This window comes from Adiantum capillus-veneris, chromosome 17, assembly GCF_014529385.1.
Source record: "Adiantum capillus-veneris isolate H3 chromosome 17, ASM1452938v2, whole genome shotgun sequence".
Lineage (NCBI taxonomy): Eukaryota > Viridiplantae > Streptophyta > Polypodiopsida > Polypodiales > Pteridaceae > Adiantum > Adiantum capillus-veneris.
This window is the reverse complement of record NC_140947.1, coordinates 95084539-95156627: the sequence shown is the minus strand read 5'-3', so window position 1 is coordinate 95156627 and position 72089 is coordinate 95084539. Positions and strand designations below refer to the sequence as shown.

The 72089-nt window shown below is 41.0% G+C and overlaps 1 pseudogene; it reads right to left on the bottom strand.

The window, feature by feature from the left end:
• Positions 1-57827: 57827 nt before the first annotated feature.
• LOC147437732 (uncharacterized) lies at positions 57828-58295 on the bottom strand (annotated as a pseudogene).
• Between the last annotated feature and the right edge of the window lie 13794 nt (positions 58296-72089).

The following is a 72089-nucleotide window of genomic DNA, read 5'->3' as shown; positions in this document are numbered from 1 at the left end:
ATATTCTTTCAATGTAGAAGATAGTGTGCGTGCACAATTGGCAGGGATTCTCACTTATAGGGTGCATGAAAAGGAGATTAAGGTGCCTGAAGTAAAGACCCTACCATTACCACCACCAAAAAGTATTCCTAATGCTTTTACCTTGTTCTTTGATGCAGCTTTTCGTCGAGCCACAGGAAAAGCAGGGGGAGGGCTAGTGTTGCTCAACCCAAGTGGAGAGGTGGTCATGAAAGAGAAGTTCAATCTACCAAGTTCAGCTAGCAACAATGAAGCAGAATACGACACACTAATTCATGGTTTGAAGATGTGCATTGGCCAAGGGATACAACGCCTCATGGTAAAGGGAGATGCACTTCTCATTGTTAAACAAATTTTAGGCATTTGGGCATGCAAGAATGAAAGCTTACGGACAAAAGTTCATGCCATTCATAGATTGTTTAATAAAATTGAAGAAGTGCAACTATATCATATTCCTAGGAAACAGAATGAAGATGCCGATTTACTTGCACAGCAAGTAGTTACATGTGTTGAGAAAGAAGTGCAGGTCATCATGGTGGCAGCAACTATCAAGCAACCGAGATACGAGGGATTGGAGTCATTGGCTCCCATTATTAGCTACATTTTGGAGGGCGAGTTTCCACAAGACTTCACGAAGGCTCAGAAGAGGAGACTCATGAAGAAGGCAAGCGCATATCTCTTCCTAGAAGGCTCCCTCTATCAAAGAGGGAGGGATCAAGTATGCAGAAGAGTACCAACTATTGAGGAAATTCCAGCCATTCTAAAAGGTTTGCATGAAGAAGCATATGGTGGTCATTTTGCCCGAGAATTAACTGTGAAGAAGATTTTGCTTGCGGGATATGTTTGGCCAAGTCTGCATGTGGATGTCCAACATTGGTGTAAAAGTTGTCACAATTGTCAGGTAAATGGGAATAGAAGATTGGTTTATGGTCCAAGGCAAATCGTGCTTGCAAATGGACCCTTTGAAAAGTGGGGCATTGATGCTATGGGTCCTCTGCCTAGGACAAAAAATGGTAAACTCTACATTCTAGTGGCTGTAGACTATATGACAAGGTGGGTGGAAGCACAAAGTGTGGCAAAGGTAAATGAGAAGACAGTGAGAAAATTCGTCTACACTCACATTTGTTGTAGATTTGGCACACCTTTGGAGATTGTTTCTGATAATGGTCCAGGGTTTAGAAAGGGATTGCTCACAGAAGTCTGTGAAGAACTTCACATTCTACATCGTCACAGTACACCCTACTATCCCCAATCAAATGGTTTGGTAGAAAAAGCTAATGGTGTCATTACAGGCATCATTAGAAAGATGGTGAAAAACAAGACAAAGTTGTGGGATGACTTCTTGGATGGTGCCTTGTGGGCGTATCGAACCACATATAGGGAAGCCACGGAGTTCACACCATTTCACTTGGTCTATGGTCAAGAGGCTTTACAGCCAATTGAGCTAAACATTCCAACAATGCGACTTCATGGCAAATCAGCACAAGATGATCAAGAAGCATGGATGGATCGACTTCTTACCTTAGCTGAGCTTGAGTGGAAAAGAGAAGCAGCATACGAGTGCTATAAGAGGAAATCCACACAGACAAAGGAGAAGCTTGACAAGAAACTCAAGGACAAAGGCATCAATGAAGGAGATCTTGTGCTAAGGTATGACAATCGACTCGATAATCGTTTTGATGCCAAATTTGAAACAAGATGGCAAGGGCCATACATAGTCAAGAAGGCTTTCAATTCAAGTTACTATCAGCTTATGGACTTGAATGGTAAAGAGAACTCCAGGAAAGTAAATGGGTATCGCTTGAAGCCCTATTTGAGTCGCCTTCTACCAAAGGATCTACCAAAGATCTGTCAAAAGGTCACTGTCTCATGTAAGTATTGTTACATGAAGCATGAGTGTAACTCTAGCCAAAATTCTAAGGGGCCAAACAATAAAGATCTCGTCAAGGACTCTGAAGCACTCTCTTTGGAAAAGATGCTCTATGATGGTACATGAATATACCATCATCCAGGGGGAGGGCTAATGATAGCCGTTTTTTGGCTCTTTGTAATTGCCACAGTGAGTTACCTCACCCTACCAAAATCACCCAAACACTGTGGCTATCCCTACCATTTCACTGTACATAGGCGTGCATGAGTCACGGGACTTTTCCCATATCTTCTTAAAAAACCCTCAATTAGCTAGTCATTGGGCTAGCTGAGCAAAAAAAAATAAAATATATAAGTATATTATGGCCCATGCGTATGTAAAAATTTCTTTGTATATAGGGCCTAAATAAAAGATTTTTTTATAATTATTTTTGTATTTATTTAAATATTTCTACCTAGGTGTGTGTTATTTATGCTCTGTACATTGCCTCACCATTACCACAATTTTTCTTACCATTTTTCATACTCTTTATTCCATATAGAAATATTTTCATGTAAGCTTCTCTTATATTTGGTGTAACTCCACCCCAACAAAAATCCAAAAAAACTAGTTTTATTTATGTGTATATTTTTTCACTATTGTGATTTTTCCCTTCCTACATCTATTTTTTTTTTTCTAAAAAATTAGAACACCAAAAATATTTATCTTTTTATGGTAGCCTCATAATGAGAGAGATTTCTTTTGACCCCTTTATATTTTTTCCACTTATATTATTTATATTTGACATGTACATATTTTTTAGACCCCTCAATATTTGATTTTCTTAGTTGTAACATTCACTTGTATCATAATCTCAACAATATCTTCAATTATAGACCTACCAAATAAGGTCAAGGGTAGGTGGCATGCATACATGCACTATGGAGGGCTCACTCTTGGAGGTATTCAAAAGAATCATCCAAAGAACACTACAAGAGGTTGTGTGCTCTTGTGACGCTCTTAGCGATGGAAATACACTGGGTTTTTATAACCCCCGGTGTCGCTATAACCGTCGCTAAAAGCGTCGCTACGAGAGCGTCGCTATCTGCGTCGCTATAGACGTCGCTATAGGCGTCGCTATGAGCGTCGCTATATAGCGACGCCTATAGCGACGCCTATAGCGACGCAGATAGCGACGCTCTCACAGGAGAGTATAGCGACGCATATAGCGACGCTACAGAGCCATAAATAGCGACGCTTATAGCGACGCCTGAGAGAATATTTTTTTGGTGACAGGGCATTGAATGCCCTGCCACCCATCAACCATATTGTACTTGATTCACTTTTAAAAAAAAGTGCAAAGGTAAATAATAGACCCAAAATAGTCACCCACAAGACGCATTGTTTGCAAAATTGACAATTGTACACATCATAGACAAACTGAATTGATTGGCAAATGTAATAATGACAATTGTACAACATCATAGGCATAAAGAATTGATTGGCAAAAGGAATTGCGGTGACAAATGTAATAATATACATGGTTCAAAAAGACGTATAAAATCCGTCTCATGATACATAAGCTATGAGAAACCCTAAACTAATGCTATCTAGCTACGGCTAAACTGACGTCGTCTAATCAGACGTCTCATCGCGTCCAAGCGGCGTATCTGTCGGATTCTGCAAAAAAAGACAATAAGACAGTTTTCAGTAAATATAAACATATAACGACATTTATAAAACAATACAAAAAATAAAAAAGAGTAAACCCTAATACTAACCATGCCGCCGCGAGAACTGAGAATGTCCATCACGGCGTTTAAGCCCTTCCTGCCTGCGTACTCGCGCTCGTACGGTGTGGGATCAAGTCCTGTCATCGACCACTGTCAAAACATACAAAGATTTCATTATGTTAGAACTAAAAAACTCATAAACCCTAAACTATCGAACATGCATAAAGAGCAATGTGAAAAGACTTACAAAATCGGCCTCAAATGATGCCCATCCACCGCTCCCCAAGTGGTGTGAGCTCCCTGCCTCTACTCGCGCTCTGGCTGCATCCTTTTGTTGCTTCCACTTGTCGGGATTCTCGCGCGCTGCTTTCTTCGCATTCTTTCAATCTTCTTTGGCCAGCCAATCTGGCCTATTCCACCCATTCTTGATTGCTTTTTGCACTTCGGAACGCTTGTGTTTGCAGTATTCGCGCATTCGAATCTTCATCAGGTCTTCATTGAAGCGCTGATCCCGTGTTGGAACGGGAAACTCATCATGAAGTATGCTGATGACTCTGTTTTTTAAATCACTTGGTACTTCACTCCATTTGTTTAGTATATAGTGTCTAAACAGCTGAGAGCAAAGACCACACATGCGCGAGATCACCTTCTTGCCGTCATCATCCATGATGATGCCGCCGCTGCTGTCGACGGAGTAAGGCAAGCCCTCTGGCCGGTGACGCGTGAACCTGGGTGTCCCGGCAGGGGTCTCTAGCGGCGTGTCGATGGGGGTACGGACGTCAGGTGTCTCCATCGGCGTCTGGGCGCCGAAGCGAGGAGTGTCGAGTGGGGTGGCTCCTGGCGGAGTAGGTAGAGGTGTGTAGCTTCTAGGAACAGTCAGCCGTGCAAAACCGGGCGTAGACGGCGATGCTGTGGCTGGTGTGGGGCCGGGCAAAGAAGGGGAGGGTAAAGAGCCTCGTCGAACACGAGGCGGTGTGGAGGCATCGGTGGCGGAATCCCCACAACAACCGCCACCGCCACCACTAGAGTGCCGGTGTCTAGACGAGTGTGACGCTCGTCTCGTCGACGCCGAAGCTTCGGAGCGCGCCGAATGCTCCGAAAGAGAGGGAGATGCGGTTGGTGTAGGAACGCGCGATGATGCGCCAGAGCGATGACGCTCCACGTACCACTGTCTCTGCTGCGGTGACAAAGAAGAAAGAAACTCCTCATCATCCATACCTGCATTAAACACACGAATATTTAAACTTAATATTGAATGAATAGAGTAGACAATGACGCAAAGACCATTAAATACAATGACGTAATGACGCATATAAATACAATGACGCAATGAATCGAGTGGTAGAAGAGGCAAGTCGAAAACTCAGAATTTTCAATCAAAAGATGTGAGCGCGAGTAGAAAAGAGCGTTACACACCATGGAAGCTACTTAGAGAGCTAGAGCTTTTACAGCACGGAGCAAAATTGTTCAAATACAATATTTGTGGCTTTAAGAGATCTCTCTCTCATCCTCGCAAAACTCAGCATAACTTCCTATATCTATATAGAGCTCTCCGTTTAAACACATATCCTCTGTTTCACAATGCTCGGGTAGTACGAAAGTGTCTCTTAGGTCAGTCCATTTCTTAGTAGAATCCACCTCAAGAAAACTAGACTCTCCTCTACGCACAGTAGCGTTTCGACCCTCCATGATTATCTTGAACCATTGCACGTTGAACAAGTCGACAAAAAATCCTCTGTAATCGATCCTCAAAATCTCTTGCAGCGTGCCGAAGTAAGTGAGTTCCGCCACCACGGGATCTGCATCAGAGGAACGTCGTCGACTAGACTGTTCAAATTTTGCCATGATTCCACAATCTTGAGTAAAACGCTTTTTGTCGATTCGTTCCACCCTAAAATGTCGACCTTTACACCATGCTGCTGTGTATGACTTATACTACAACGAACAAAGATTATGAGTGGCCGTTCAAACGTTTATAAATAAAGTCACTTGCTAGTCGTACATTGCAAACTTACCTTGGTCGCGCAACCCCGAGAGTACTCCCACTCTTCTTCAGTCACTTCGTCACCGCATTGTTGTGCGCTTTTCAATTGGTTGTGCAACCATCTTAAGCTCATGAAGGTTGGTAGGCTCTCCAGAACCGCTGGATAGTGCATCGGTGGTCGTCTTCCCCGTCTCCACTCGATTCGTGCCCTTTGTCGCTCTTGCTTTGCATCCTCATATTGTGAAATCCACTTTTGCATCACTGGATTGTGAAGCATGCAAAATCGGTTGATTTTAGCCTCTAGATCTTCCGTCATCTTCTTCTCAACACCGAGATTGCACATGACAATCCCAGATATGCGCTCATCATCTATGGTTCGCCATAGCGTGTCCCGGGATTTATCAAATCCGTCTACCCACTCTCCAATGTACACTAGGGACTCTGATACCAACCAACCTTCTGCCATGCTACCCTCCGGACGTGCCTTTTGACGCACATATCCCTTAAGCGTTTTCATGAAACGCTCGAAGAAGAACATCCATCTGGAATGAACTGTGCCAGCTATTTCCACCTCATCAACTATGTGAATAAGAAGATGCACCTGAATGGTTAGCATTGTAGTAGGAAAATGTTTCTCAAACATGCACACAAGCTCCGCAGCATTTAGTTTGGCGAATGGTATGGAGTCTACGTCGATCTCCTTTTGTGAGATCCATTGCACCAGCTTTGCAAGTTTGTAGATTGTGTTACGGATGTCGAGAGACAAACATCCCTCAATGGCAACCGGTAAAATAAACTGTAAAGTATGTGCAGCAATGATATTAAAGTCCACATTTTATGCAATGATATTAAAGTCCACTATGAACGTACCTGACACATTTTATGCCAATCGTGTGACTTCAAACCGGTAAGCTTTCCTTCTTTAGTAAAACACGTTCGGAGCGAGTGCATTACGCCAGTGGGGGTCCGCAAAGATCGAATGGCCTCTTTTACTTTGCGTTCTTGGGCTCCTGTGAAAATCCATGGTGCTTTAGGAAGTTTTATCGATCCATCGGACGCTGTTTGCGGCCAATATTGCTCCATACGATCCACATTTCTAAGGTCAACTCTGGCTCCCAAAGTATCTTTCTTGCCGGTCAAATGGTCCCATAGTAGATTACCCACATTCTTGAATATGTGCATTGGATCGAGCAAGTGATTGATCACGAGTCGGGGCCAGTATGGTAACTCGTACCATAGAGATAGTCTCTTCATCCCTGGAGGCAATCCGTCATCGCACATCTCCTTCTGCTCTAACCATGCTTGTGCAGACATCCTTGGTGGCTCTCTTCCCAAAAAGCCGTCGCGTAACACATGATTCTCCGGAAGATACGCTTGATGACCTTCGTAGATTTGCTTCTTCAGTGAGGGTGCCCTACGTGCATTCAGTCTTGATCCACATGTGACACATGCTCTGTATCCGCTTGTTTGAAGCCCTGCATGTATACACATGATAATAGATCAACTATGGGGAAAAACAAGATTTACAGTGTCTGAGAGAGGAGTGTCAATAGATCACCTGAGCATTCTGTTAGCCCGGGATAGTCATGCATGGTCCACATTAGAATACCTCTGATCAAAGCATTCCGTCGTCCTGTGTGTCGGCTCATATCCACCACCTCTATGCCAATCCACAATTGTTGTAGCTCTTCCAATAGTGGACGAAGATACACATCCATATTCCCCACTTTATATCGCCCTGGCACAATCAAGCTTAGCCATAGGTGCCCCTTCTTCGTAGTCAACCACGGGGGAATGTTGTAGTTGACGATGACAACGGGCCATACACTGTAAGATGTTGATCTTTGACCAAATGGATTTACGCCATCCATAGCCAGGCCTAAGCGCAAATTTCGAGCTTCCCTGGCAAAATCCGACCATGTTCCATCTATATGTTTCCAGGCTGCGCAATCTGCAGGAATTCGTAGCACACCATCCGAAGATTTATTCTCCTCATGCCATGATGCTAGGGCGGCCATGGACTTACATTCGAAGAAATGCTTGATGTGAGGAAGCAAAGGAAAATGTCGCAAAACCTTTTGTGGAATTTTTGTCCTGTGGAGATCTACTCGATATCTTTCGGAATCACATTTCGGACACTTCTCCATGTCTGTGTATTCCCCTCTGAAAAGAATGCAGTCATTAGGACAAGCGTGGATAGAATTGTAATCCATCCCCAAGTTTCGCAAAATCTTTCTTGCTTCATCTCGGGAATCTGGCATCACATTGTCAGCTGGTAGAATGTGCTCTTTCAGCAATCTACACAACATAAAAATATGATACAGTCGTGTAAAAATCTATCAGATCATTATACATTTAGAGTTCTATTAAAGTAAACTAATTGTAATAGATCACCTGAAAAGCGCTGTGACGCTAGTGTCACTCCATCCAAACTTTGCCTGCATGTTGAGAAGAACCAGGAGTGCTTTCAATCTAGACATACGTGCTCCATTATACAATGATGTATCGGCTTCACTTTTCATATCATCATAGATAAGCCTTTCTGAATCCATGATCGTCTCGATCATTTCATCAATCTCGGGCTCAAACATTGCCTCGTTGGGAATGTGCTCTGCATGATCATCCCCCGAGCTGTCAGAGGCTACATCTTGTGGCCTCACATATGCTGCTTGACCAAAGCGCCTGCGAATACGTCTATTGGGTTGCAAGATTGCTGCTTGTTGGCCAGCGTCAGAGTCCGACGAGTTATAATTGGCAACAACTCGATCTATAATAGATGGATCGAACTCGCCAAATTCGCGAACGTGCTGCAAAGAAACACATCTTGTCCGTTGCACAGCATGCTTGCATTGATTACAAGGACATAAGACCCTCGTTGAGAGATAGGTGTTTCGGTTGGACGGTCCCACATCCTCGTCGCTACTCATAATGAGGATAAAAAACTTATAACCTGGACAACAAATTTAATATTCTATTGGCATTCTTCGTCTTATCTCTCTCTCTCTCTCTCTCTCTCTCTCTCTCTCTTTATCTCACATTCTCTAGTCATGTCCAATCCCCGCACACCTCGGTCTAGAGGTGCACGGAGATCAGAACCACCGGGTTATAATCTCGTCTTTATTGGTCAATACCTATATTTGTGGGTACAAGAAATCTAGACACCCACGTCTACATGATACTGCATGTAGTGGACAAAATCCCTTTGCCTCTTCTCTAGCTGTAGCACTTCACTTCATCTTAACATCTTTTCACAGTAGATCTTTTCACTGTTCGTCTAACTCTAAACCCTAAACCGTAAGTAATTCTTGCGTGGACTCGATCTAACGTAAATAAGCGTAAATCTAAATAAACGTAAATCTAACTAAAAATAAAGCTAAATCTAATTTAACGTAAGTCTAATGACTAGAGGTTGTCTAGATGGTCATTGTGTCGGGGATGTAGTGACTCTTGCCGCCCTGAAGATCCACCTTCTTCCCTATCTTCTGAAGACATTTCACCAGTACTTTTGGATCGACGGAGCCCACCATGAGTGAAGGCAGCAATACCCTATATTCCATTGAGGGCCGGCTTTCTTCACCCTCTTCATGCAGGCATCGCAGTCTATGGAGACCCGCATCTAATCTAATATAACGTAAATCTAAATCTAGCTTAAATAAACGTAAATCTAGTTAAAAATAAACCTAAATCTAATTTAATGTAAGTCTACATATAACCTAATCTTTAACGTCTTTTAAGATAATTTCCTACGACGTTATAACTCTCTTCTTCCTGTGTGTGTGCGCGTGTGTGGATGTGTGTGCCAATAAAAAGAGATAAATGGTATAACCTTTCTATCACCCATGCCAAGTATGATAGATTGATTATGCCATTTCTCTCTTGAATAATAGGTCTTCAGTTCAACTCCTCGTCGGCTAGATCTTTAGGTCTTTTAATTTTAATTAGTTTCCTACGACGCTCCCTTAGTTTCTCTTTCTTTCTCTCTCAATGTGTGTGCGTTTTTTTGGATCGTATGCATGTTTTCTTTCTCTTTTCCTCTCTCAATGTGTGCGTTTTTTGTTTATGCATGTTCTCTCTCTCTTTTCCTCTCTCAATGCGTGCGTTTTTTGTTTATGCATGCTCTCTCTCTCTTTTTCTCTCTCAATGTGTGTGTGCATTCTTTGTTTATGTATGTGTGCGTTTTTGCACTCTCTCTCGCTCTCTCTCTCTCTCTCTCTCTCAAAAACACTATGTGTGTGTGTGTATGTGTGTGTGTGAGAGAGAGAGCGAGGGAGAGAGAAAGAGGGGAAGGGAACATGAGAATGAGGAGAGGGAAGGAGCATACCTGGCTCTCCTTCCTCTCCTCGTGTGTGTGTGTGTGTGTGTGTGTGTGTGTGTGTAAAAGAAAAAGAGAGAGAGAGAGAGAGAGAGAGAGAGAGAGAGAGAGAGAGTGAGGGAGAGCGTTACCTGCTCTTTGCTTGAGGGCGCTGAAAAACTCAGATCTGAGATCTGAGTTTTTGGGCGCGCTCGGTTATTTTTTTTACCCCAGCTGGCGTCGCTATGAGCGTCGCTATAAGCGTCGCTATGAGCGTCGCAAATTTCTTTGTAAATTTGCGACGCTCATAGCGACGCTTATAGCGACGCTCATAGCGACGCCGGGAATTTTTTTTTTGAGCGTCGCTAATGTGAAGAGCCTCTTGTAGTGGAAGGACCCCACAAGGACCTTGTGCAGTGGAAACAAACGGTCGGTTTTGCTGAATTTTTAAAGTTCACTTGCTCTTCGAATTTGAAAAGGTGATACCAACAAAAGTTGTAGCTCGTGGGCTGAACTTTTGCCTCAAATTTTTTCATATTTTTTTGAGCTACGAGCTGTGAGCTATGATTTTATTAGTGGACCCCAGTTTTCCCATGCTATGCAGCCACACTCTCTCTTCCACTTTATCATTTTCCTCTTTCACACACACTTCTCCACTCATCATCCCCACCTCTCTCACCACTCCTCTCTGCACCCTACTCACTTTCTCCTCAACCTTGAAGAATAAGAGAAACCATGGTGAACTCATACCTCCCACACACAATTCCATTCCAAAATTGACCACCTAGTCTCATTTTTCCTCCTCCAATTTACCCATATCTATCAAAAAAACCTTAAAATTCAGCCTCTTCTCTTAAAAAACAGCATCATGGTGGTTGATTACTCAGCTTCAATTACCTTGTCTCTCAAGGAAGGTCAAGAGTGGAGAAAAAATGTACCGTCAACAAGCGTCAAAATTGGCCCTACTCAAGACACTTGGAGCATCAACCTTGTAAGAAATCCACCTTTTCTTACCTCTTAAGAGTTTTTCTTCCTTATTTGTATCCTACATGGATACTCCCATTGTAAATATCCAATTCCATTTGTAAATTAATACTAACTCTACTAACACTAACCCACTATGAAAAGTCCTATCACCTCCATTTCTCTCCTCTCTCTTTCCCCACCAACTTCTTGATAATTCCAAGCAAAAGAAATTAGATAAATTGCTGAAAATCTAACCCAACCATGGTTAGAGGAGTAGCCCTAGCCTTCAAAATTGCTATAAAAGGAGGGTGTAGCTAGCACAAAAGGGGGAGCCATAAGCAAGAGCACTATGCTATAGCTTGAGAAGCCAAGCTCAACCTCTCTAGAAGGAGCTCTTGCCTGGAAGCTCATTGTCTTATGCATGTGCATGTGGTGTAATAGGGGATTAGCAAGGGAACTCTATGCCGTTGAGAGAGTGATCATTCAATTGAGAGTAGGAAATCTATCATTTCTCCTACTAGTGTAAGCCCAACATTTGCTGAATCAAGGAGGGTGGATTTGGACTAAGCTTGGATACTTTGTCTCCTTTCCAAAGTGAAATAATGGACAACAATGATGCGTAAGATTCTTGGTGTTTTTTGTTAAGTTCTTGATAGCTTGTCTCTGGTGTTGTCATCAATCTAGCCATAAATCCCACATACTGTAAGAAGGCGACAGGGTGGAGAGGACTCCCCTGGCCTTAAGACAGTGATTGGGGTGGCTTTTCTTGTGATGTGTTGTGGTAAAATTTACGCAAGCTATGTTGAACAAATACTAATCTCACTTTGATTTGTCATGACAGATTTGTAAGAAGGTATTAATGCAACAAGCACCCCCTCCCCCTTTCTCTCTCTTTCTTAAATATATAGTTGTGTTTGCTTGATCATTGCCGATACGTTTCAAAGCAGCCTGAGCACTATCTCTCTCTCTCTCTCTCTCTCTACGCTTCCTAGTTCGCATCCAAAACTAGGTGGTGCCCCAAATTTGTGTAGGGTTCGGTTGCGGGTTTGTGTGTGTTTGTTGTTTTTTTCCAACCCCAACCCAATTGAGCAGCATGGGAGCCTAGAAGAGTGCTTGGAGGCCACTCTTCTTGTTGCCCGCCCCAGACCTCCTCACCACCATGGATCAATTTCTACAATGCCAATAATATTTTGAGTCAATTAGCACACAATGAAGATCCTACAACAACTTACCTACATGGTCAATTCAAAGATCAAAGGGTCAAAGTCTACCACATGAGAGCACAATAATATGTAACCTTTACTTAAAACATATGGTTATATATAGAGGTGCAATATATAATCTTAGTGCATTACATCAAGACATAGACTATCAATTACAAGGGTAGGCATAAGCTAAAGTTTGCAAGCATGGGACTTGTTGGCACATCCACATACGTGATTTCTTCCTACTACAGACAAAAAGTCAAACAAGGTGAAATCACATGGAGATGTTGGAATCATGTCGACCACCTTTCTAGATTCGTAGCCTCACTATTTTCCACTTTCTTAACACCAATATCCACTCCTTGGACATTCTCTTCAACAACACCCTACCCTAGGCACAACCTTAGATGAAGTTAGCAACACCTCGTCAATTGTTGCAGAGGGATCATCAAACTTGGTTTCCTCATCTTGTGGCTTGTCGTAGAGTACTCAACAGTATTCATTCCAACATTTTCCAGGCCTTCAGCAACCTCCCTCTTCTTCGTAGCACTATACACCCCTTGCTTATCACTCGTTATGTACACATCTTGCCCCTCCACTTCTTCCTTCCATACTGGCAAGGTCCTCCACATCCCTAATAAAAACCTTTGCTGGTCTAGGCCCACCATTCTTCACACCCGTCGTGTTTGTTCCTTACACATCTTGGCTTGTCGATATCACATCTTCCTCATCTACACATCACAATGGACTCAATCAATCAGTGTTGTAATCCAAAAGTAGCAAGCCTCAATGTATTGAAAATAGTGCCAACTTACCCTTTATAGTATAATGCCAATTGATATACACTTTTTCCACTAAAGGAATTACCATGCCACACCCCTCTTTCACACATGTGCCACTAGTGTGCAAAAGTGCATTGAAGCAGAGAGGGTGGATTTGATGCATGCAGTCAATATGAATCTTCCCATAGTATATGCCACCTCTAGATACTCCTCGCATGCCGCACACGTGCCAAACGTATCCATATTGTTTGTCAACATCTACACGGGGTGGAATGGGGAAGAGGATGAACCTCTTTCCCTGATTCAATTCCTTGAGCATCCCATTCACAAATTGGCAATGAACATGTCCCTCCTTGCAAGAAGCCTCCATCTTGTCATGATGTTTCTGTTACAAAACAAAAGAAAAAAAATAAATCTCACAGAACACTCCATACGCTAGTCATTGCACACAAAATATCAATCATTGCACTAGCAGTACCCATGAAGATTTGGACTTGCTACCTAGATTCAAAACCACTAAGACTACTAAACAAAGTACCAAGGCAGTACCTGGCACTAAAACAAAAAGTAGCTAGAGACAGTACCAAAAATAATAGAAGGTAGGAGTTAAAAATCACCCAAGAGACTATGGAAAGATACTAAGACTAAACGACTAGCACTATACCAAGGAAGTACCAAGGCAGTCAAATCCTAAAATGATAAGGTCCAAGGAGCTACCAAAAAAACTCAAAGGACCAACACTACCTACAAAAACTACCAAAAATTGTACCTAAGAGTCCAAGGGTAGTGTATGCACCAAAGAGATCAAGGGTATCTTCTAGCCAAAGCTAGATTTTGTACTACAATAGGAAAGCACCAAGGCAATACCATCCTAGATGTTTAAGTACATAGGCACTTCCAATACAAAGTAAACATACCAAAGCTAGCTAGAAGCAATACCAAATATAGTTGGAGGCATTACCTATAAATCCCAAAGAGATCATGGAAAAGTACCCGAGACAGCCCTACAATCATTAAAAGTACCAAAAAATATTGTATGCACCAAAGACAAAGGAGATGTCAAAGCATTCCTAGAGAAAGCTATGATTGGTGGTATATCAAGGGAGAACCAACGCAACTAGAGACAATACCCAAAATACTAGAAGGCATGAATTAATATCTACCAAAGAGACTATGGAAAGGTACCAAGACTAAACGATTGGCATTATACAAAGGAGGTACCAAAGTGGTCCCATCCTATACTGATAAGGTCCAAGGTGCTACAAAAACAATGCAAAGGACCAAAACTACCAAAAATAGTAGCAAAGAGTCCAAGGGTACTTATGCACCGAAGAGATCAAGAACATACCAAGGAATCTTCTAGTCAAAGCTAGATGTCTAAATACTCAGGCACTTCCAAGACAAAGTAAACATACCAAAGCTATCTGGAAGCAATACCAAATACAATTGGAGAGAGTACCTATAAATACCAAAGAGACCATGGATAAGTACCCAAGATAGCCCTATAATCATTAAAAGTATCAAATAGTATTGTATGCACCAAAAACCAGGGAGATGCTAATGCAGTCCTAGAGAAATCTATCATTAGTGGTATATCAAGGAAGCCTCAAGGAAGTACCAAGACAAAGTAAACTACCAAAGTTAGGTAGAAGTCGTACCAAAATTACCTGGGGTAGTGTTTATAAATACCAAGGAGACCATGGAAAGGTACCATAGCCAATCCTACAGTAGTTAGTAGCTCCAAAGAGTATTGTATGAAACAAAGACCAAGGATGTTGAAGTACAAGGGAAACGTTCAACTATATGCACAATCCAAAATTGCAAGATGTATTACCAAAATGCATTACACAACTACCAATGAAGTATGAAATGTACCTAGATGCCCTAATATAAAACATAGGAGTCCCATGTCAGATAGACAAACTAGGAGCAAGGGAGCATTTACCATACATGCTCTTGCTCAAGCTCCAATTGTAGATTTTTTATGTCCTCAGTGATCCCTAGGCATTGTAGCATGCATTATTTTGCTTCAAGGTCAGCTTCCACCTCCTTCACCTCTTCATCATTAACTAGAATTTGGTTTTGGAGCTCTTGCAGTCATGTTGTATATAGTTTGATGTCTACCTTTATCTGCTTGGCCGTAGCGTTGGACCCCTCACACCTTAGAATTTCCTCCTTTTTTAACTCGATCAAGGAAATGTGCCCTTGCTTGGTGAGAAAAATATACCGTTTGAATTCTCAAGAGCAAGGTGTTGCGGATTTTGGTTATGGTATGCAAAGTGCAATGAATTTTAATGAAAAGAAAACTGTTAACAATTGTAAAGAGCAAAGTGCTCTCTGCTACAAAAATGAAGAACACGGTGGCCCTGCAAAACACCAAAAAGAACATGTTCCAAACAATAACACCGATAAATTTCATATCTCTCAAATCCCATAGCACATAATCAACGATGTACGTCAATAGAGAGAGACAAGGTACAAGATAGAGCGAGAGAGCATGTGCAGGTGCACCTCCTAGAGAGGAGTGGTACGCCGGCATGGTGAGCGAGAAGCTTGGAGAGGGGAGAAGAATAACGTAGATACTCGGTGCATTCTTCCCCCGTGTAAGAGTGAGAATTTTCCTCTTACATGTATTTATTTATAGATTTCTGAATGCTAAAAAAGGAATACACATTGTCTGCTCGGACATAAAGTAACTATGGCTCAAGCGCTTCAATAGTATAATGATAATGAATCTTTCATTTACACATGCCATAGAATTGCATTACATACCTTTTCCCTTAGCTGCAAATATAAGAATCTGCAAATCATACTTGTCAAAAAAACAATGATTAGTATTGTGTCAAAAATATTACATAGTAAAAGAAAAATTAAAGTAACTAAACAAAATTGCTTATGCATGCCATCATCCAAATATAGTGTCCCATACCACCCAAATTAGCAGTATATGTCATGAATACCTTGATGAATCAGGATATCATTGGTCACACTCATCATTCAATAATCAATCTCTGGTCTAATTCAATACTATCACGACAAGAAAATGTCATATACCAAGTCCAAATATCTACCAACATATACCCGAGTAACAAAAGCATGCTAGGGACACTGGTGGGCTAGCCACTACAGCATGTTGCTGTGATCCGTGTTGTCTAAATCGATGAATCTACACCAATAAGATGTTGTCTAAATCGATGAATCTACACCAATAAGATGTGCTGTCCAAATCAGCAATTCTACACTAATGCTGCCTAAATTAGCGTATTTACCTTTGGTATTGTTTAAAAATTATGAATCTGTAGTTTGTTGTTGTGCTGCCTAAATCGACTGATCTGCATTGACAAGTGGTGTTGCCTAAATTAGTAAACCTACACCAAACTGAGCATTGAAACAATACCTCAGTTGGAAAATATATGTACATGTGACCAATGGACCATACAAGACATAAAAGAGAAAAATATTTGCTATTTGTTGAGTAGCTACAGAGTAATGACAAATCATTAATTCCACAAAAAATGTCATTCTATGTAAGTAGGAGCCAACATGTGAGAAGTTTTTGATTTCATAGCGTATAAGATAACACAGACAAGCAAAATATGAAAAGTAGTAGTGATGTATTTGGAATACGTACTTAGAGGATATACACTATTTGACAATACATGTATTGGTGTAATAGGACTAAATTTTGAAGTTCTTAAAGTCGAAAAGAATGTAGTAAGCCATATCTTTTAATGTTTAGCACGATTTGAAAGATTGTTGAATAGTTTATTAGATAGAGCTTATATGAATGAGTTAAAGATATTAAGAGGGAAAATATACTCTCTTCTTTTCAAATACTACACCAAAGACATATTTCATAAAGATTAATGAACAACAGATAGTCTCTCTATGAACAGTATAATAAAAAACGTAATTAAAACTGAGATTTTTATTAGTATCAATGTGTTATATTTATGTGTTTTAGCTTAAAATACATGGTTAGGATTAAAATAAGTTGAAAAAGTAGCGGAGATCCAAAAATAGTGTTTTTATGAGTCGCGACCTAAAAGTGGCATTTTCAACCAAATAAAGAGGTTGTTTGCAATTCTGTTTGCGTTGCCTTGTAGACCAGACTTGTTCCCGTCGTTTTGAGTACCTGGAAGTCTATGTTATGAGTATTTTTGACCAAGTTATGATAGAAACAAATTGCTAGCAGCAACAGGGTAACCTACAAGCAGCATAACAGGTTAGCTTACAAACAGATATACACAGGTAATATCTCTTCTGTTTGATCCAATGAAGAAGTGATTATACTATTTTATGATGGTACAAAATGATGTTTTGAATTTGATCACTATGTTAATTTGGTTGCACGAGTATGTTCTTTTGGCTATTTTGTAGACAATGCACGGTGTCATGATATTGAGATTGTGATCGTGTTGCAATTTCGATTAGGATCGTTGCTGCCATCAAGAGATTGAGATTGAGAGTGTGATTGTGATTGAGATTGAGAGTGAGAGTGTGATTGAGATTGAGATTGTGCACAACATTGAGAGTGAGAGTGAGAGTGAGAGTGTGATTGAGATAGCTCGGGGGTGGTCGAGAGGTTATGAAATGGGCTATGCTCTTCTTGTAATGATTACCTTGTATCCATACAGACTCTTTATTTCATCTATTTACTCTGCGTACTCTGTATATTCTTTGTTCATTATCAATGTATTTGCCTCTTCCCTGTCGCGTGACAATTGGTGGGTGTGCACCGTGTATAGACAAAGTTGCGTTGTCACTCTAAATGGTATTAGTAGACACATCTGGAAGTGTGGCACAACCTTGTATGAGAGAGTGAGTATATTCACGACTATATAGTAAGGTATATATTTGTTTCGATATTTGATTGATAAGAAGCAAGGAAAATATCATACAATCTGGTAGAGGAATGCCAGTATATGATCACTCATGCATTTAAATTGATTTTGTAAACTGAAACAAGGAGATGAATTATCTGGGAGCGTGCCACACATCTGGGAGTGTGGCAGAATCTTGTATGAGAGAGTGAGTATATTCACGACTATGTAGTAAGGTATAGATTAGTTTTGATATTTGATAGATAAGAAGCAAGGAAGATATCATAGAATTTCATAGATCAATGCCAGCATATGATCACTCAAGCATTTAAATGATTTTGCAAACTCAAACAAGGAGATGACTTATGTAGCTGCATCACATTATGATTTGCATCGATTTTTGGGAATCTTAGAGAATAACAAGTTAGAAATTGGCAAAAAAAAAAAAATGAAGGGCATTACCAAAAGAATTTGGTGAAGTGCAAACAAGATGGAGACTAGAACTGCCTTAAACTTGTGGTAAACCTATAAAGGTAATGGTGTTGACTAGTGGTACTATATTCAACAACTAATAAAAAATAACAATGAGCTATTTGATTAGGACAAAATCAAGAAAATATTCACAATTTTAAAGTGAAAAATTTTAAAGCCCTACAGATGAGGTTATGACTTTTTATAACGCCAGTTGATGAAATAAATCACAAAAGGACCATGTAGTTTCATCATCATACAAGTTGCAAAAAGTGGTCACAACCCAAGTTTACATTAGGGGAGTTGAATAGCAGGAATGGTTGGGTATTTGGTTAGATAGAATTTTAAAACTTAGCATAATTTAAAGGATTTACCAATTTTTATTGGTATGAATGATGAGGTTGCTAAATTGAGGAGCAGATTCTCACATCAATCATGTTTTGATAGAGGTAGATACACAATTCAAGTCGGTAAGGTTGAAGGACTCATTGATGAAGTATGGAGGTTTTCCAAACGGTCGTTATGCATATCTAAAAGTGTGTTTAAACATGACTAAAATTTATTTAAGTACCACCATATCTATGAGCTACTTGGAAGCGAGAACCTGAGGAATTTATATAGTTGAAGCCAAATGGAGCTCCAACGCATATTCTAGCCAAACTGCTAGGGATATCACAAGTGCCCAAGAAGAAATGGTTTTTCACAAAAATACATGACAAAGAAACAACAACAAGAATCCACTAGATATTTTTGCTTGCTTCTTACTCTAATGAAGAAGTGTTGCAGTTATTAATAGTTACACAAGATTGCAGTAGCCTAGAGTTCATCACAACCCATTGATATCCGCATGGTGAGTGGGACAGTGTTATGTTGCAAAGTTGGGGGGGGGGGGGGGATAGGTAGAGAGAGAGAGAGAAATAAAATTTTATTTTAACCGCCTATGAGACCACACTGATACAATCCTTATGGAACTAATCCAATGTCTAGTACAAAATTCTAATGAAGTAAAGTGCAAAACTAAAGGCCTAAAAGCATTAGACTAAAACCATCACCAGCATCGTTGGCAACTCCCGTGGATGCTTTATGGTGGGTATTGTTGCAGAAAGTACTGCATCACTCCGAAAGAGATTCGTCAACGTCCGCCTCTATAAGTAGACGTGCTGGGAGAGCGTGAAGAAAAAACATATTTTAACCACGTGGGAAACTATCCCAAGAGCGCTTAAATCTTTAAATTATCTCAAAATAGGGTATATCGTTCTCACTGTGGCCTCACAAAAGAGACTTGGGAGGGAGAGAAAGATAGCAAGGAGTGCCCATCCATCCCTGAAAAGCTTTGTCAATGTCCACATCTGAAGACAGTCATATTGGGGAGAGAGAGAGAGAGAGAGAGAGAGAGAGAGAGAGAGAGAGAGAGAGAGAGAGAGAGAGAGAGAGAGAGAGAGAGAGAGAGAGAGAGAGAGAGTTGATTGTTCATCATCACATGAGAGCGAGAGAGATGTGAATAATTATGTTAAGCACAATTGGCTTTGGTAAACTAGCTGTACCATCAAAAGGCTGGATGGAGAGCGAGAGAGAGTCTACATGGGTGGCAGCTGATACTATGGGTTTGTGTGCGTGCAATTGTGAGTGAAAAAGAGCTAGTCAGACTGCATAGGGAACTGATCGACGGCCTCTTGTATCTGTGTGTGGGATAGTTATGTGACGGCCATTATATCCTAGAGAGAGAAATAGAGAAAGTGAGGCTCAATGAGTATGCATCATTTCTCTTTTGCAGCGGTTGCATGCAACCCTTAAAAAATTATTGTTGTTGTGGGAGGTTGAGAGAGAGAGGAGAGAGAGAGAGAGAGGGGGGGGGGGAGGAGAGAGAGAGAGAGAGAGAGAGAGAGAGAGAGAGAGAGAGAGAGAGAGAGAGAGAGAGAGAGAGAGAAGTTAACAAGCGAATGGGCATAAAAAGCTAATTGTATGACAGTAGTCCTAATATTGGTTGGGGAGGCCAAGGCTTGACGGTTTCAAGTGGGAATCGTTTTGCATATGGTCGCCATAGGTTGTTTGGGGTCCACAAGCTAGAGGACAAGGTTGGCTGAGCATTTCTGATATAGGTTTTAAAAGTTGAGCTCGTAGGAAAGAGAGAGAGAGAGAGAGAGAGAGAGAGAGAGAGAGAGAGAGAGAGAGAGAGAGAGAGAGAGAGAGAGAGAGAGAGAGAGAGAGAAAGAAAGAGAGAGAGAGAGGGAGGAAGGGGGGGGAGAAAGAAATATTTGAGACAAAAACTATTGACGTCATTCATTGCATGAAAAAAAAACTAGGTGAGTGTAGCTGGAGAACACTTGAGGTGGTGGCTGCATGTGAGGTAGAGAGAGAGAGAGAGAGAGAGAGAGAGAGAGAGAGAGAGAGAGAGAGAGAGAGAGAGAGAGGAGCATGGCAGTTAGAACCGATTTAGCACCACACAGCTAATGGTAGTGCATTGCATGCAGACAATATTGATTATTTACGCTGGGGTTGGTTGAGAGAGAGCGATTTGCGATCCTACATGGTATTTCCTCATCGTTAAAGTTTGCTTGTTGTGACATGTGGTAGTTTCATTGTTGTTTTTGATGTCATAGGATGCCATCAACAGGCCCTACCATACGATACTGTCTAATTGCTCACTCTATCTTGATTGATGCACTAGGTTGCCATCAACATGCACTACCATACAATAGCTTCTAATTGCTTACTCTGTCTTGGCTGATGCACCTAGTGCAGATAGCAATAAAAATTAATGTGGACGTCCACTGCATATGGTTGAGGATGTCATTCCATGAGAAGGAACGTAATTAGTCTCTCACACTTCAGGAAATAAGACAAGACACTCTCACTACCCCCTACCCTTCTTTCAAGGTGAGGTAGTTTAGTCAAACAACATACCCCTTGAGTAATATTTTTTATGATTCATTTGTGTGACAACTTTTGGCTCTTATACATTTTATTGTTTCCTTAAACATCTACATGTCTAATTTATCTTCTTCTTCTCCCTTTGATCCTTATACATTGTTTTATGGTCGATTATCCTAATGACATTAGGGACTGCTCTAATTCTTCTTCTTCTTCTTCTTTGTTTATCTACTTAGTTTCATAGCTTCAATCTATCTACTATAGTACAAAGTTCCAATCAAGCCTATCTAAATCGTCTTTTCTAATTTGTATTGCTCCACCAAATTGATTTAATCTACTCTATAACCCCTCACAGCCATAGCATGAATATCTTTAAGCATAAGGCATTTCTTATGTTCGACTAGAATAGTAACTTTAATTACCATACTAGCAAAAGGAGAAAGAGGGACTCTAATTAATTTAAAAAAGTCACTAGTGTTCAGGTAGTGATCAACACTGATTCTTTTGTTTTTGGAAAATTTAACCAATTAAAGGAACATGTAGTTAGCCTAGACTGCTATGATACTAGTGCTATAAATGGAGAACGCAGTGGCCTTGCAAAATACCAAAAGGAACGTGTTCCAAACCATAAGACCGATAAATATGTATACCTTGAAAATCACATAGCACATAATCGACAATGTACGTGAACAGAGAGAGATAGGGAGCCAGATAGAGCAAGAGAGCATGTGCAAGTGAACCTCCTAGAGACGAGTACTACATCGGCACGGCGAGAGAGAAGAGTGGGGAGGGGAGAAGAATAAAGCAGACAATGGGTGCAATCTCCCCCCGTGCAAGAGTGAGCAATTTCCTCTTGCACGTATTTACTTATAGATTTCTAAAAAAATGAATACACATTGTCCACCCACACATGAAGTAACTATAGCTCACAAAGAGGTCTTTAATAATACAATACTGATGAATCTTCTATCCTTTGCACATTCCATAGATCAGCGCTGCATTTTCCACCTGTCAGTAACAATAAATCAAACTATAAATTCCACTACCCTCAATACTAATTATGTTGAGCAACGTGCAACTATTGTAAACAAACATTATTTAAAGAATTACAAGATTCTCCATCTCATCATAACTCTAGTTCACTTTCTCCTTTTGCACGACAAAAGCTGATTCACTCACTTACACAGTATAGTGATGTATTGTCAAGTGATTTACCGTTGGGTTTACCCCTTACAAGTGATTTGAAGCATGGCATAGATGTCATGTTGGGCACTAAACCGGTGAGTAAACCACCTTATCGTATGAGTGCTATTGAGGCCAAGGAGGTTGAGTGTCAGTTGGCTGACTACCTTGCCCGTGGTTTCATTAGGCTTATTATTTTGACTTGGGTATCACCAATTTTATTGGTCAAAAATAAAGTTGGTACTATGCACCTGTAGATTATAGTGAATTAGATGTCATAACCATCAAGAACAAGTATCCTCTACCTTGAGTGGATGAGTTGTTGATCAACTCCATGGGGCAAGATACTATACAAAGATAGATCTTCGTTCAGGATACCACAAAGTGCATATCCTTTTGAAACATATCTCTAAAACTACCTTTAGAACACGGTTCAAACATTTTGAATTTTTGGTTATGCTTTTTGTTTTAAGCGATGCTCCAGCTACATTTATGACACTCATGGATAGTGTCTTACGTCCCTATCTTGGAAAATTTGATGTGGTTTTCCTTTATGACATTAGTAAAATTGAAAATGAACACATAGAACACTTACAATTAGTGATCAAACAGCTACAAACTCACGCTTTGTATACTAAGCCAAACAAGTGTAATTTCTTTAAAACAAAGATACATTACCTCGGTCATGTGATCTCTTATTCTGGCATCAAGATAGACACTGACAAGGTCGCTGCCATTCTTTGATGGCCACATCCCAACACGATTGAGGAACTGTAGATTTTCTTAGGCATGGCTGGATTTTATCGACAATATATCTGTGATTATGCCAAAATCATTGATCCTATGACAGATCAACTTAAAGCAAACGTTAAGACCCTTTTCTTGGGAAGAAGCCCTACAACATGGTTTTGAACAGCTCAAGGTAGCTGTAGCCACTGCTCCCATCCTAACAATCATAAACCAACTTAAGCCGTTTGTGGTAGAGACCAATGCTAGTGATAAAGAAATTGGTGTGGTACTTTTGGGAAGACATATAGCCTTTGAACGTAAAAGACTGGATAGATCTTAACGGAATTATTATGTATATGAGAGGGAACTCTATGCCATAGTTCACGCTTTAAGAAAGTGGCGACATTATTGATATGGTACTGAGTTTGAAGTAATTTTTGATCATGAGAGTATAGAATGGTTTAATACTCGGACGGACTTGAAGGGTCCTAAAGCTAGATCGGTGGAGATTCTTCAAGATTATGATTGTAAGCTATGATATTGCAAGGGGCGATATAATGTAGTAGCGGATGCACTAAGCAGGATGACTCACATTAATTCACTTGCTTTCATGAAAATAAAGAGTGAATTTTGGAGTCATTACATGGCAAGTGTGCACACGATCAATCATATGCTAAAGTGTGGGAGTGCAGTTTTAAAAAGGGATCCCTCACACTCACATGTCTCTGCACATCTAGATGAACACGTTTCTACACGCACATATAAAAACTCTAACACACACGGGAAAACACAGAGCTCCACCCCTACTCAGGAAGAGTTTAAGTGATGGAATAATTTTTCCATTGACGATGGCTACTTACTCCACAAGGGTAGAGTATGTGTGCCAAAGACCTTAGACACTAGGCGCCAAATATTATTTGAGTGTTAGGATAGTCCAAGTGTTGGTCATCTAGGTATTCGTAAGACATATGTCTTAGCTTGATAGTAACTTTATTGGTCGGGCTCGGTGCTAACTGCCATACACCACTATCTCTCTCTCTCTCTCTCTCTCTCTCTCTCTCTCTCTCTCTCTCACTCTCTCTCTACCTCACATGCAGCCACCACCTCGAGTGTTATCCAGCTACACCCGCCTACATTTTTTTCATGCTATGAATGGAATCATAGTTTTTGTGTCAAATATTTATCTCTCTCTCTCTTTCTCTCTCTCTCTCTCTCTCTCTCTCTCTCTCTCTCTCTCTCTCTCTCTCTCTCTCTCTCTCTCTCTCTCTCTCTCTCTCTCTCTCTCTCTCTCTCTCTCTCTCTCTCTCTCTCTCCCCCACCCAATATGACTGTCTTCAGATGTGGACACTGACAAAGCTTTTCAAGGATGGATGGGAACTCCTTGCTATCTTTATCTCCCTCCCAAGTCTCTGTTGTTGTGAGTCCAGAGTCAGAATGATATACCCTCTTTTGAGATAATTTAAAGATTTAAGCTCTCTTGGGATTGGTTCCCACGGTGTTGAAATATACTTTTTCTTCGCTCTCTCCCAGCACGGCTACTTATAGAGGTGGACATTGACAAATCTCTTTCGGAGTGATGCAATACTTTCTGCAACATACTCGCCATAGAGCATCCACGCGAATTACCGACGATGCTGGTGATGATCTTAGTCTAATGATTTTAGGCCTTTAGTTTTGCAGTTTACTTCATTATAGTTTTGTACTAGACATTGGATTAGTTTCATAAGGATTGTAGCAGCGTGGTCTCATAGCCCTTTTGAAGAGGTTAATATAGCATTTGATTTCATTTCTCTCTCTCTCTCTCTCTCTCTCTCTCTCTCTCTCTCTCTCTCTCTCTCTCTCTCTCTCTCTCTCTCTCTCTCTCTCTCTCTCTCTCCCCCTCCCCCCCTCAACTTTGCAACAGAACACCCTCCCACTCACCCTGCGACTATCAATGGGCTGTGATGAAGTCTAGGCTGCTGCAATCTTGTGTAACTATTAATCACTGCAACACTTCTTCGTTAGAGTTAGACGCAAGCGGAAATATCTACTAGATTCTTGTTCATATTTCTCTGTCTGTGTCACGTATTCTCCATCAGCTGGTGATTTCCCTCATCTATATATTCTCTCTCCCTACAAGCTCAAGCTTTAAAACCAATATCAGAAATGCCAAGTCAACCTTGCCCTCTAGCTTGTGGAACCCAAGCAACCTATGCCGACCATCTGCAAAATGATTCCCACTTGAAACCGTCAAGCCTTGGCCTCCCCAACCAATATTAGGACCACTATCATACAATAATCTTTTTTGGCCCATTACCTCATTATCTCTCTCTCTCTCGCTCTCTCTCTCTCTCTCTCTCTCTCTCAATCTTCAAGCTATCAAGCTAGAGATGATCAAATGGACGGGAGATTTTACCCATGAGTGGATGTGTGATATGTTCAACCTTTCACTTCAACATGGTATGCCTTATGATTGGAGTACTAATTGGGTTATGCCTTTTCACGAAGGAGGGGATGTAAAGAATGTAAACAACTACCGGACTATAATGATTGAGTCTCGTATGGCAAAGTTGTTTGGGTGCATAATGGAGATGAAATTGAGTGAACGGGCTGAATACAATGACAAGCGTGCAAAGGGACGAGTGGGTTTTTGTCGATGCCATAGCACCATTCATCAACTTGTCATTCTTCGTGTTCACATGGAGGAAAGTTGGTTGAAAGGCAAGCAATTGTATTGTTGTTTTGTGGACTTTAAGAAATCCTTTGATATGATTCCACGTAACAATATGTGGAGAAGGATGGAAGAACTAAGTGCCAAGTGAGTTTCTGCTGCGGTTTCTCAAATCTATCAGAAGGTGATTTGTCAATTGCGCATGGGAAGAGAAATTTCAAAAAAAATTGTAAGAACTATTGGGGTTAAACAAGGATGTCCATTGCCACCAACTCTCTTTGTTCTATGCATTGATCAATTGGAACAAATGGTACTTCACTTTATGCAAGAAGAAAGCATTGAAGAGGTCACTATTTGCAATGCAGCAATCACGGTTTTGTTGTATGTGGATGATGTAGTGCTTCTAGCACATACTTTAGAAGAAGCACAAAATATTATGGTTGTCCTTGAGAACTTTTTCTTGCATAGTGGCTGATTGTGAACGAATCCAAGACAAAGGTTATTCTTGTAAAACTAACCACAAGGAGAATCCATGGATTGTGTACAACAATGAGACACTTGAAGTGGTTGAGAGATTTAAGTACCTTTTGCGTCCAATCACAAGTGGCATGAATGTGCTATGTGTCACTTGGAAGCGGGAAAGAGAGCATTTTATGAATTTGAGAACATGTGTAATGTGGGAAACATCATGTGCTGGGTTCTTAAGAAGTATCTTTTTGATGCATTGGTGACACCGGTTCCTCTTTATGGTGTTGAAGAGTGCGGCAGGAGCATCTCAAAGTTACTTGGAAAGAGTTTGAGAATGTACAAAAGCATTTTCTTACAAACTTTCTCCAAGTGAAGACACAAACACCATATATGCTCCTACTTCTTGAGTTGGGATGTATTCCAATTGAGGTTATGGGCATGGAAAGGGTTGTGGAGTATATGATAAAGATGCATCAAAACCCCTCAGATCAACTTCTTACAATTGCATGGGAAGCAAGGAAAAAAGTTCAAAAGATGCATAAAAGCAAGATCTTGAGAACGGGGGCTGGATGCAAGACGTAAAGAAGTTGTTTGGGAGATGGGATGCATTACACTTGCTAAACGATTCTTCAATTGACTCCCAAGTAAATAAAGCTTTTCTACCACACCAATGTATTACGGCTTGGGAGAAATCCTGTGGGTCACACTTCGTACATTACACTACCCATATTGCCCCCAACTACAAAACCTTGTTCTTCCTTGAAAGAAGGAACCGTACTCACACTTACATGCTTGAGCCTATCCCCTTGTTGACGATATGCACTATTGCAGCCATTCAGCTTAGCTCCAATTTCCTTCGATGCGAGATAGGGAATTGGTGAAATGGAGAAGATTCAAATACACTATGCACATTATGCTCACTACAAGTTCGAGAGTCTGAGTACCACACACTACTAGAGTGCTCAGCTTTTGGTCACATCCGAATTTGCTTCTCTCACATTTTTAGCCATAACTTAGACCTACACACTTTCCTCTCCCAGCCAAAGTGTGGGCTCTCCATTGCGACACTCATCACCACAATTTTGGAGCATCAAGAGTCACTCATGATCCATAAACATACTACATCACATGTAACTTTGGTCCCGTAGGTCATATTTGCCCTCCGAGGATGATAACAAAATCTATCTAGCTCTCTCTCTCTCTCTCTGTCTTTATCTCTCTCTCTCTCTCTCAACCTCCCACAACATCCGTAAGTTTTTAAAGGTTGCATGCAGCCACTGCAAAAGAGAAATGATGCATACTCATTGAGCCTCACTTTCTCTATTTCTCTCTCTAGGATATAATGGCCGTCAAATAACTATCCCAGACACACATACAAGTGGCCGTCCATCAGTTCCCTATGCAGTTTGACTAGCTCTTTTTCTCTCACAGTTGAACGCACACAAACTCATAGTATCAATTGCCACCCATGTAGACTCTCTCTCGCTCTCCATCCACCCTTCAGATGGTGCAGCTATTCACATCCCTCTCTCTCTCTCTCTCTCTCTCTCTCTATATATATATATATATATATATATATATATATATATATATATATATATATATCCCTCCATCTCTATCTCTCTATCTCTTTCTCTCTCTCCCTCCTTCCCTGCCTCCCTCCCTCCCCCCCCCCCTCTCTCTCCCTCTCTCTCTCTCTCTCTCTCTCTAAGTGAGGAGATAGCAACACAACCACCCAACCAACAACATCAAAAACCATGATCATGGAATACTTGGTATCATTGCAAGAGATCATAAACAAACAAGGCAAAGACTTACGAGAACTTGCAATGCAGAATGGCACACTAAGGGTACTTGTGGTTGAGAATGAGAATCTCAAGAGGACATTGGAGATGCGAACAACACGTTTGATGCAACTTGAAGAGGAAATCAAGGAATGTAAATGCTCTCTTGTGGACTTGAATGCTTTGAAGGATCAGATGATCAAAGTAGAGCATGACCATGTATTGAAAGAGGAGAAATTTGACACCATGAGCCGGGATGTATACGACATGAAAAATGTATGCACAAACAAGTCCTTGGACTGATGCATGTGGTAGCAATGTGGTTGCTAATTCCTCACTCATGCAATAAATGGCTCAAACAAAGAATGTTGATAATGTGGATGTGGAGGAGTTGATGGAACGGGAGCGACGTTCCAAGAACATTGTTATTAGTGAAATTCCTAAAGAGAAGCTAGAGACACCTCCTTCTCTAGCCATTGTTATTGAAGATTTCTTCAAAACCCACTTTGGCATATTCGGAGTTATGGTCTATGGAGCACATAGAGTGGGGAAGCAAGGAGCTCCTCGCTCGGGAGAACGGCCAATTGTATGCACCATGCCGGATGAGACCAAGTAAAGATTATCTTGATAATAGTTGGATCTATTCGAGGGACAACACCATATGAGTGAATTTGGGAGTTTCCTAATTCCCACTTTCAAAATGAGCTTAAGATTTGACCACATGGCCAAATCTTAAACAAAGTTTTGAGAGCATGGTTTGAAAGAACTCTTCAAGTACTACCTTATGGAATGAATTGGCCTTCAAAAATAGTTTGAGATTTATCCATATGGACAAATCTTTAAGACTTTGGTGATTCCCAAATTGACTTTGAAGTCTCAAAATCTCTAATATGGTGATGTCCGATACAAAATGTTTTGTATGTGAAGATCACACTATTAAGCAACAAAATATGCATCTCAAGGCATACGAGGAAAAGAAAAAGAAAAACAAGGAGACCTCTCATGAAGAAAATGTGCCCAAGGAGAAGGCAAGTCTCTCAAGAAAATAGGGATACGTGACCTATGAGACCGAGTTACAATTGAAAATATGCTTCTTGAATTGTAATGGATACCCATGGAATGCAGAGGTTGGCATTGATGAACTAACAAGCAAAGCCGATGTTGTACTTCTTGTTGAAACTATGGAGCATGATACACAAAGTATTAATGGCTTGAGAATTACAATGTACATTCATTGATGTGGTCAAAGAATCTTAAGCAACGAAGAGGACAAGGAGGGGTAGCATGTATGTTTAAGAGAGGATTGGAAGATTTTGTATCAATTGTGAAAGATGACAAGTACAAACGTTCTATATGGCTGAAAATTATGACACCAAAAGACGCACCCATTTTTGTAGCCGGTTGCTACATTTCTCATCATGATTTTCCCTTTTATGCTTGCATAGATAGAGATCGGTCATTTTTATTTCGAAAGAGGACTTTTCTTATTTCAAAGGTGAAGGTGATGTTATTGTATTTGGGGATATGAATGCTCGCACAAAAACATTGCAACATGATACTCAACAATTTGATATGCCATACATTTCAAGGGAGTTGGAGGAAGTTCACTTGTATGATGGTTCTTCAATGGATGAGAAAGAGCTGGATCACTATGAAAAGTTACTTTTACACATGTGTAATAGCACGGGTATGCTCATTGCCAATGGTTTATCTTTGTGGAGTGGAACCAATGGACATAATGGGGATAGTGTGATTGACTATATGCTACTCTCCGAAGCCATCATGTATCACATAAAGAGATTTATGTTTGGCCAATGGACCCTGGAATCCGACCATCGCACCTTATGTATTGACCTTCCATGTGGAGAATCAACTAAGCATGATAATCTCAGCCAAAGGAAAGAGAAATTATCACTATGTATGGATTTCAAACGGGCACTAGTGTACATTGAAATGGCGTAGTAGTGGATCCACCCAGAGAAAAGGAGAGGGACAAGGGTAAGGAGAAGGTAACCTTTTTAGAACCACTTGAGGCCATGACTGTGAAGAGATCTAGGAGGGAGAAGGCTACACAATCAGATGATGAGAGAAGCATGAGAGGAGAAACTAGCAAGAGGCCATCCAGGCCACGACGGAAATTGGGCATCACCGACTTCCAGCTAGGGGAAAGTTCTAAGCCCTATGATCTAACATTGGATGTGGCAGAGCAAGGACCAAAGATTACATGGCCGCAGCTGCTATATCTTGTACCTAAAGTAAGGTGATAATGGTCTAAAATGGTAAGTACAAGATGCTCCAAAACAAAGGTAGCCGGAGCAATTTCAGGATGCAACATGGATGACATCCTTCCAATTGTCGACGTAAACATAAAAGGAAAGAGGGTTGGAAACACCTACATTGATGGAGGTGCACAAATCTGTGTAATGAGCGAAGCTATGATGCTTCGATTATGGCTCGAGGTTGACAGGCCTTCTCCATGCAAGGCAAAGATGGCAAAAAACGCAAAATTAAAGTGTGTGGGTGTGGTAAGTGCCGTGAAAATCAAAGCTTTCAACACTGAGGTAGAGGTAGATGTTTTTGTAATTCCTACTAAGGGGGAGGGCTATCCACTAATTTTGGGAAGGCCATGGTTGATGGCCATGAAGGCAAAACAGGACTGGGGTACTGGCCTTCTACGCATGACCGGTAAGAAAGGGGAGACAATCTACTACGACATGAGGATTGGCAAGCAGAAGCAAATGAATCTGGAAACATCTGCAGATGAAACCACTAGCGAATCTTCCAGTTCTGAGGAGGAGACCACATCCACCGATGAAAGTGACAGTTCCATTGATGTGATGGGTATCATTATGAAGGATCCACAAAAGGTAAGCACAATTGGTGATCCATCACGAAAAGGGCAACCCAATGAAGAGGAGAGCAAATCACCTGGCCTAGGAGGAAGTAGGTTGAAGGGTATGTTGTCTACGGAATTAACACTTGAGGAGAAAGATAGTTCTTTGCAAATGTTGATGGGATTTCCTAACCTATTCATTGACAACTATGAAAGAATCACAGGCATTACAGTGGTGGAACATCATATTAAGCTGAAGGAAGGGGTAAAACCCGTTGTGCAAAAGCTACGACGACTGGGGGTCATACAAGAAAAGGCACTCTTGGCCGAGGTAAGGAAACTGCTGGAGGCGGGATTCATCTATCCTGTAGAAAACTCAGAATGGGTGTCACCCGTAGTGGTGACGCCTAAAAAGAATGGTAAGTGGAGGGTCTGTGTTGACTACAAACCACTAAATGCAGCTACAAAGAGAGACCACTTTCCTCTCCCTTTCTTGGATGAAATTCTGAATGAAGTAGCGGGTTTTGAATGCTATACCGTCTGTGATGGTTATTCTGGATACTTTCAAATACGCATATCCTTGGAAGATCAGCTGAAAACCACTTTTATCACGCCATGGGGTTGTTTTGCATACAGGGTTATGCCATTTGGTCTCACAAATGCACCTGCCACATTCCAAAGATATGTCACATATGTTTTTCAACCGTTCTTTGGAACATCCATAAGAGTGTTCATTGATGATTTTTGTATATATAGCTCCCGTATTTCACATTTAGAAAAGGTAATTGAAGGTTTGGCCAGGTTGCAGAGCCTAGGTGGGCAATTAAATGTGGATAAATGCCACATTGGGGAGAGTAAAGTCATTCTACTAGGCCATGAAATTTCAGCAAAAGGTAAGTAAAGCAACAACTTTTCCAAGTCCAAGAAAACACACATGCATGTGCAAGATTTTGGAGAAACTTGAGGGGCAAGAGGGTTGAGAATTTTGGTAACTTGAGTCTTGTGGATATGTACACACATTGTAGGCAATTATATGAGCAAGAAAACACTGAAAAAATGCCATTTTATGGTTCACTCCCATGTATGCCTTCTTTTTTTACTATTGAGGATGTATGCGGTGGGCTTGAAAAGTTGGCCACTTGCAAAGCGGGATATCTTCAAGGTATCAAGCCGAAGATGATCAAATGGATGGGAGACTTTACCCATGAGTGGATGTGTGATATGTTCAACCTTGCACTTCAACATGGTATGCCTTATGATTGGAGTACTAATTGGGTTAAGCCTTTGCATAAAGGAGGGGATGTAAAGAATGTAAACAACTACCGGACTATAATGATTGGGTCTCTTATGGGAAAGTTGTTTGGGTGCATAATAGAGATGAAATTCAGTGATTGGGCTGAAGATAATGATAAGTGTGCAAAGGGACAAGCAGGTTTTTGTCGATGCCATAGCACCATTGATCATCTTGTCACTCTTCAAGTTCTCATGGAGGAAAGTCGGTTGAAAGGAAAGCAATTGTAATGTAGTTTTGTGGACTTTAAGAAAGCCTTTGATATGATTCCACGTAACAATTTGTGGAGAATAATGGAATTACTCCAAGTGCCAAGTGAGTTTATGCTTGCGGTTTCTCGAATCTATGAGAAGGTGATTTGTCAATTGCGCATGGGAAGAGAAATTTCAAAAAAATTGTAAGCACTATTGGGGTTAAACAAAGATGTCCATTGTCACCAACTCTATGTGGTCTATGAATCGATCAATTGGAACAAATGTTACTTGACTTTATGCAAGAAGAAGTCATTGAAGAGGTCATTTTTTGGAATGCGGTAATCATGCTATTTTTGTATGTGGATGATGTAGTGCTTCTAGCACACACTTTGGAAGATGTAAAAAAGATTAGGGTTGTCCTTGAGAGCTTTTGCTTGCATAGTGGGCTGATTTTGAAGGAATCCAAGACAAATATTATGCTTGTGAAAACCAACCATAAGGAGAAGCCATGCATTGGGTACAGCAATGAGACACTTGGAGTTGTTGAGAGCTTTAAGTACCTTGGTCTTGAAGTTCCGTCCAATCACAAGTGGCATAAATGTGCTATGCATCGTTTGGAAGCGGGAAAGAGATCATATTATGCATTTGAGAACATGTGTAATGTGGGAAAGCCCAAGTTTTGGCTTCTCAAGAAGTACCTTTTTGATGCATTCGTGACACCGGTTCTTCTTTATGGAGTTGAAGTGTGGGATAGAAGCATCTCAAACTCTACTGGGAAAGAGTTTGAGAATGTCCAAATGCGTTTTCTCACAAACTTTCTCCAAGTGAAGACACAAACACCATATATGCTCCTACTTGTTGAGTCGTGATGTCTTCCAATCGAGGTTATGGGCATGGAAAGGGTTGTGGAGTACATGATAAAGATGCGTCAAAACCCTTCACATTAACTTCCTATAATTGCATGGGAAGCAAGCAAAAAAGTGCAAAAGACGCATAAAAGCAAGATCTTGAGCACGGGATGGATGCAAGACATAAAGAAGTGGTTTGGGAGATGGGATGCATTACACTTGGTACATGATGCTTCAATTGACGCCCAAGTGAATGAAGCTTTTCTAAAATGCCAATGTATTACGGCTTGGGAGAAGTCGGGTGGGTCATGCTTCATACATTACACCACCCATATTGCCCCCAACTACAAAACCATGTTTTTCACTGAAAGAGGAAACGGTAATCATAGTTACATGCTTGAGCCTATCCGCTTGTTGGCGATACGCACTATCGCAGCCATTCGGCTTAGATCCCATTTCCTTCGATGCGAGATAGGGCGTTGGGGCAATGGAGGAGAGACCAATCGACTGTGCACATTATGCTCACTACAAGTTTGAGAGTCTGAGTACCACACACTACTAGAATGCTCAGCTTTTGGTCACATTTGAACTTGCTTCTCTCACATTTTCAGCCATAACTTAGACCTATACACTTTCCACTCCAAACCAAAGTGTGGGTTCTCCATTTGAACTCCCATCACCAGACTTTTGGAGCATCGAGATTCACTCATCAGCCATGCACATACTACATCACATGTAGCTTTGGTCCCATAGGTCATATTTGACCTTCGAGGATGATAATAAAATATCTCTCTCTCTCTCTCTCTCTCTCTCTCTCTCTCTCTCTCTCTCCCCCCCCCCCCCCCCCCCCCCCCCCCCCCCCCCCCAATATGACTGTCTTCAGAGGTGGACATTTGACAAAGCTTTTCAAGGATGGGTGGTCACTCCTTGCTATCTTTCACTCCCTCCCAAGTCTTTGCTGTGAGGCCAGAGGTGAGAACGATATACCCTCTTTTGAGATAATTTAGAGACTTTAGCTCTCTTAGGATGGTTTCCCACGGCGTTAGGATATTCTTTTTCTTCGCTCTCTCCCAGCATGGATACTTATAGAGGCGGACATTGATGAAGCTCTTTCGGACTGATGCAATACTTTCTACAACAATACCCGCCGCAGAGCATCCACGGGAATTGCCCACAATGCTGATGATGATTTTAGTCTAATGCTTTTAAGCCTTTAGTTTTTCACTTTACTTCATTATAATTTTGTAATGTACATTGGATTAGTTCCATAAGGATTGTATCAGTGTGGTCTCATAGGCCTTTTGAAGATTGTTAATATAGCATTTGATTTCATCTCTCTCTCTCTCTCTCTCTCTCTCTCTCTCTCTCTCTCTATCCCCCCCCAACTTTGCAACAGAACACCCTCCCACTCCCATGCAGCTATTAATGGGTTGTGATGAAGTCTAGGCTGCTTCAACCTTGTGTAGCTGTTAATCAGTGCAATACTTATTCATCAAAATCAGACGCAAGTGAAAATATCTAGTGGATTATTGTTTTTGTTTCTCTGTCACGTATTTTTGGGAGAAACCATTCCTTCTTGGGCGCTTGTGATATTATAGCAGTTTGGCTAAAATATGTGGTGGAGCTCCATTTGGCTTCAGCTATAGAAATTCCTTAGGTTCTTGCTTCCAAGTAGCTCATAGATATGGTGGTACTTAAATAGTTTTAGTCATGTTTAAACACACTTTTAGATATGCATAACGACCGTTCGGAAAAGCTCCATACTTCGTCAATGAGTCCTTCAACCTTACTGACTTGAATTGTGTATCTACCTCTATCAAAACATGATTGATGTGAGAATTTGTTCCTCAATTTAGCAACCTCATCATTCATATCAGAAAAATTTGGCAAATCCTTTAAATTATGCTAAGTTTTAAAATTCTATCTAACCAAATACCCAACCATTCCTGCTATTCAACACCCCTAATGTAAACTTGGGTTGTGACCACTTTTTGCAACTTGTATGATGATGAAACTACATGGTCTTTTTGTGATTTATTTCATCAATTGGCCTTATAAAAATTCATGACCTCATCTATAGGGATTTAAAATTTGTTGAACTTTTAAAATTGTAAATATTTTCTTGATTTTCTACTGATCAAACAGCTCATTGTTATATTTTATTGGTTGTTAAACATAGTAGCACTAGGCAATATCATTACCTTTACAGGTTTACCACAAGTTTAAGGCAATTCCAGTCTCCATCTTGATTGCACTTCACCAAATGAGTTTGGTAATGCTCTTAATTTTTTTTTTTGCCAATTTCTAACTTGTTATTGTCTAAGATTCCCAAAAATCGATGCAAACCATAATGTGATGCAGTTAGATAAGTCATCTACTTGTTTTAGTTTTCAAAATCATTTTAAATTCTTGAGTGATCATATATTGGCATTGTTCTACCAAATTCTATGATATCTTCCTTGGTTCTTATCAATCAAATATCTAAACTAATCTATACCTTACTACATAGTCGTGAATATACTCACTCTCTCATACAAGATTGTGCCACACTCCAAGATGTGTCTACTAATACCATTCAAAGAGACAACACAACTCTCTTTATACGCAGTGCACACCCACCAGTACATGTCTTGTCAAATAGTGTATATCCTCCAAGTATGTACACCAAATACATCACTACTCCTTTTCATATTTTGTTTGTCTATGTTATCTTATACGCTATGAAATCAAACACTTCTCACATGTTGGCTCCTACTTACATTGAATGACATTTTTGTGGAAATGATTTGTCATTAAGCTCTGTAGCTACTCAACAAATAGCATATATTTTTCTCTTTTATGTCTTGTATGGTCCATTGGTCACATGCACAAGATTTTCCAATTTAGGTAGTGTTTCAATGCTCATTTTGGTGTAGATTTACCGATTTAGGCAACACCTCTTGTCAATGCAAATCCGCCGATTTAGGCAGCACAACAAAAAACTACATATTCATAACTTTTAAACAATACCAAAGTCATATTCGCTGATTTAGGCAACATTAGTGTAGATTTATTGATTTAGACAACACGTCTTATTGGTGTAGATTCATCGATTTAGACAAAACTGATCACATGAACATGTTGCAGTCCACCACTGTCCCTAGCATGATTTTGTTACTCGGGTATATGTCGGCAGATATTTGGACTTGGATTTATGTGGGATTTGGACTTAGTATATGAATTTTTTTTTTGGGCGATAGTATTTATAGAATTTGACTTGAGATTGATGAGAATTGATTATTGAATGATGAGTGAGACCAATGATATTGTGATTCAATAGGGTATTCATGACATATACTGCTAATTTTGGTGGTATGGGACACTATATGTGGATGGCAACAGGCATAAGCAATGTTGTTTAGTTTCATAAATGTTTTCTTTTAGTATGTAATATTTTTTGACACATAATACTAATCGCTGTTTTTTTGACAAGTATGATTTGCAGATTCTTATCTTTGCAGCTAAGGGAAAAGGTATGTAATGAAATTGATATTTTAATTTATTGCAATTGACATGTGGAAAATGAAGAGCTTCTCTACGAAATGTGCAAATGATAACAGATTCATTATCATTGTATTATTAAAGAGCGCGAGCTATAATTACTTTATGTACGAGCGGACAATGTGTATTCCTTTTCGAGCATTCAGAAGTCTATAAGTAAATACGTGTAAGAGGAAAATTCTCACTCTTACACGGGGGGAGATTGTACCCAGTGTCTGCATTATTCTTCTCCTCTCTCCACTCTTCTCTCTTGCCGTGCCGACGTAGCACTTCGCTCTAGGAGGTGGACCTATGCGTTCTCTCTCATTCTATCTTGTACCCTGTCTCTCTCTACTCATGTACATCATTTATTATGTTCTATGGGATTTGCAAGATATGGAAATTTATTATTATTATGGTTTGGAACATGTTCTTCTTGGTATTTTGCAGGGCCACCGTGCTCTTCATTTTTGTAGCAGAGAGAACTTTTCTCTTTCTAATTGTTAACAGTTTGCTTTTCAATGAAATTCATTGCACTTTGCATACCATAACGAGAATCCATTGCACTTTTCTCTTGGGAATTCACAAGGCTTGTAGACAAGCTGTAACACAAAAATAGATCATCTATTAAATTTTCTTTGTGTAAAATAGAAAGCTTGACTATACATATAAGAGGTGCAAATGGTATATTTTTCTCACCAAGCAAGAGAACATGTGTACCATTGGCCATAAAGGATAAGGAGTCGTGTTCCTAACGTTTGATTGAGGGTATGATTTTGAAGAGGTGCCATGCCGTGTGACAAAAGACCCTACAAGCCACACTGTGGCATGGGCCAAGTTTGGTGAGAAAGGTATTCATATGTGCAAATAAAGAGGAGTTTTTTGGAGTGGAATATTGTGGGTTGGAGAAAGAAAAATGGTGCCTCTGAGGCTATCCATCATAGTGGGAAAATGGTGCCTCTGGAAGCAACTTGTGCACGGAGATGGGGCCGACTCCTGTGTGATTTTCAACATTGTTGTCCTTTTGCAACCACTTGGGTCTAAATGGTAACTCCATTTATAATTCACTTGGGTACTGTAAAGGAGTAACCACAACTAAGAGTCGTCCAAAGGCATATCTAGTTTTCAAATCTTCTGAAGGTACTAGAATAATGCAAGGAAACCTTCGCATAACTTTCCAGGCAGTTGTGAGCCAGATATCCTACTCACGTGAGTATCTTGAAAAGTTCATAGATAGGGAGTTTACTCTTGTTATAATTCTAAATAGTTAGGAATACAAAGAACTACATGTTCATCCCTAATGAAGGTTACTTGACAACATACTTTGTGAGCACACTTGGTAAGTTCTTGACGTATGAAACTATTGAAACAATCTCCAACCCCACCACACAGGTGTTCAAAGTTGAAAACTGTACTTAAGCAAATTCTAGAATAGGGAGAAAATCATCTATTCATAAATGCATTGGGCTAACGTTTGCTCTTAGCAGAAGAGATATTTTTAAGTTTTCCATCCAACTCGAGATGAATAGCAGCATTAAGAGTGAGGTGTTGTTCCCCAACCACTTATAAACAGTCTTCCATGGTTGTCGATAAACTAGGACTCAATCATTGAGTATCCAACCATATATTTTATATGGAGTGAAGACAACCAACTAGGTTGAAAGCGGGTGGACTCGAGTAAGCTCCTAGAGTTTAGACCATCCAACCATAGACATCCATCCTGAGCCAGTGCCTTGTATGGCAAGGTGTAAACTCATAATAAATCTGCTAGAGAGATTGCACATGCAATGCAGAGAGAATAAAGTTCATGATTTGGCATGCCACTCTAAATAATTCAGTGTTAAACACTAGGGCCCATAACACCTAGTGTGCATGCATTTAACACAAATTTATCCAAACCACAATTCCATGACAAGACTTTCCACGGTACGTAAGTGAAAGCCTTTCAACAAGAGTTGGACCATAACAGAATGTAAAAGATCAGTCACACCTAGGTCCCAACCATGAGACATTCTCAGTAACTTGAAATACTTGGCTATATGTAGAAACAACCCTCTGTTAAGGTGGTTTCATAGCACCTCTCATCACAACCAATCTGTACTTAGTACCCGACAATTTTCGGCCACTGAAATTGTTCCTGATATGGTGTGCTCCCAATGGTCTAATAAACAGATGGGACCAGCACGTAGGGATTCATCACGACACATAATTAAGAATTAGGCGCCAGTGTCAGTCCTGGAGACTCATATTCACCACATGTGAAATATGTCTCAAAGAAGGATGGCTGAAAAAGCAACATCCATCAAGTACAAGATGTACTTGTGTGTGGAGGAACTGCAAAACACTCCATGACAAGATTGAGAGGGACCCTCATTACCTTGCTCCACACTGGCTAAACCGAACTCCTTGAGTTCCTAGACCATGTTGTATCCCATGTGACAACATGTGCCAAATTGAACCCTACAAGTAGGTTCGTAACAGCATAAGACAGAAAGATAGATTGTACACTTGGCCCAAAATACTTTGTCGACATGCCCTTGGCATGGCTCTGTAACATTTAAGCGTACTTAGATGTCTTGAAAAACCAAGCAAAGTATACTAAAAATGGAATTAAAAAAAATCAATAGATGAGTACCTGGAGATTTGAAGGTAATGTACACTTACATGTATTCAAATGGAGAGGAGCACGTCCCCTTACCTTAAAAAAAAAACAGCATTGCACTGGGAACCCTGGGTGTTGCCTTTGCAATCCAAGCCCTTGGATTAGAATCTACGTAGTCAAACCCCTTGGTAAGACTCTTTGTAGAAACTGCTCAACTAGCAGATAACGGTAACCAACATAGTCAACCGTGTACAGAATGATCGAAATCAACTTGAAAAGTGTGTTTGTTCACTACCGTGTTTGGTAGATTGCGGAATTATTTCCTTGAAAGTATAACTGGGAGAGATCAACTGTGATCCTCAATGCAAATCAAACTGTGATCCTTAATGCCTATGGGGTGATGTAGCAATCACCCGCCGGATCTTACCCCAAAACAGTATGTCCATAGACACTCTGTAGTGCTATAGAGAGAGCAGTAGACCCACACAATTGAACTCCCAAGCTCTTATGGACAGCCATGATGTCGCAACTGATTGCTGCATCTATACTTTCTTGTAGAGATTAGCTGCTGCTGTGAGTATATCTTGAAAACAATCACCCAAAGAATGCTAATAGTTGGGCCTTGCCCCTAACCTGACAACGGCTCTTAGCCTATTTGTCTCATAGCCCTTATGCAAAATAGTGTTCAATCGACGAAATGATGAAAACTAATTTGAGTAGCATCTTAGCCACGTGCTAGCTGTGAGTTAGAGCACCTTGGCTCAAGCTGACTCACGAGCAGAATATGTATCAAAAGCTTATGCTGGGCTAAGGAACTTTCCATAAATTTATAATGTGTGTGTGCCCAGAATGTGTGCTCTTAGAAATCTTATGCCTGACTGGCAGCTTATCCTATAATCATGCAATAATCAGCATGTATAATGCTCTCATCGAGAGAGGGGATAGAAAACACAAGCCACAGCTTGACCCTCTTACCATGTGTGGGGTCATAGGCTTTAGAAAAATGACTTAAAATGGCACTTTGCCTGTGAAATATGTCGTAGATTTAGGTTGCATTTAGTGGTAGTGTGCATTGACAACAACCATTAATTTAAACTATCCAGAACTTAGTATGCCTGTGAACAGAGTGCCTGGTGTGATAGCGGAAGCATAATCTTTGAAGCGGTGGAATTTATGTCACCTAGTTAGCATGCCATGCATATAGATTGTGACGCCCTTGGCGAGAGTGATGGCCTCAAACATGAGAGCCAAAACCATTAGTGCCTTGCACAGTTTAAAATGGTAGGGATTTTGTGAGGTGGTATTCCCTATTTTGCCAATTTGTCAATCTTGTGTGCCACTGCTCGTGATTCCGAGTCATTGGGCAGTATCTTGGCACAAGGGAGAAACCTTGTTTCATGAAAAATTGTCAAAGAACTTTGCTTTATAAACAAGCATTAGTTTCCAATGTAAATGTATAAACATGGAAAAAATAAACAACACTGAACATGGTCTAACCTAGTCATCCTGCTGTAACCAGTTGTCTTGAGATGTGGGAAGAAAAAACTTGCTCAAATGTAGATCTTCATCTCCGTTGCGCGAGAGAAAGTTGTCCTGAAATATATTGTAGTCATAGGGAGAACTTATCCAGTACACTTACTGACGAAGCTTGCTGCCAAAAGAATCAAATGAGTCACCACCAAGAAGAACAACAAGAAGTGATTTTCCAGATAATAATGTTTGGTTCAGTAGACACGGTCACTGTGGATTCAACTTCACCATTTCCAATTGCCTACTGCTTAGAATTGAAAGAATAATAGGCCTTGCCAATCATCGATCCCTTATAAGTCACAGGGCATGCCTGAGTTAGCTCTATTACTAGACAATCGTGCCTCGTTAAACCCTATGTAAAGGTTATCTCTATCGGAGCCATGCTCCTTAGTCCAAATCATGGTAATGACTACCAAGATTGTACTTAATATGTTGACCTTGGCCAGTAAAAGGCCATGCCGATTGTCTTGAGGCGCTAAGGAATTGGCCCTTTCCATCAAAGTATGCAACAAAATGTAAGTGCTTATGACAACTGTCGGAAACCATACATGTGTGTGGAGTGCTTAAAATGAGCACACCTTTGTTGCTTGATCAAAATATACCGCAGGGTTTGTAACATTTTGCCACACAAACTGAAAAAATAAAAATAATGCTCACCTGATTGATCACATGCCGCGACCTGTCGTAGGTTCTTTCCTTGCCGATTGCAGCCTTGCTTGGTTTTGTATGTCTGTAATAAGCCTTACTCACACATAATTTTAATAACAACACTCTAATTTACCTTAAGCAACACATTGCAAACCAATCCTTGCCATTGGCTTCCCAATGGCCAATTGCGAATGCTAGCATGACGGTTATCCGCCTCGATGCCGACATCATGCTTTGAAAACAGAAAGTCCCGTTGTCTTTGATCGGGTGGTAAAGATGTGTACCATTTCACAGCAACCAGCTAGGAAGATGGTGTTTATGGCGGCCCTTCATGTGCTCGAAAGCTTGTGTTCGGGCCTACCATGCAAAAATCATGTACCATGGATGCCTTGCCAAGCCTATGATGATGGCCTTTGCCGCATGATGACATGCAACATGTTGGAGCATACTTTCCGCTAGTCCTTGGATGCATAGCATGGGGCCTTGCCCGTGTGTAGCTGCCCTTGCATGGTTAAGCTTAGGGCACTAAAAAAAATAACTTAGAAAACCTGTAGCTTGCATGGTAGCAGCAGACTGCGCGAGCAAGGCAACCGACAGGGTTGACGATGCACACCGTCTCCGGGCAAGGCCATGTGACGACAAATCCCCCCCACGACAGCGCGAAGCCAACCCCGTCCTCTACGTGTGGATCTGAGCAAGTCGACTTCGTTCTTCTACCCGGCTAGGCCCGCCTTCCCACGACCGTATTTTCTAGCATCAGCTCTGTAGGAGCGCGGTCCCATCACCCGACCGAGAGAGAGAGAGAGAGAGAGAGAGAGAGAGAGAGAGAGAGAGAGAGAGAGAGAGAGAGAGAGAGAGAGAGAGAGAGAGAGAGAGAGAGAGAGAGAGAGAGAGAGAGAGAGAGAGAGAGAGAGAGATGAGAGAGAGAGATCATGCAATCATCCGTGCAAGGCTTCCTCCTCCTCCATAGCTCTTCCCTCCCCCTGAGCTCTGATACCAATGTAAGACCTAGGGAACTGAGACATAGGATCCTCCTCCCTATCGCCCTTTATGTAGTCCTAGCTCGTAGCTCTTGCCCTAAGCAGATCCCCAGTCCACACTGGTCCAGTGTAGGCCCTTGGCCTAGGTCCCTGACCCCCTAGGTTGGGCCTTGCCTCGTAGGACCCTTGTCCTCACAGGTAAGTTGGCACTATTTTCAATACATTGAGGCTTTCTACTTTTGGATTACCATGTTGATTGATTGATTCATTTTTTATTGTGAAGATGAGGAAGATATGATATCTGCAAGCCAATATGTGCAAGGAACAAATACGATGGGTGTGAAGAATGGTGGGCCTAGACCAGCAAATGTTTTTGTTAAGGATGTGGAGGACCTTGCTAGTATGGAGGAATAAGTGGAGGGGTAGGATGTGTACATAACAAGTGACAACCAAGGGGTGTATACTGCTATGGAGAAGAGGGAGGTTGCTGAAGGCCAACATAGTGTTGGAATGAATATTGTTGAGGCCTCTATAGCAGATGTTGACAAGCCACAAGACGAGGAAACCAAGTTTGATGAGCCCTCTGCAATTGACGAGGTGTTGCTAACTGCATCTAAGGTTATGGCAGGGTGGGGTGCTGTTGAAAAGAATGGCGAGGGAGCGGATGATGGTGTTAACAAAGTAGACAATAGTGAGGCTACCGATCTAGAAAGGTGGCCGGCATGATGCCGACATCTCCATGTGATTTCACCCTGTCGGACTTGTTGACTGTAGTAGGAAGAAATCACGTTTGTGGATGTGCCAACAAGTCCCGTGCTTGCAGACTTTAGCTTATGCATACCCTTTTAATTGATAGTCTATGTCTTGATGTAATGCACTGAGATTGTATTTTGGCCTCCATCTATTACCATATGTTTTAAGTACAGGTTACATTTTCCTTCTTATATTATTGTGATCTTGTGTGGTAGACTTTGACCCTCTGACCTTTGAATTCACCCTGTAAATTAGTTGTTGTAGGATCTTCATTGTGTGCTAATTGACTCAAGGCATTGTAGAAATTGATCCGTGGTGGCTAAAGGAATAATCACCTAACATAGAGCTGCAAAAAGATGTTAAGGATGTAGGCAGGTGACTAATTGTATTTGATGTGAATGGTGTGATCTTAAAGAGATACAGCAAACCATCATTAGAGATGTAGATTTTGCACCTCCTAGGGGAGGTGAGACCATTTGCATATTGTTTGGGTGGAGATTGACGGTGTGCGGTCAGGCCGAATGCAGAGGATGTGCTTGTAAAGTTTTCCATGCAAGAAGATATTATGATATGGTCCTGCTGTAGAAGAGAAACTATAATGCACTTTCTAGGAACATTCTTGCCATAGGGTCATAGGAAACAAGTGGTCAAAGGTATACGTCTGACCCTCTTCTTGCCTCATGCTGATTACTAGTGTGTACTATCATTAATTATGCTTAACTTTCCCGTACTCTTATAGATGTGTTCAGCCAAGAAGATTGTGATATGTGTATACCAAACATCGTTGTGCTAGGGGATGTTGGTGATAAGGCTATTTTGCTGAAGCTACTAAGATCAGTGTGGGCAAAACACTCTTCATATAATGCCAACACTATCGTACTTGTAGATGACTATAAAAATAAGTCTCTTAGAAATGATTATGAGAACTATATAGCCATTGGATTGTACGAGCCTTCTTACCTTGATCCCTACTACCCCTTGTACCTCATTGACTTGGTCAAGCCCTAGTTGGAGGTTTGGATCTATGCTCCCTACCCAACTGCATATGACGGTCAACATCCCCTCTTGATGTAGAAGACAACGCTAGCCCTCTCATTGCTGGTTATTTCATTCAGTAAGAGGGATACGCTTATCTCTTTGACCCCCCCGTCAACCCATGATTTATGGAAGAAAGAAATAAAACTTTCTTGGTGCATTCTTCTATGTATTCCTCTTTATGTGAAATTGAAAGTCCAATAATGTCCATTTAGTCAGTTTTATTACAGTATAGGCTGTGGTCATTATGTCTTGATTTTTGGATTTGGTAGTGGTAAGAACCAAATTTGGTACTAGTCTTCTCATTTGTAGGGTGAATGTAACTCATGGAAGCACCATTATGAGAACTTTATACCATTGTGGGCTCGAGAAATTATAATTACTAGTATCAAATTTGAAGCTTTTGATATTGGGACTGGAAAATTTTAGGCTTTGGTAGTGGTAAATTGGGTGCTGTGAAGTATCAAATTTGGTGTTGCTCATCTCACTACATGGTGATTGTAGAAGAAAGCTTATTTTGGAAAAGAACAATATTATGGGCTAGGGAAGTTAGGTACACTAGTAAAAAAATTGGTGCTTTTGATACTGGCATTGGAAACTACAAAATTTGGTACTGTAAAGTACCAATTTGCGTGTTGGTCACCTCATTAAAGGTGATTGTAGAAGATAGCTTATTTTGGAAAAAAACAATATTATGGGATGGGGAAGTTAGGTATACCCATACAAAATGTGGTGCTTTTGATACTGACATTGGCATCTACCAACTTTGGTGCTGAACATGTCACTACAGAGACTGATTATAGAAGAGAGAGTAAAGTTTGGAAAAAAATATTATGGATTGGGAAAGTTATAATAACAGTACCAAATTTGAAGCTTTTGAGGCTTGAAGTAGCGGTATTGGTAAGTACCAAATTTGGTAGTGGTATTCTCATTGTAGGGTGATACCATGTCATGGAAGGTCGATTATACAAACTTTATAGCAGAGCTAGGCTTGTTTTGAAAAATAACCAACATTGTGAACTCGGGAAAGTACAAATACTAGTTCTAGTAAGTTCCAAATTTGGCAGTGGTCTTCTCATTATAAGATGATTGTAACTTAATTGTTTTTCAAGTTCGTGTAAATTATGCTATATTACTTACCTCAACAGTGCAGCATGTGATGTGCATACATAGTGGAGATAGTGAGGGAAAGGAAAAATTACTCAATCTTGAATGCCAGACCTAGTACAAATTACTCAATCTCTCAAATGGCAGAGGTAGGGATGGTCAAATGCCCTCATCTTCTTCTCCAGCGTCATCATATGACATACTATTGTCTACATTTTCATAGACATCACTAGTTAGCATAAACATGGTTTGGAGTACAAACATAGGCTCCATCGGAATTCGTATGGCTCTTACAAGGTGAGAATAGATCATGACTGGTGGTGTATGATCAAGAAGGCTGTATGTATCACATTTCCCATCCACTTGGCCATAATACAAGCCTTGAACCACAAGTCCACCTCTAACACTCTTGTGTGTCACTTATCCCTTTCTGATTTGTGTGCCTGGTACACGGCTTTGGTGCATTTCAAAAGATATAAGTCCTCACCGCCCTCAACTGCCTTCACTACAAAGTTGTCCCTAATGGACAACATTTCACACATTGTTTGTGGGTTTCCCTCGTACATTGGCAAGTTGATGTTTGATCTCATTGCTACAATTGTCATATTGCTATCATCCTCCCTAGCTCCCTCATGTTCATCACTATCATCCTCCCTAGATCCCTCATGTTCGTCACTATCCTCATTGTCCACCTTTTGAACTGGTACAATGAATATGTATTTCCATTCTTCAATGTATTACTTGCTCTTGCATATCTTCCATTTCCCACTTAAACATGCATCACAAAAGCATGAGAGTGTACGAAGACGTAGAGCGCATGGGTCCTTAGGTGAATAACCATCTACACAATAGGTTTCACATTAGCCTTGGATTTTTTGACATTCCCACTGAACATCACGTTGCACTTCATTCTTTGAAACTAGCCAAAACACTCCCTGTATGCTAGATTTGTGTGACCCAACAGTGTCTCCAAATTTTCCCTTCATAAAATTAACAACATCACCTGCACCCTTCATGGGCGCCCCATTTGATTTTAGCTCCTCATGCGTTAGTGATTTCTTGATTAAAGCACTAGCTCCATTATGCTCCCCTTTTCCATGCCCCAATGCAGAGAAGTTCCACATCATGTGCAAGCTTGTCAATTGATGGTACCTGGCAGCAAAGTAAAAAGGTTGCGTACCTTGAATTATGATGTTGCACCATCTAACCACACCCAATGATATCTCAAACGGTGACCTTTATCTTCAACCACCTATCATGAAGCATAAAGCAATGATGCTCCTTATCCATCACATATGTAGAAAGGCAGTGTCTTTGTATGGCACCTCCCAAATTTCTAGCATATGTAATATGCACATGGATTATTACTTGTGTTGACCACCAGTGCATCGATTGTATTTTATTATATAATTTGAATGAATAATTCTTGTCAAAGTCAATCACGGATACAACAACATTGTCAGGAAATCTAAGCATGCTTTCTTTAAGCTATTGTGCTTAACCACTAAAAGATTGATGAAATATTTCATATTCTTTGAAAAAAGACCATGGAAAGAAGCACCTGATATTCTTTGTAGAACCAAGTCCTTTCTTTTCTTTTGGTTTCCATCATCAACCACATGTCCACTGCCGACATCCATGAGCACCTTGACAGACACCTCCTTGCTATCATTGGAAATCTCATATGGGAAGAACGGAAACGTGGTTATACCACATTGAGAACATTGCCATACCAAGAATTTGTTTATGTGTAACTCATTGCCAACCGTCTTTGGACACAAAATGGATTCCCACAAACTACTTGTGTTCTAGTATACTGCCTAGTTTGCAAAGCATCGAGCTGCATCATTATTGCTACAACATACAAAACATATGCAGGTATGAGCTTTTTCATGATGCCCAAACTTATTTTTTTGCATGTGATTGAAAGACTCCTTTAGGAATAGCATATGCACATGATACACGCCTCAAAAGACCTAAGAGATAGCTTGATTGTGGGGTGCGTTCATTCAAATCTCTTTTACAATTCCACCTGAGACATGAAAACAATGTAGGTTAGAATCCTTGATGACATATATAGAGATAAAAGCCTCAAAAGTTACAATAACCAGACCTAAAAGTTGATTGTAAAGCACCAAATTTGAACCTAAGAATTCACCTAGCAGAGATTTGAGCAGAGTACCAACCTCAGAGACTTGGTACTATGCAAATGGTACCCAAGCCATTTTAAAGTACCAAAATGATGCTTTGGGTACTGATTACCCTTAAGTTTTTTAAGGTCATTAGATGTAGTAGCAAAGTATTAATGACGTGGTAATGTGCAAATACTACCCACAACATTGTAAAGTGCCAGGTTTGGAACTCTGGGTACCAATCCCTGGGACTTGATATTGTACAGATTGCAAAGTACAAGGATTGGTGGTTTGGGTGCTATAAATCTCTTAAGTTTTGAAGAATCATTTGATGAACTACAAAAATTCCAAAGTCTCAATGACTTGGTACTATGCATATACTACACACATCATTATGAAGTAGTAGGTTGGGAGCTCTAAGTACTCTAAAGTTAAGGTTACCAAACAAAAATTACTACAAAGCGACATGATAATAGCAATGACATGGACTTGGTACTCAGAGATAGTGCGCAAGACATCCTAAAGTACCAAGATTGGCGGTGTGGGTGCTATACAACTCTAAGTTTCAAAGAATCATTTGATGAACTACCAAAGTTTCAAAGTCTGAATGACTTGGTATTGTGAAAATACTACACACAGCATTGTGAAGTACCAGGTGGGAACTCTGAGTACTCTAAAGTTAAGATTACCAAACAAAGAAAAATACAAAGAGACATGATGATAGCAGTCCTATGGAATTAGTACTGAGAGGTAGTACCCAAGCCATCCTAAAGTACAAAGATTGGTGCTTTGGGTGCTCTCCAACTCTAAGTTTCAAAGAATCATTTGATGAAGTACCAAAGTTCCAAATTCTCAATGACTTATACCTGTGAAAATACTAGCAACAACATTGTAAACTGCCAAGTTGGGAACTCTTGGCACTCTAAGGTTAAGATAACTAAAAAAAGAATACCACAAAGAGACATGATAATACCAGTTCAAGAGACTTGGTGTACTGCGCGGACAATCATTAGGAAGAGAATGGGTTCTAGGAGGGCCTCTTTATTTGGCAGTTTAAGGAAGCCAAACCTTTAGTATTAAGAAAGTAATCAAAGGACAACTTTTGAATTCAAACAAGCAAAACGGCCAGTTTATTTGAATTCAAAGTCTCCCCCCAAAATGGAATTTAAAATCTAGCGGGTAAAACCATATCATGTAGCATATCTATGGAAAGAGCTCGACATGTAGATTGCAAATCTATGATCTTCTCTCTAATTGGAGATCATATGTAGGAGTTATGGAAGGCCAAAAATGATAAAATTGTCCACCTCCTTTTGCGGGGAAAAGTGCATCCTTTGACCACCCTTACACATCTCTTACACACCCACCATTCTTGTACACATGTCGTACACCTATTTGTCAAAATGTTAATCGCCTCCATAAGCTCATCGAAAATAAAGAGGCCCTCCTACACCCCATTCTCTTCCTAATGAACCAAGTCATCCTAAAATACCAAGGTTGATGCTATGGGTACTATACAGCTCTAAGTTTTATAGGGTCATTAGATAAGGTACCAAAGTTCCTCATCATTTGGTTCTAGATTTTGACCCGTACCCATGTGAGAAACTTTTGGCATTGTGAGTTGAAGGTCTTTTTGAAATATCAATTGGGCATGGTATGTAACAAACAATACCTAGACCTTTGTAAAGCTCTAGAATTATTATTACCTTCCTTGGCCTCAAAGCATATTTCCATAAGAGGTAGAATTACTCCCCTTGAAACTATGTACATGGCTACATAATGCCAAATTTATACCTATTCACACTATACATAACCCAAGTAAGAGGCAAAATTATAAGCACAGTTTGTGAGAGACGAAGTGTCTGGAATGATCATGCTTGGAGTAGTATCCATTTCATGTTCATTTGTTGGCTCGTAGGCATCAAAAGACGGGAAGCTCTCTAAAATTGGTATCTCCAAGTGTGTGCAGAACTGTGTGCAGTGCACGCCTATATATATATAGAGAGAGAGAGAGAGAGAGAGAGAGTATGGTTTTTGCTTGCTCCCTACACTTCCCGCCCTCTCCCTCCAAAAGAGCACCCCACGTCTCCAATGACCCCACCCGATAGTTTTCTTGTTGCCATAAAGTAAAAGATCATCACTTCGTGAATATACATATAAGACATATAAAATAAAAGGAACTTGATTACATAATACTTTATTTTTTTCAACAGCAGATTCACCAGAGGTTTATTGTGTCAAGGACACCACATTTTGTACCAGCAATACCTACTGGCAACCAACTATACTAGCCTCCACTGTTTTTGACAGAGTAGCTGATGTTCTAGTATAAGCGTAAACCATGCTTTAGTGGAATGAGTCCACAATATTGTCATGCCATGCATGCATATCAATAAATAGTGTGATAAGCCTTTGGCTTCAATGATTGTGTTTACAATGTGAGTAGATGCCATACATACCTTGCACGATGCATACTAGCATGGATGTATCATAGTTGGTCATTCCAAACCATAAATGTGAGCTTATATCCTCTTATTGCCAAACCTGTGTGCTAGTATCCTTGATCCTAAGTCAATGGATAGTATTGTGGCACGAAAGAGAAGCCTTGCTTTGTAGTATGTTTGCCAAAGCACTTTGCTTTGCACATTAGAGAAATCTTATTTAAATTAAAATTGAAAAATTGAAATACAAGTAGAACCCGAAAATGTGTAACCTTGTCGCCCATCTAAGAGCAGTTGTCTTTGCTAGATTGTGGCTCATAGCCATGTATACTAAGAAATTTAGATTTGTTGCAATGTACCTTGTATGCCCTCGGGGCTTTGTTTGTACTGACATCCAGTGAAAAACAGGTAGAAAAGTTGCCAAAACTTTCCAAGTTTGTATGCTAATAGCATATTTCAAACTTTGGTAGCTGACATGAAATATGCCCTAAACTAAGTCGTGCTTTTCATAAGTCCATTAAAAAGATGAGACAAAATGTATCTTGAGTAGGTGCTCCAAGTAACACCCAAATGCCAAAAACAAAAGAGAATCGACCTTGTTGAGTTCCATAAGGAATTGGTTTTGCCGAAGCATACATCTTATTAAGAATCGTGAAATTGGTCAATATTGTGAAGGTAAATAGAATAGGAAACATAGATATCACACTTCCCTTGAATGTCAAAATTAGCTTGACTGAAGCAACATTTGCTTCTCAAATTGGCATGGTAGACAACCCTGTCGATCTTGACACACTTTGATTGTCAGGACACCGGCAAGGCCGGACTAGACAAGGGCAGGGCCGGGCTAGGTGGTATGAAACGGGGAGTCCAACTAGGGCAAAGGGCCAGGGGCTTGCCTATATAATGGGTTTGGGTGGTGGACTCTCAGGCTCTAGCTTCCCTTGTCTTACACTGGTATCAGAGCTTGTGTCTATTTTGGGAAAGGGGAAGGGCTTGTTAGCGGCACAAGGGCCTGCTGGGAGTTTTACGACACAAGGCGGAAGCCCCTCGGGCTTCGCATCGTCCGCCCCAAGCTCTCCAAGCCTCTGCACGCTACCTGTTTGGTGCCATAGTCGACTGTGACCCACTTGAAGGGCGCCCACCCCCTTAGGGGTAGTGGCCATACACAAAAAATTTAAAGCTTAAGGGGTGGTACCCACAGTGGGTACCCCACCCCCCCTACTCCACTATGTGCGAGTACGGCAAGGCCGGAAAGGATGGCATCGACGAATCCGGCACGCATTCTGACAACAATTTCTTGCGTATTACGTAGAAATTCAGAGATTTCAAGACAACCAAATTGGGGGAGTTGCAGTACAAGTTTTTTTGTGAAATCAATTATCGCTTTCAAGCCTAATTGATTCGGCTATCAAGAACTAGTGGAATTCCATATATGACGGACAATTTGAATCACTTTCCACCGGACTACTCTCGATTTTGACGGAGTTAGCAAGGCTTCTATACTTTGCGAGTGCTCTCAATATGAGGTATTTTTTCTGAGTACTTCTTTCACCGCACTATGTAGCCATGGATTCCGATATCAATATGACATTCGATTTTGAGCAAAGTACTCCTGATCTTACCAATGATGGCCCGCGGCCGGATCCTCTCAAGGAGAGTACCCGCGATGCTATGATAGAAGAAGGTACTTACAAACTGCTCGATATTCAAGAATTTCGTGCACTTCAAACATGCATGACAGTCATGGATGAAAATTTTAAAGCTTTAAATGAAAATGTTACTAAACTATCCACATTAGTAATTCAATTAATGCATCAACAGTCTAAGAGTCCTGCTGACACCCACATGCATGAGCACGTTGCCACACAAGGGTAGGGAAATTCTAATCTAGGGCAAGGCCCGAATGCTGATACATTGCATACTCTCGCTGCCAAAGAGGTGGATGAATTGTTAAAGAACACTAAACCATCGATTTTTAAGGGAGAAGACCGAGACCACAATAAGGATGCAGTGAATATCTTTCTCAGCAAGTGGGATGGAATTCACGCCTTACGGCGTACTCTGGATGCAGATAGAGCCCTGCAAACAAGCTTAACTTTGGAAGGCAAGGCCTACAAATGGTGGATGTCTCATTAGGAGAAGAACATCATACCATAGAGTTGGTAGATTTTGAAGCAATGTTTAGCAAGGAATTTTTGCCTACAAACAAGGCTAATCGGAATTGGACGGCTTGGGACACATGTTCCATGTTCCAATACCTATCACTCCTTGAATATATCTCTCACTGTCGGGATGTTATCCTCAAGTTGGAAGGCTTAGATACGTTTCAACAAGTATGGAGGTTCATACAAGGTCTGACACCCGAGTTTAAGAAGTATATCAAGACCCAAGACCCTAAAACACTTCAGGAAGCCATAGTGAAAGCACATATTCATGATGATCCTGATGAGAAGAAAACACGTAATAGTCACGTGCCTGCTAGCATACATGGTAATACACGCACTCAGTATGGGCACAATAAAATAAAATTTCTAGTTGCTAATTTAGATGCATCTAAAAAACCCAAGGGGTCGAGGGTCCTCTTTCTCCTGAGGATTTTAATAAAGCTAAGAAAGAAAAGTTATGTTTTCAATGTTTAGGAAGAGGTCATGGCAAAAAGGATTGTCCCATGGGGAAATCTGCTGCTCAGGGAAAGGAGAAAGTAGTGCACACGGTGCAACTACTGCCTCTTGAGTCTTCCTCAAGATGCTCTGTACTGGAAGTAATACACACTAAGGTGGTGCGTGAATGATGTTTCACAGCTTCCATGTAGCAACCAACCTGTGGACCACATGAGTTAGTACGTATGCATGGATATCTGCAAGGACACAAGATGCGCATCTTGGTAGATGACGGTGCTACTCACAATTTCATCAATTACGGATTGGTGAAAAAACTCAAACTGCCTCAAACTCCGAGTACCCACCACTACAAGGTAGCAATGATGAATGGACATGATACTGAAATATGGGATACTCAATGCCAAGCTTCTCCATTGGAAGTACAAGGGTACTCTACATGTTTGGATAGCCTAAGACCATCATTGAAGCGCAACTATGAGCACAACAGCTTGATGTTTGAATCCCATGGCGTACATCTGTTGTTGTTAGGAGAAAAAGATATACCTTCATCACCACTGATTTGTACCACTGAGCTTATGCAACTCGTTTCTGATAATGACATAGATTAGGGTTTCTTGTGTTACTTATTGTCTCATTTTCTTTCTAACATTGAGTCTGTTGAACATTCCTCAACACCACATGCTTCTCTCTCCTCTATTCCACCAATTTCTAATTCTAAACAAGCAAACATTGCTAGTCAATCACATAAGTTATTAAAGGAATTTCAAGGTGTATTTCCTAATGATTTGCCATCAGAATTACCGCGAACACAATCAATACAACATAGCATTGACGTGGCTACAGGCTGTAAACCTCTTAGTAAACCACCTTACCGTATGGGTTATTCAGAGGCTGTTGAGGTGGAACGTCAACTTGCTGACTACCTTAGCAGAGGGTTTATACAACCCAATTCTTCACCATGGGCTCCACCTATCCTCTTAGTGAATAAAAAGAACAACAGTGCGTAGACTACCGAGGCTTAAATGCAGTTACAGTTAAGAACAAACACCCATTTCCCAGAGTACATGAGTTGTTTGATAGACTCACTCATGCTCACATTTTTATGAAAATAGACTTGCGATCAGGATATCATCAAGTCCGTATTCGACTTGCCGATATACCTAAAACTGCATTCTGAATACGGTTTGGAAACTATGAGTGTTTGGTAATGCCCTTTGGGTTAACCAAGGCGCCCACAACATTCATGACACTTATGGATAGTTTCTTGAAGCCATATTTGGGCAAATTTGTCATTGTTTTCCTCGATGACATCCTAGTCTATAGTGCTTCTGAAGAAGAACACTTACAACATCTCAGGCAGGTGTTTGAGTTGTTACGCACAAACAAGTTATATGCCAAAAAATCTAAATGTGATTTTCTAAAAGATGAAATTCATTATTTACGGCATGTTATTCTAGCTAACGGCCTATACATGGATCAATCAAAAGTGGATACCATTAGGAAATGGCCTCCTCCTAAAAATCTGGAAGAATTACAAATATTTTTAGGATTTACAGGTTTTTACCGAAGGTTCATTAAAAACTATGCTCAAATTGTTGTTCCTATGACGGATCAACTAAAAGGAAAAGGTAAATCTTTTCAATGGGGATCCGTGCAACAACACAGTTTTGATATGCTCAAGGATGCATTAGCTACAACTCCTATACTGGCTATTGTAGATCCTTTGAAACCATTCGTTTTGGAAACGGATGCCAGGTGACCGTGCTATTAGATCAATCCCGTTATACAAGATGGACGACCGATTGCATTTGAAAGCAAGAAGCTTGATGCAGCTTAGCAGAACTATTATGCTTACAAACGCGAACTCTATGTAATAGTGTCTGCCTTAAAAACATGGCAGCATTATCTGTATGGTGCTTAGTTTGAGATTGTGTTTGACCATGAAAGCATCAAATGGTTTACACAACAAATGGATTTAAAGGGTCGAAAAGCCAGGTGGACCGAGATCCTTCAGAAATATAACGCCAAGCTAAGGTATCGCAAAGGCCGATACAATGTAGTGAGAGACGCTCTAAGTCAAATTCTAGAGATCAATTTGTTCTTGTTCACAGAACTTTGTAGTGAATTTTTAGATTCTCTCAAGGGCAAATATGAGCATGATGAAGCATATTCCAAAGTGTGGAGCCATGTTCAAAAGAGGGATCCTTCTCACTCCAATGACGATAGTGTACAGTTAACCTCCACACCTAGTTCTCCTTTATAAAGTGATGAACTACAGTGATGGAAGCATTTTACCATCAACAATGGGTACCTACATCACAAGGGGAGAGTTTGTGTACCGACAGACCTAGGCATTCGGCACCAAATTCTTTATGAATGTCATGATAGTCCAAGTGTAGGGCACCGGAGGATTAGAAAAACTTATGCTCTCGTACGACGAAAGTTTTACTGGCCAGGTCTACATGGCTTTGTTTAAGCTTATGTCTTGCACTGCCAAAAATGTCAAGTTAACAAGGCAGAGCACCTGAAAGCAGGAGAACTCTTACATCCTTTGGAGATTCCCAATGGAAAATGAGAAAGCATCTCTATAAATTTTATTGTAGGTTTCCCAACCACTATACGAGGTCATGACTCAGTATGGGTGGTCGTAGATAGGTTGACTAAACTATGTAAGTTTATTTCGACCAAATCAACGGTTAAGACACCAGAACTAGCCAAGTTATTTGAGGACAATCTATACAAATTGTATGGTTTGCCAAGTAACATTGTTAGTGACCGTGATCTTAAGTTTAACAGCCACTTTTGGAGAGCTCTATTTAAATGATTGGGTACACAACTAAACCTGAGTACAGCTGATCATCCAGAAACGGATGGTCAAACAGAACAGGTTAACCAGGTGCTAGAGGATATGCTAAGAGCATACTTCAGCAAAGAACAGTCAGTCTGGGATGAATACTTACCTATTCTCGAGTTTGCGTACAACGTGCTAAGCATGTCACAACAGGTTTTAGTCCTTTCATGCTCATGTACGGGTTTCAACCTAGGTCACCAGTTATGTTGGGGTTAAAAACCGAAAAACTCCAACAGGTCAAGGATTTTCTCCAAGACCACATGGATATGCTGAAACTTGCTCGTCGGAATGTCCGGCAAGCACACAATCAGTATAAGAAGTACGCTGATGAGAAACGTCGGCAAGTTACCTTCGAAGAAGGGGAGGAAGTATTTTTACTTGTGCCAGAACATTCAGAAAGTCTGAGAACTAGGTCGAGCCTAAATTATCTCCCCGATATTGTGGGCCTTTCAAAATACTCAAGCGAGTAGGTGATCGTGCCTACAAATTATTACTACATTCACATTCTCGCATTCATCCAGTGTTTCATGTAAGCCGTTTACGTAAGCGGTTACATAGGGAAGACAATGTCATTGACCAACAGGTTTTGGTTGATTTCATTGAACCTCCTACCCTACCGCATGAACATAAACGTGTTCTTGATTATCATGAGTTGTGTACACGTTATCACGTACGTCAACAAGCCTTAATCAAGTGGAAAGACCGAACTGAAGAAGCTGCCACTTGGGAAAACATTAGTATTCTTAAGAAGAAGTTCACCAGTTTTATTTTCGAGGATGAAAACTCTTCTTAAGGGGGGGGTAATGTCAGGACACCGGCAAGGCCAGACTAGACAAGAGAAGGGTCGGGCTAGGCGGTGTGGAACGGGGAGTCCAACTAGGGCAAAGGGCCAGGGGCTTGCCTATATAATGGGTGGTTGGGTGTTGGACTCTCAGGCTCTATCTTCCCTTGTCTTACATCAATACTATGGCATGCAAAGAGGGTAGCCCAGAAGGGCACTGCAATCGTTTTGTTTACTACGCAGGTGGTGTTTCTTGCCATGGCTAAGTAACAAACTTAGGGTTCACACTCCGGCCATGTGGCTTGGGGGTAGACAAGAAGTCGTTCCCACCACATAGGTATTGCAACTCGAAATAAGACTCCTTCACAAGGACATCGATCATCACAAGGGAAACGACCACAAGAGCAATCGTTGCCAGGGAGCTTTTTAGAACCGGTACAAAGGTGAGGTGAATCCCTCAAAGAAGATGATTGGTCACATACGATTTTAAGATGCTTCCAGTGGTAAACCTAAAGCTAGCACAAAGACATAAGGGTCAAGCAGAGGTTCCAACAATGCAAATGGATGTGATTAATTAAGAAGTCAAGCATGGTTATGAGGCAGTATGGCGAATCGAATACCACAAGTCAGGTTCTCAGAGTTAGAGAAACTTCGACACATGTATGGAATTAGCTGTTTACAACAATCGACAAGGTCGTTGCAATGAGTCAAGAATTGGGAATGAGGTCTCTTGGAAATTGTTAAAGGCTCTTGAAGCTTCAACACTTCGACAGACACAAGCTTTCATGGAAAAACACGGTACAAGCGAGCAAGGTACTATCAAGCAAAGGTATTTGCTAAAAGGAAATTTCTCTAGAACCGGAGAAGCCTCCAAGGTCCTATGCCAAAATGTAACACCATTACAATCACAAAGTGCCATATTTTGTTCCAAAAGGAAACAGCCATTGCGCAAAAAATAACTACTCTTCAAATTTACATTCATCCAAGTTTCATGCAAATGTGGAGGTGCAAGAGATCGCATTAGAAGCATGGATACTATCGGAGCCTAGAGGAGCTAAAATTTAGAAGCTTCTGTTGTTATTTAAACAACTTTTACTTACAACATGATGTGTCTATTTTTCTCAGCTCCACAACTTTCATCAGTCGCTCAAGATGGTCTTGGCCAATTTGAAGTTCAATGTGAGCATCCCAACTTCTTCATATCACTTCACTCGAATATGTTAGATGGTCCAAGTTATGTTTTCATTTGTTTTAGCACAGTTTTCTAAGGCACATGAGTAAAGATCCATTGCAGCAAGCTCATGTTGAATGTCACAAAAAACATTGCGTCCTAATCGCAAAGGCACAAACCCTATAGACATTCCTTGTGTAAACACTTACATTAGACCATCCGCGCCTATGTCAAAATATTTGCCATAGGCTTTGAAAGTGTCATTGTGTTGATGTCAAGAAACCCTACGATAAAAAAGATGTTCATCTTTTTTCTCCCTATGGAAGAACGTGCGGTATGTGGTTGAGCATGCCTAGTGTGAATCTACCTTTATAACCAACTCTTGTTAACGTAAATGGTGTGCTGTGTGGGCCGGGCATGCTTAGTGTGAATCTATATTTGTAACCAACTCTTGCTAATATAAGGAGCTTTTTTGTTATTTGGAAAAGGGGGGGGGGGGGGGGGGGGTTTGTTTATTTGGGTCATTCTTGCTTTATACGGGGGTAGTCAACAAGGTGAATTTCACATTGGCATTCTAAGACAAAGAAAGCAACAGTAAGTCAAAATGAAGGGACTCACTCACAAACTCAAGAAAGGCATGTATAAAAGTTTGTAACCCTATGCCAAAAACTAACACCATAACAATCACAAAAGAGCCATACTTTGCCCCAAAATGAAGGAACCATTGTTCAAAAAATAATTCCTCTTTGGAGTTGCGTTAGTACGCTGTTGAAGGAGTTCCACCTGTTCCAAATTTTGCATGGCTAACGAGACGTTTGAAAACAGATGGAACGGTCCGTCGACAGCAAAGGTATCCTCAACTGGGACGTCGTCGATGTCGTCAACGGGGACGGCTCCTTGCCCATTCAGAATTGGTGGCAAGCCGGCATCCACCATATCCACAGGGACGTTTGGAACATCGTACAGCTCATGCAGATCGTCCACCATATCCACAAGGGTCACGTTTGCAAACAGCTGGTTCTGTCCATCGGCATTAAACAAATCCTCCACTACCACGTCAATATCGTCATCCGGCACGCCACGCGGCCGCCTTTAAGCTCCGAGGGCAAAGTCTTCCACAGTTCTGTCAGCCTCATTCAAAATCGGTGGCATGCCAGCTGCAGGTCGAGGCCGGCAGATGCTGGGAAGGGGAGGGATCTCCCCTCTTGATTGTTGACGATATTGTGGTTGCAGCAGTAGATGGGCGTGAAACTAGCCTCCAAAGACAGCGGCTCCTGGCAGGCTCGACAAGAGCCGTGCCTACGCACCCATCGATACACACATCTCCAACAGAATGGGTGTCCGCACTCTGCCAACACTGGGCTTTCCGCCTGCCCCAGGCATATAATGCACTCTAACATCTTCATCTCTCTCTCTCTCTACGCACAGACACTACTCCTGCATTCGCTTGCTTATGTGTGCGCGGTCATTGAATCACGATTGTCACTTCTTCACTCCATGGAATAAGTAGTAGTGGACGGACGGATTTGGGTTAATGTTGGTCACTTCTTCACTCCAAGGAATAAGTAGTAGCGGACGGCTAGCTAGAGCACTATGACTCTAGTCTTGCGTAGTGGGCCTTTGTCACACACGATTTGATAGATTTTGGAGTGTAGTTGGTAACTTGCTTAGTTGGTTGTGATTGTTGTCTCTATAAACCATACCATAAACATAATCATAAACTATAAACATAAACACTATAAACCTGTACATATGCAAACAATTATTGAGTGAGACTGTATCAAGAAGATCACAATTACAAAAGAGACTGTATAAAGATGACTGGGTAAAACTGTATCAAGAAGACCCTCATGGTAATGCCTTTTAGTCGACGTTCTCTCTCCTCCTGCAACAGCTGGGTCAAAAGGGCCACAAGTCCATGCTTGTACCCATACTTCTCCTTTCGGCGTGCCAGAGGACGCTTCACGACAACTTCTTGCAAATTTATGATTTAATCATTAGATAAATCTTCAAATAACATATATATTTTTAATAATTTAAAACATACATATAATACTTACAAACTCATGTCAAAGAGTGTCATAGCCTCCACTCCCAAGATTTGACACTCCAACAGACTTCAAATGTACTCTGGATGCATCTCTCTGCTGCTTAAATCTCTCAGGATTGTTTTGTATCTCTCGTGCAATCCCTACCCACTCCTCTACATCCAACCATGCTGGCTTTGGACTGTCAGGATTGTACCTCTCTCTCGCCTTTGACCGGCAATGTGACATTGTGACCTTCACCACGCTCAAAATCCAGGGATTGGAGATTGGATCATACCCCTTTGCCAGCTTGTACTCTCAGTGAATGGCCTCGACGATGTAATTATTTCTTTCAAGATTAAGATTATCCCAAACCTCCATCACAGAGTGACCAAGCTGAATTGTATAGAGCTACCGATTCCTCTATCACATGGCCTTTTCGACCCTGTCCGCCACAACAGCCCCATCCCTGTGCTTGTACACCTTGCTAGGATGATGCTCGTGTGATCCCCAAGGTGTACGAGGTGTGTCAATCGTTGAACTATCTATTGAAGAGAGTGGTGGATGCTCTCTTGATGGTGTGGACGCATCGGTAGAACCGCTATCACAGCAACCACCATCTCCAGAATGACGCCTGCCTCGTCTCGAGGATAAACCACCCATCGGTGTGGGGGCACACGAGTCCTAGGCGTAGGGGACACACTCAACTGAGGTGTGGGGCACTCGGTGTAGGGACCACACTAGTCATGGACCGTAGTAGGTCTAGAGGGACCTACTGTCCAATGGTGCTGTGCCATCGCGATCTGCTCTGGAGTAAACCGAGACAAAAATGAGCCCATTTGCTCGGGTGAAATGCCGGTCAGATTGACAGGAAAACTAGAACTAGGAGAGTATGGCTCATTATCCTTGGCCATGGGTAATCATACACAAATAACACCCACAAAATATATTAGTTTACAAAAGAAACGCTTAATCAATATAATTAACAAATAAACAAAGCTGCAACACAAATGAATGAATCTAAAGTGTATTGTAGACTAATAAAAAGTGTTTTACAAAAGAGCTCCTAGCAAAAATCATTAGTGAATCTCTCATCTTCTATGAAATGTGATGCACCAAAGATGTTCTCTCAATCTGTATTTTTGCATCTTTGTCATCGAACTCTACTTCTACGTCGCTCTCCGCATCAGCTTCAGTATTTGACACCTCATCTTTAGGTTCAGACAATTGCTCACTGCTGACATCCGCCTCAAAATCTAAACTTAAAGTTTGCGTCGGTCCTATGCTTTGTTCATAAATCACCTCTTCAACCTCAACGTCCGATCCTTCACACACTTGCTTGCTCCATGGAGCAACTTGAACGACACAAAGCCAGCAAGGTTTAGACAAATCATTCTCATCATTTTTTGTCCATGGTGGATCGTGTGTGAATACAACTTGTTCACAATGCTGGGGAAGTACGAATGTATCCCACGCATCTGTCCACACCCGCATAGAGTTCACTTGAATCAATCCACTCTTGTCTTTACACACAATTGCATTAGGGCTGCTGGTAATAACTTTGAACCACTTACATCAAAGAAAAACATATCATACTTTCTAAAGCTAATCTTCAAGATGTCTTGGATGTAGCCAAAGTATTCAAGTTGGCTAGTTTCTGTGTTCTCATCGCTGGCACTTCTTGGACGAAGCTTGCCCTAACATCACTATCGAAAGTGACCCTTTTTTCGTCAATCCGTTGCACTTTGAAGTGTTTCCCATGCGACCACAAAGCTCCATATTTGTGATACTGCAACCATAAAATTGAAACAGACTTAAAGTTATTAAAGTAATGTGATCATGCAGAGCTCGAAAAGGAAGTTGTGAAAATGTACATGCCAATCGCAACCCCTTGATATCTCCGCTTCCTCTTTAGTAATCAACACTCCATTCCTCTTTGCCTCTGAGATTGTGCGTCCCAATTGGAAAATCGGGCAATTTTTGAAGATGATCTGGAAAAGAAAGGTTTCTAGTGGCATGGTTACGCTTGAATTGTAGGCGCTCTATCAAGCTTGGTTTTCCATATGATCTCCCCCACATTCTTGAAGATGTGCCTTGGGTCGACAAATAATTAATCAACAGGTCACTCTAGTAAGGGAGTTCATGGAAAATAGAAAGTATTTTCATTCCAGGTGGCATCCAATCTCCCCTCTCCAGCCACATGTTTTTCCAATCACTCACTTTCATGGATGCATGTCATGTTTGCATATGTTTGGTCCACATAGCTCATGTTCTTCAAGCAAAAATCTACCATGCTCCTCGTAAACTGTCTTGCACAAATTCTCAGAGCGGAGAAAGCCAAGTCGAGGACCACATTTCAGACATGCATGATTGCTCGAGTAACTCAAGCCTGAAACGTCACAAAATTAAAATATAAAAGCGTTGGCATAGCCAGGAATCACATGTTTGTGAGGGTTTCAAAGGCGCTTACCTGAGCACTCATTGAAGCCATTTCCAATCGTGCATGGTCCACATGAGAATGCCTTGCACATGTACATTCCGTCGTCCGATTGGTTGGTACATATCAACTACATCGATTCCTGTCCACAAGATTTGGAGCTCTTCTATAAGTGGTGCCAAATAGAAGTCCATGTTCTTTGCTTTGTACTTTCTTGGGACGATCAATGACAACAACAAATGACCCTTCTTGATAGCTAGCCATGCTGGAAGATTATAATTAACCAGAAAAATAGGCCACGTGCTCCATGACGAGCTCCGTAATCCGAATGGGTTTACTCCGTCCATTGCGAGACCAAAGCGGATACATCGAGGCTTGTTATTAAATGTAGAACAACTTTCTCTATGTGCTTGCATACACAAGAGTCAGTAAGTACCTGCATCACATCATCTATCAATCTAGTATTTGAGTGCCATGTCATCAAAGTGGCTATGGATCTGCACCTGAATATGCTCTTTATTCTTGGAATGATAGGAAAGTGTCGAAGGACCTTTGTAGGGTTAAATTTTACTTGTGTGTCCTCCCTGTACCTGTTTGATCTGCAATTGGGACACTGTTCCAATTTTGCATACTCATTGCAAAAAAGTATACAATCATTAGGACATGCACGTATTTTGTGATATTCCTAGCGCAAATTAGTAAGAAGCTTTTAAGCGGCTAGACGGGTAGGGGGCATGTACGTGATTCCCTTCTGGAAAGATTTTCTCATTGAGCAACCTATCGTTACATGAACAATTCAGCCCCTTTCTCACATTATTAAACTATAATCTGTATTTTATCATGCTTAGGATACAATGTATTGACCTAAAAAGCTCTGTTAATGAGGCGTCAAACAAACCGTCGACAGACTGAAAATTAAGCATTGCCAACGCGGTACAGAGAACTGAAATTTTTGCACCAGTGTAAAGCGGCATGCGTGCAAGACTTTGCATCTTCTCACCCTATTTATTGTTGCTATCATGTTGTTGATATTATCAAAATTTACAAAAATCAAGCTACATCACTCCATAATAAACAATGTGCGCTTTTCAGCGTCTTTGAAAGTTTAAAAGCCCTACATATATAATTGAATTGATGCAAATTCTTCAATATCTTTGAGTAGCTTTAGCATCGTTGATCCCTCGTCACATATGCTACTTGATGTGATTTTAATCATGTAAACAACAACTACTCAAGAAACTTATCGAGACATGAAGGTTAGAAATAATCACATCACATTGTCCTTGAGGATGGTTCGCGATGTCTCTCTAGAGAAGACAGAGAAACAAACATAATAATGATGTAATGAGAAACAACATAATATTGATGCAATCACATGTGTGCAGATACACACAAAGCTAATACCTAAAAATTTATCAAGATTTCCATAATGTCAATTAGCAGTAATCATCATCATGGCTTCACGCACCATGGCATTAGAGACATTTTCAACAAATTTAACAAAAATTGTGGAACACCAATCATCATCATGGCTTCACGCACCATGGCATCATGATCCTCACCATGGCATTAGAGATGCTTTCAGCAAATGAAGGAATTATCAGTAACCATCATCATGGCTTCACGCACCATGGCATCATGGTCCTCACCATGGCATTAGAGACACTTTCAAAAAATTTAACAAAAATTGTAGAACACCAATCATCATGATGGCTTCATGCACCATGGCATCATGATCCTCACCATGGCATTAGAGACTCTTTCAACAAATGAATGAATTAGCAGTAATCATCATCATGGCTTCACGCACCATGGCATCATTGTCCTCACTATGGCATTAGAGACACTTTGAACAAATGAACGAATTAGTAGTAATCATCATCATGGCTTCACACACCATGGCATTAGAGACGCAAATCAAAGAAGAATTTTGGAAGAACAATATGAGATGCCAATACCCATGATAATATGGATCCATGTCATCACTGTGTAGCTCAAAATACCATGGGTTAAAGAGCCACCAAGTAATAATCTCCCTCCATGAACTTTATCACTTGTATCATTAGGAACCATGAATACTTGTAACCACTGATAACAAGAGTAGTTGACATTTATAAGAAATCGATAATAAAATAACGCAAACATAAGTTGTAAATTTCTTTTGTCCTAGAAATGACAAAAAAAGGAATCAAAACTGAGTTTATAATAGTCGGGTTTCTCCTGCCGTAGATGAAGCGTCCAATTGACAACACGTGGAATGCAAGGGAAGGGTAGTGTCCCCATATTTTCAGTAGTATGAAAAATCACCCGTTATAAGTATCCTATCCCAATAGAGGGCAGCATAGGAACATCCACAAGGCAAGCCGTGGGCCCATATTTTTACTAATATTGAAAATGTGGCTTATAAGTATCCTATCCCAAAATTAGAGTGCAGCGTAGGAAAAGTCGATATGTATTGAGGGAAAATGAAGGCCTGCATGCTTTTGTACAGCTTGTGCCTGTGAGTGTTGTTTAGGCTGCTCTTGCTAACAGTGTTTGCAGTCGGCGAGGTTGAGGTAGTTACCGGGCAGAGTTTAATGATGACAAAGGTAGAAAACGCATAAATGGTGGCATTAACTGTTGGCATCATACCTGCAAGTCAGAGCATCAGGAGAACTATGGGCGACAGTAATCTCCAAGATAGGATAGAGCCGAGAAAACACATGTGCTTCTTGAGAAAGGCACTTCTGTAGCGGCTACAGAAGCAAATATGACAGCTTAAGAAAACAAAATCAAGCAGATGCGATCTTCTGATTCTTCTGACATCGCCTGCACTCGAGCTACTCCCCGCCTATATAACTTCGACTAAGACTGCCTACCCCTTACTGTCTTCACATGCTCGCCTTGTGTTTTAATCTGCGTTGGCACTAATTAGCAGGCTTCTCATCATTAAAAGCCACACATGGGCGGATTGGAGGGTCCGATTTGGACTTATTCGCACAAGGGCGGCTACACATGGCTGCCTCTCATAAGAGAGGGCAACCCTTTTGGCCTATAAAAGGAGGCCATTTCTACACACATTTCATAGTATGAAGTTGATGCAACAAGGTGAGTGTGAGGTGGTGAGAGTGAAGCAAGGCGGGAGCTCTATCAAGAGTTTAATCCCTGTGTAAACTACTTCTTCTTTTGAAGTGATAAAGCCATTGAGTGGTTTCTTTCTCGTGGACGTAGCCCACATTGGGTGAACCACGTATATCATGTGTACTCTCTCTCTCTCTCTCTCTCTCTCTCTCTCTCTCTCTCTCTCTCTCTCTCCTCTATAATCTCTTGTGTGTGAAATCTATCTCTCTCCATTAAGTAATCTACTCAAAAATCTATTTAGCTACGTCTTATTTTCTAACAACTGGTATCAAAGCAAGGTTTGCTCGTAGCTAAGTTATCTCAAGGAAAGGATTCCTTGAATTGAGTGGAAGTTATGGCGGAGGAAGGGAAGCTCAAGATTGAGAAGTTCAACGGCAAAAACTACCAACATTGGAAGATGCAGATTGAAGACTATCTCTACCAGAAGGACCTCTATTTGCCACTAGGCGGTCTTGCGAAGAAGCCCGCAACAATGGCAGATGAAGCATGGATTTTCCTTGATCGAAAGGCACTCGGAACAATCCGGTTAAGCTTGGAGTCAACGGTGGCCTTCAATGTTTCGGAGATGAAGACCACGGAGGACTTGATGAAGTCACTTCACGACTTCTACGAGAAACCATCAGCATCCAATAAGGTATTTCTTATGAAGCGCTTGTTCAATCTAAAGATGGCAGAGAATGGTTCAGTTGCAGAACACCTAAATGACCTTAACACAAACATAAGTCAACGTTGATCAGTGAAAATCAATTTCGATGATGAAGTGCGAGCTCTCCTTATACTATCATCTCTACCCGATAGTTGGGATAGCCTTGTGATGGCTGTAAGTAATTCTATCTCTGGCACAAATAATCTTAAGTTTGATGATGTTGTGGGTGTTCTCCTAAGCGAGGAAATGCAAAGGAGAAGCACAGGAGAATCATCAAGTGCTGCACTATCAGTGGAAACAAGAGGAGGGCCTAAGGAGAGGTTCAAAAACCAAAAGGGTCGTGATCGCTCAAGGCGGAGTAAGCCACACACAAAGTCAGTTCTTGAATGTTGGAACTGCGGCAAGAAGGGCCACGTCAAGAAGGATTGCTGGTCCAAGAAGAAGAAGGAGACAAAGTCTCAAGACAACAAGCCAACATCGGAGGCCAATGTGGCAGGTAAAGTAGAGCAAGATGCTCTAATTCTCTCATTAGACAATGTGTCTAATTCCTGGATAGTAGATTCCGGGGCTTCATTCCATGCGACACCACACAAGCAACATTTCCAAGACTACACCAAAGGTAATTTTGGGTATGTATACTTGGGAGATGATGAAGCTTGTGAGATTGTCGGCAAAGGTACAGTTTCTGTCAAAACTGCTAACGGAAATGAATGGAAGCTTAAAGATGTTAGGCATGTTCCTTCTCTTCGCAAAAATTTGATCTCTACAGGACAATTGGACGATGAAGGTCACAACATTGCATTCGGAAACAAAGGGTGGAAGATCTCAAAGGGATCTTTGGTGGTTGCCAAGGGAGAGAAAGTCGGTGCGCTTTACTTGTGTACTGCTAGCACGCAACCTTCAGCTTGTGCAGCAACTACAGAAATTGACAGTGCAGTGTGGCACTACCGACTTGGGCATATGAGTGCCAAAGGAATGCAAATCCTTCAAACAAAGAAGCTTCTATCAGGTTTAAAAGAAGTGGACTTAGAGTTCTGTGAAGATTGTGTTTATGGTAAACAAAAGAGGGTAAAATTTCAAAAATCAAGAAATGAAAGAAAAAATAAAAAACTTGAGTTGGTTCATTTTGATGTTTGGGGTCCTGCAAGTACACCATCACTTGGTGGCTCCTTGTACTATGTAACATTCATAGACGATGCAACTAGAAAAACATGGGTTTATGTCATGAAGAATAAATCCGATGTATTTTCCATATTTGAAAGGTGGAAAGCCTTTGTGGAGAATGAGACAGGTACCAAGGTTAAATGCCTTAGATCCGACAATGGAGGTGAATATTGCAGCCAAGCTTTTGAAAGATTTTGTGCTAGCAATGGAATTTGGAGGCAAAGGACAACCCCAAGGACACCTGAACAAAATGGTATTTCGGAAAGGATGAACAGAACAATCATGGAGCGAGCACGAAGCATGCGGCTACATATAGGCCTACCGCTTGAGCTTTGGGCGGAAGTTGTAAGTACGTCTGTGTACTTAATCAATCGGTCACCCTCAACGGCATTGGATGGGGGAGTTCCAGAAGAGGCATGGACAGGTAAACGAGTGAATTATGCATTTCTCAAAGTTTTTGGGTGTGAGGCTTTCATGCATATAGATAGAAGCCTAAGATCAAAGCTAGATGCAAAGTCCAAAAAGTATTTCTTCATTGGCTATGGAGAAGGACTTTGGGTATCGCCTATGGAATCATGAAGATGGTAAAATCTTAAGGAGTAGGGATGTAATTTTAAACGAACAAAATATGTACAAAGATTACTTGGAAAGAAAACAAACAAAAGAAACAGTTGATGAGTACACGGAGCTTGAGGACGGTGAAGACTCAAGGATTGCAAACGGTGACAATGTGCAACAAAGTCAACCAAATGAGGAGCCTCAACCTATTCCCTGAAGATCCACAAGAGCAAGTAGACCTCCAGAAAGGTTTGTTCCTTCCTTCAACCATCTCTTGATCTCAGATTCTGGAAAGCCGGAATCATACGAAGAAGCTATGCAACATGAATCCAAAGAAGAATGGACGAAGAGCATGCAAGTGGAGATGGACTCACTACATCGCAACCAAACATGGGAGTTGGTTGAGTTGCCTAAAGGTAAGCGGGCACTTCAAAACAAATGGGTGTACAAGCTGAAGGAAGAAGAAGGTGGGAAGAAAAGGTACAAGTCTAGGCTTGTGGTAAAATGGTTTTCTCAAAAGAAAGGTATTGACTTCAATGAAATATTTTCTCCTATTGTAAAAATGAACTCAATTAGGCTTGTTTTAATCCTTGTGGCTGATCATGATTTAAATCTCGAGCAAATGGATGTAAATACGGTATTCCCTCACGATCAGTTAGAGGAGGAAATCTACATGCTTCAACCAAAGGGGTATGAAGTAAAAGGTAAGGAGAAAATGGTTTGCAGATTAAAGAAGAGCTTGTATGGTTTAAAGCAAGCATCAAGACAATGGTACTTGAAGTTTGATCGATGGATGTTGGATCAAGGATTCACAAGATGCAACTCGGATCACTGTGTCTACACGAAGAATTTGGGAGATGGGAAGTTTCATCATCCTAATGTTGTATGTTGATGACATGCTGATTGCAAGTGCTAACATGCAGGACATCAAAGACCTAAACGAGGAGCTGTCTAAATCTTTTTCAATGAAAGATTTAGGTGCTACAAAGAGGATACTTGGTATGAAAATATCAAGGGACAGGATGAAGAAGACAATAAAGCTATCTCAAGTAGGTTACATCAAGAAGGTACTAGAAAGATTTGCAATGGAAAATGCAAAACCAGTTTCTACACCTTTGGCTGGTCATTTTAAACTTACGAAGGATATGTGTCCAAAGACACAAGAGGAGATAGCATATATGTCTAAAGTTCCATATGCTGCAGCAGTAGGTTCTCTAATGTATGCTATGGTCTGGACAAGGCCAGACATTGCACATGCAGTGGGAGTTGTGAGTAGGTTCATGGACAACCCAGGTAAAGAGCATTGGCAAGCTGTGAAGTGGATAATTAGGTATTTAAAAGGGACAACAACAAATGCTTTGTATTTTGGAGGAGCTGATATTTTTCTTCAAGGGTATGCTGATGCAGATATGGCAGGTGACAAAGATACTTGGAGGAGCACTACTGGTTATGTGTTCGTGGTTGGAGACAGGGCAGTAAGCTGGGCTTCAAAGCTGCAGAAAGTGGTTTCACTTTCTACCACGGAGGCAGAGTATGTAGCAATGACGGAGGCAAGCAAAGAAATTCTGTGGCTTCACAGATAGTCTACTCTAAACCCTGGTCCTCTATCAGATAGTATTTCAAGAGGGGTGCCAAACCGGCAACAGATGTGGTCAAAGATGAACTGACTCACATCCTTAGCAGTAATTCTATTGGTCGGCATAGCCTCAACCCATCTAGTCATGTAGTCTACTCCCATGATGATGTACTCTTTACCTGACTGAGTGCGTGGTAGAGGCCCTATGGCATCAATTCCCCACTTCTCAAAGGGCCCATATACCTTTATTGGGTTCTGAGGTTCAGCTATGAGCCGTCGTGGTCCCGCTTTCTGACATTCATCACATGTTTGACACGAGTATTTGACATCATGATGAAGACTTGGCCAAGTAAACCCAGCTTGTAGAACTTTTCTACTAGTGACGTCGTGTGCAAAGTGTCCTCCGCACATATCATCGTAACAAGCTTTTAAAATCTCTTCAATTTCACTCTTCAAAGGCACTCTCCTAAGCACACCATCCTCACCAAGACAATACAAGTCATCATTTACTATGCGATACCTGGTAGCCTTCCTAGCTAACCATCGCCTTTCCCCTGCATTCAAGTGTTTAGGAGCCTCTCCTTGCTCCAGAATGTGCATAATATCTTCCAAGTCCTCCTTGCCTTGCTGAAGTGGAAGTTTGATGGCCACTGCTCCCACTATTGACTCATTTAACTTTGATGATGCTAGGTGGTCTGCATCCTTGTTCTGGTCTCTTGGCACATGATGTACTTGTGCCTCCCTAAATCTCCTCATAAGAGCTTTGGCTTCTCTCATTTTAGTAGAGAGACGGGCATTTTTGCAAGCCCATGTACCTTGCATTTGCCTTACCAAAAGCATGGAGTCACCAAAAGCGTTTAATCTCTTAACTGAATTATCGAGGCACCAACAAAGGCCATGAATTAGAGCATGATATTCTGCTTCATTGTTGGAGTGGACATCTTCTAGAGTGATCCCTTCACCATGGATCCTCTCTCCCAATGGAGATAAGACCACGATGCCTGCAGCTGCCTTATCCTTGGTTCTCTTGTATGCTCCATCAAAGTAGAGGCTATAAGCATTGACCAAAGCCTCTGGAGATGGAGGTGGTGGAAGTTCCTTTCTCTTCAAATGGAAAACTTTTTCATAGCACTTGTTTGTTAAAATGTCGGCTAAGCATGCTCGAGTTGTTCTTTCAACCTGTATTGTATAATCAAACTCTTGAAGTCGCACCACCCACTTTGCTATTTTGTCAGAGATTTCCATATGTTGTAGTGCATAGGGAAACATATCCTCCACAGTGATAATTACAAACCTCTTCGGCAGCAAGTATGGCCAAAATTTGGTTACCGCAAACATGAGAGCTAACACTAGCTGTTCCATCAGGGTGTAGGCCTTCTCTGTGTTTTCCATGAGGCGGCTAGCAAAATACACAGGCCTCATAAAGGATGTTTTTGGATCTTTTTGTAGGAGGGCAGCACCAATGGCCTCTTCTCCCACACTAGGGTTTACAAAGAATGTTTCTTCCCAACAAGGTTGGAGGATTATAGGGAGTGACCCTAACATTTTTTTAATCTCTCTAAAATGCCCATCACTTTCTTCACTCCAAACAAGTGTCTCTTGACGAGTCAGCTGTTGTAGAGAAAATATCACTTGGGAGAGTAAGTGTATGAATCTACTCAAATATCTTAGCTTTTGCAAGAAAGAGATTAATTGTTTGATGGAAGTTGGGGAAGGTAGATTTAGAAATGTTTCTATCTTTTCAGATCTACCTCGGTTCCATCAATGGACACTACATGCCCTAATAGTGTAACCTTGTTTTCCCCAATGTGACATTTGTCCTTGTTTAGTTGTCCACCCAGCTTAGCTAAACGAGTAAATCCTTCATCAATCTTGCCGAGATGCATACTTTTGGAGCTGTAAATACAAAAGTCATCTATGAAAACCCTTATGGACTTACCAAAGTAAGGTTGGAAGACCATGTTCATGAATCGTTGAAAGGTGGCTGGAGCGTTGGTGAGACCAAAAGGCATGACTTGAAATGCAAAACATCCCCATGGTGTGATGAAAGTAGTCTTTTTCTGGTCCTCCTCTGCAATGCGTATTTGAAAGTAGCCAGAGTAGCCATCACACACTGTGTATCTCTCATGGCCTGCTACTTCATTTAGAATCTCATCTTGAAATGGGAGAGGGAAGTGGTCCCTCTTTGTTGCAGCATTTAGTGGCTTGTAATCCACGCACACTCGCCATTTACCATTCTTCTTTGGCCTCACCACTACTGGGGAGACCCATTCTGAATCTTCTACTGGGTATATGAATCTTGCTTCTAAGAGTCTCTTTACCTCAGACAACAGTGCATTTTGTTGCACAACTCCTAATCTTCTTAGTTTTTGTACTACTGGCTTGCTCCCTTCTTTTAGATGGATATGATGATTCACTGCAGTGACACCTGTAATGTGAGTGTAATCAGAAATAAACAATGATTCATGCTTCTTGAGAACATTTACATAACCCTCCTTTTCTTCTTCCTTTATATCCTTGGATAACATCTCCTCTAGGCTGGCATCCCACACATTCTCCATTTGGATCCTTGGGTTGTCTTCTGATGAGGTAGTTTCCTTTATGGTGACGCCCATGACTTCGAGAGTGCTATCACTCTCTTCACTTGAACTCTCTTCCTCCTCCATGGATGAGGAGCATCCACTTGAGCTCCACTCATCAGCTGACATCTCTAGTTCAAGGTTCTCTTGTCGCCCATTCTTTAGGTTATAAACCACCTTCCGACTATGGCCACCCATGTGAGGCCTCAACTCCAAGTCTCCTGTTGCCCAATCTTGCCTAGCTCCTATACCCATGAGCCAAGGTCGTCCTAAAATAAGGGGGTATCCTTCTCCCTTTACTGGCATCACATAAGCATCAACCTCTGTAGTGATTCCAAAAACAGAAACTCTCAAAGCTTTCACTACACCCACACAAGTGACAGAGACATTATTGGCCATTTTTGCCCTAAAGTTTGATGATTCCATTACCTCTAAACCCAATTGATTCATTAGCTTTTCTGTCATGACACAAACCTCTGCTCCACTGTCAATGTAAGTTTTTGGAATCCGTTGTCCCTTGATTTGAGCCTCCACCAAAGGCACTATATCCTTGAGACCATATGCTTTGATTACACTTACTAGCTTACTTCGCTTTGCCCTCGTGCTCACCATTTTTGACCATTGTCGTCGAAGCTTTGGGGAGATATGAAGTAGTTGTGGCCAAGTAATCTTTGGTCCTTGAGAACTCACATCAACTGTCAAGTCATAAGGTTGTGTCCGAGATCCCATAGGGAAATCAGAGATCTCAATTTGAGACCTAGTACGGGTCTTTCTCTTCTTGGCTTCATCTTTAGTTGCCCGAGATGTACTTGCTTCATTTCTTGCATCTTTGCTTTTTT